Raw genomic sequence first — 72,089 nt, 5'->3', positions numbered from 1 at the left:
TATTTAGATGAGATGAAAATGACAGGAACATTTTATAACCTGGAGAAAAAATCAATATGCTTCACGTGTTGCTCTCAGAGGTTGAACCAGCTGTCGTCAGGTTTTGGTCTGAAACTCTTTTCATTCACACTTACAGCATCAGGGAAACTTCACAGTACTGATCTGCATCACTGTGTGATGGATGCATCTAAAAAAGTTGAAGGAAGTGATAAAAAGGAAACAACTCATTCAGTAACATCAGCTTTCTGATGATCTGACAGAGTGAAGTGTCAGACGCTCTTCTTCTGAAGTTTAACAACAACATCAGGATTAAAGTCAGAATCAAAAACCTCCATTTTCTCTGTTTCTTGTCAGGTGAGGACTGATGATCTTAATGTTGCTCTTTAATTTTAATTTGAACTAAAAACATACTCAACACCTTATGAAATACATATATTTACTAGAGTTGGATGTCTCGAGACCACTTTTATGTGGTCTTGGTCTGGCAGATTTAGCATGAAGTATAAAGATGGAGCTTCAGGAAGAGGAATTGTGTTTTTGACATTCTCAAAATGATCAAGTGTGACTCAGGAATGCACAGGTGTGCTTTGGGAAGATCTTCTGCTCCAGATTCATACTTTGACTTTGAGGTCAGAGTTTTATATGGTGAGTTTTTAGTAAAGGTGAGTGAAAATGTGGAGATCCCCCAGGTCTAATTTAGTAATGTGGATCACTTTTTGATCAACCTGTCTAATTAATAAATACAAGCACGTAAATGTGTAAAGAGATGCGTCTTGACATATTTGTGTTAATAGCTTGCCTTCCCTGGACTCCTTGAATGTCGTCCTAGCAATCCTGTCATTCTCTTCCGTAAGTATATTAAAATCCCACATGAAACAGTATTAATCCCACATTCCAACAACTGTCTCATTTTCTTTAGCAGTTCTTTTTTCTTTCGGGTGCGGTATATACATTAATTAACCAGAACTTTTGACCACCATAATAACAATCCACAAGTAAAAGCCGCCCAGGTGTTATATCTCTTTCCTTTATGATATTCACGTGAGTGTTTTTAAACAAAAAGCCCACCCCGTCTGCACTGTCTTCCTCTATTGAGACTACTGTCTGGCTTGGACCCAGTCAGTAGTCTCAGAAAGTAGTAATAGTCGCAGAAAAAGCACTTTCTTCCTTCTTAGTCTTTCTGATTGTAACCCTCTAACATTCCATGTTATTATTTTAAGAGTACTCATATTTATGTAGTAGGAGGTTGCTCAGTAGACAGGGGGAAATTGTAGATTCAACATTACCTTGTGGAGGGCTGGAGCTATCGTCTTTTCTCTTGTCTCTGCCATAAGATGTCATCGAGACACTTCTTTTCCTACCTCCTTTGGTTGTTTCATTGACCAATTCCTCCGTTGCGGGATGATGTTTGTTTAGAAAAATCCCTGTTTGTGGATCTGCTTCATCTCGTCTTGCTGGGCCATCCGTAGGAGAAATCTCCACTGGAGTCAAAATAGGTGATTCTTCACTACCACTTGCGCTTATGTAGCTTTCTGATAAAACTTCTTCCTCGTCTTCACTCTCACATTCCACCTCAGAGGTTTCTGAGAAGAACTGATCCTCTGGCTCTTCTCTACTTCATGCTGTTATCTCTTCATGTTGTGTTGGGGGCGTCAGTTCCTCCTCTATGTTGTTATTGTCTGTCTGTGACTCTGTTACACCAGGGAGATTTGTTGAGGTACGACTGCTAGGTTCTTGTCCTGAAATAGCTTCAGAGACCATAAGTGGATTTGTTAAGGATTAATTTCCAAATGTGAGCATTTTTTGTAGCGAGGTTGAATTTAAGGCTTCTGGCAGCGCTGAGGAGGTCCCTTCGGTCCACACAGGGAACACTCGCTGTCATTTTGGCATTCTTTAGCTTTATGACCCAACTCCCCGCACTTGCAGCACTTAAAGGTAAGGCAGTCTCTTGCTTGATGGTCTAGTGACGACACATCTGTTTGCCTGTCCAGGATATATGATACGCCCATTAAAAGGGCCCAGAGAGATGGAGTTAGGGATGGAAACAATATGACCTGCTTCATCTCTCCGCATTCGTACCTTGAATTTTCTCACTTCATACCATAAGCCGAATTTATCAACCGGCTTAACAGGAGGTTGTAAGACAGTACCTTTGTAGGTAGAGTTCAATATCCTGGTCTGGAACTCTTCCTGTCCAAAATTTCACCACAATTGTTGTGACTTCTAGCTGGACTGGAGATTCTACAGACCATTCTTTCCATTTAGGATGATTTAAGTTGGCATGATGAATTTCCAGAAACCATCGCAAGGGGCTTCTTGGAGAAAGCACAACTCAAGCTCTCTTCTATTGGGTAAGGAAATGAAAGAATAGATGTCCTGCAGGTTTACCCAAGAAGATTGGAAAATCAGTTCCTCCGCCACATAATCACGAGAAGGTGGGTCATTACTTCCACCATTTTCAAAATTCATGGCAATTCATAACAAAACAACACACAAAAAAGAAAACTTGCATCAAAATACATGGCAATACACACAATAGTTTACAACAAATACATAGAAATACATTTCAATTAACCTCCCCAAAATCGTACTCAAACATTTTAACATTAATCATATCTTTAACAGATACCAAGGTAAAGGGCTATTATTTTTTCTTCTAGAGTTTTCCTCCTGCTCAAGTCTGCAAGAATATTCTTACACACAGCAACACTATCTATCATCTTTTGTTCAATGACCACCTTGGCTCTTGTTTTCCAAATGTGGGTATTGATAATGCACATGATTAGCCAAAAAAGGTGTCTTTTATTGACATTTTTTCCTTAAAAGGCCATACTTTATAGCTTTTATGTTATTATCAATATCAAACCCCACTTTAGCCATTTGCTGTCTGATCTCTACCGTTCTGTAGCAGGATAACAGTAAATGTTCCAAGGTTTCATCTTTGGTACATTGTGCAGGGCTCTAGAGTGCGACCAAATTTTTCAGTGGTGCGACTAAAAAAAAATATTTGGTCGCACCGGTGCGACCAACTGTTCGGCTAACAACAAAAAAATAAAATCTCTGCAACTCTCCGTGTGGTCAACAACAGACACACATTATGCCCCTATCGTGGACTAAACCAATCAGAGATAGTCAGGGGCGGGACCTCTCTGATTGGCCGTGGTCCAGTTGAAAGTGCAGTTGGTAGGGAACTTCCAAAACAGAGCTACCTAGATCACTTAAATTACACAATTGAAAGCATATGTGTATTGTTTGTGTATTTATAAACAAGCACTCATATATATTCAAACTATTAAAAAACAATGTTCATTTACCTGTTACTACCACACACCAAATCCGGTCGTTGGTACTTCCTGGCTTGTGTAGCCACTCGGTAACATAGCTCAACACTGCCCCCTAGCATCCCGGAGCACTTCTGTTGTGTTTTGTACGTGTTTTGGAGTTTGTACGTGCTTTGTCTCTAGGAGCCACCATAAATATACTTTTATTTATTCACTCCACATAAAATGCAATAAATAAATCATATAATACAAAAACCAACTATTCACATTTCAACTTTTAACTATTTACATTTTCAGCTTTTTCCCTTTAAACAAATTTAAAGTGAAACAACACAAACACTGCAAACCACAACACAATTAAATATAAATTAAAATATGAAAACAAAAAGAAGATGCACATTCTCTATCATATTGATCTGCATGAATAAACTTTCTGAATCCTTTATGATCCGCAACTGAAAATAGTTGTGGATGATTACTCTACCTTTCTAATGTGACGTTGTTGTCCCTGGCTCTCTCTCTCTCCCTCCCGCTCTGTTCCTGTGCTACTGCGAGTGTAACTACCGCCCCTCCCCCCTCTGCCCAGCGCAAAGCACAAGGCTCGCGTGCGGGGTGAAGCGGAAAAAAAGTGCGAGAGAGAGGGTGAGAGAAAGGAAAAAAAACCAACAACCCACGGCTCCCAATAAGGAGCCGGCTCGCGTCGTTCACGTGAAAGATCCGGCTCTAAGAGCCATTTCGTTCACGACCGACCCATCACCACTAGAAATGTGTTTTGGAGTTTGTACGTGCTTTGTCTCTAGGGGCAACCCTATATATTTATATATAAACATATATAAATAAAACCACTTTTTTAACATTAGTAATTCCTTTTGTGCATAATTTTATATTATTGTTAATAATAAATTAATGAAAGCAACAAAACAACCTGAAGAGCCGGTTCGGAGCCAAAAGAGCCGGATCTCTAAAAAGAGCCGGAAATCCCATCACTAGCAGCAACGAATGAGCTCTGTGACTGGGAGCAGCGCTTTTTATACAGGCTGTATGCTAATGCCACTGCGCAGGCCCTCGGATCTCATTGGTGGAGCCGCACAGTGGGCCGGACGTTGTGTTGGAGGGAGTTTGTGAGCTTTGCTGAAACAGGCGCATCTAACAAAGACAGTGGACTGTGTGTTTGTGTCCTCGTGTGCTGAGACAGTCATTTGTTCTAAATGAGCAGTAAATGTATTTCCAACTAAGCAAATGGCTTTGGCTCAGATTAAAGTTTCATAACTGCATAGTTTTAGTGAAGTTTAATGTCTCACTAGAGCACACATTAGACTGAACCATTCACTTTTTTATTATCTGGTGTTCATATATTTTTTAACGGTTGATTTTGAATTTAAACTAACCTTAATAATCTTCAAAAGGAGGGAAAGAAGGTGCACTTCTACCGGGAGGATCAGTGTCTGAAGCAGCATGTTGTTCGTGTTCGATCATTTTCTGTGGGAGAACACAGACATGACCCTTGAATTTGATTGGTCGATGACCGTTAGACTAGTTGATGCTGGCAATACTTTCACAAGAACGAAACAGTTATGGTGTGACAACACATTCATTTAGTAGCCAAGTGTGTGTAAGTGTTACCGAAATGGTTTATGTATGAAAAGATTCATATTTGCTTCCAGCAGTTTAAATATGTTTTCCTTGTAATTTGATGTGGTTCATATTCTGATGCAGGGCTGGACTGGTGATCAGGCATACCGGGCATTTGCCTGGTGGGCCGCTCGTGATTCTTTGTTTTTATGGGCCGATGATGTTTTTGTCCCAGTCCAGCCCTGCCGGCTCCTCATTGTCAGGTTGTTCAGTCACCTGCTGTGGTAACTAAGCCTTATCTGTGCTCCACTCTTGCTTCAGGTTAAATCATGTAATCAGCTCTGTTTCCTTGGGTTCAGGTCCTGGTGCCGTCATGTTCTGGATTCACTTGCTGTTCCCCGTTAAAGAAATCACGCCTAATGCCAAACCTGACATTCGTGAGTACTACCAGAACCTTTTTCTTCCTCATACTCTCATGGTCTCTGGATTCTCCCATTTAATTCAACATACGCTCTGCAGTTGTTACTTCGCTCACCGTCGTGTAATCATCACATCAAGAGTTTGGATTTCTTGGATGACCCCTTTCCTGTCATGGTCTCTGTGTCTCGGCCTAGTTTCCAGGCCACATGTTGTTTTGAGTTATTCTCTCTCTGACCTCTCTGTCTCTCACTCGTCTGCCTGGGCAGAGCTCAGCTGGGTTCCCACCCTTGGCCCACGCGCCCGCTGTCAATCTGCCTGATTACCTTGACTCCTGGGCTGCTATTTAAGCTGAGGGCTCAGAAGGCGTCTTGGCTGGATCATTGAGTCATACTTGTCAGTACAGCTCTGATAATCTGTTTCTTGCGTCATTTCTGAGTTTGTTTTAACCATGTTTCTGCTGTGCATAAACTCCTGGACCTGTCCTTTTTCCTTGATCTGTTTCTCTGGCAGCATGGCGTGGAGTGGAGTGGGTGAGAGTGCTGAAGACCAATGAGAGAGGAGCGAACGAGCGGAGCATGTTTGTACTCTCTTCCCTTTTTACCCTGCACCACTGAAAATCCCTGTTCACTGTGTATAGTTTCACATGGTGTGTTTGTAAATTCACTTGTTACTGTAATTCTAGTTGATCTGGTCTGCACCTGAGTCGGTCTCTGCCTGCGGGACATTTCCCAGGACTCCTGATATGTGCTCTTATCATTTATTCCTGATGCTCAAATACCATCCTGGACTCAACATATGTGGCTGTGTCTCTGTCTTTGCTATAGATATATGTTAATGTGCAAAATAAGGTTAAAAAAATGAAGAAATAAATGCCCTCTGTTACATTTCATAGAAACCTTCATTGTGGAATGATTAAAAGCATAAGAAAAAAAATAACAATGTTAAAATAAAAAAAAAAATGAACACAATGAGAGTTAAAAGAGGTTTTGATTCAAGAATAAGAATAGAAAAATGAACACATGGTTCCCTGCTGAACACGAGTACTTCACTTCAGAGATTTCAGCCGACGCTGGTGTGACAGCGAGGGGAGTCATGTGACTACATCGTAATCTGTCCTGTGGGCCATTTAAAAGCAGTTTTGCTGGCTAACCACTGCCGTCAAAGCAAAAAACCAAAAGAAACATTGCACCTTCATTCTTGTTTCCTTACGTCCTTCTAACCTTTTCACCGTATTTTCTTTGCGTCTTTATAACAAGAGTGTAAAGTTAATAGCAGTAAATGTCAAGGCTTTCTGATTCTCAGCGAGATAGAGCAAGTTAGAGGAGCAGAGAGGAATGTGTTAAATGAGGGTTAACTACCACACTGATCCCAGAACAGCCGCATGTACAAATCAAGTTCTCTCCTTAGTTTGTCTTCATCCTCCTGGTCCTCCTCATCTCCTTGTAACTTCCTTGGGATGAAAAAGCAAAAGGGGCCTGAATCTACTCCTGCAGGAACAATCGGTCATTGTTTTGTTTTTTTAAACTGCTGAGATATGAAGCGATCCTCGCTTGTTTGTCTCTAGTCTCTGCAGTTTTATGTTAACACAAATGCATGAGTATTTTACTGACTCACTAACTGACACTGGCACTATCGGGGTTTAGAGGCGGCGTATGTACACAGATTGAGGAGAATCTAAGTATGACGTGGACGACAGAGGAAATCGGGCGCGGCCCTCCTGTCAAAGTTCATTCCCACTTTGAGTTTTTGTTTCAGAGACGGTTCAGCCTGATGCAAATCTCACTGCGAGAAGAAAAATACCCTATAAACCTATTAGCAGCTATAGTTTAGGTAGCAGCGCATAAACTAACACGCCACTTGGAGACATCTGTAGATTTTTCCTTCATGGTTTCAAATGTAAGCTGGCTGATTTGGTTCATTTTTGTTTTTTGTTTGAAACTGAGCAAACCTGGTCTTCTCCTGAGGACTGCTGCAGGTATCATGCAAGCATGTTAATTTAATAAAAAACCAACAACAAAAAAACCCAAAATAGAATAAAACTCATTTCAGGAGGCAAATAACACTGAGAGACATTTTTTTGTACAGATGTTTGGCAAACGGAAAGTTTCTAAAGAGTCGTGCACACACGAGTAGACTACTACAACATGCTACTTAGTTAGGGGAGTTTGGGAATGACAACGAAGCGGAACAAAATTAGACCCAAACATTGTCATTGAAACGAAAACACAAAAAGCTGAGGGGAGGGAATAGAGAGGAGGAAAGCTAAGTTGGCAGCGGGGTTGCTGGAGGGAAGCGGGGAGGCAAAAGTTCAGTGGAACGTCAACGTTTGAGTCGCATGAAAAGAGACTTAAGCCACAATACAAGAATCACAATGATTAATAAGTTTTAACACTTGGTATTTTCGGTATTTTCAAAGGCTTTTCAGAAAGGATGGAAGCGGTGGTTTTCCCGCGTACCGCTCCGCCCGCTCAGTTCTTCGTCAGGCCGCTGCGCCGCCTCGCCAGCTTAGATCTGCGGGGAGAGTTTTACGTTGTGAGGAGAAGGGAATGTTTTTGAAGGGCGCAGAAGCTGTACGTTTGACTGTGGTGTGAGAGGAGCGTGTGTGTGTGTGTGTGTGTGTGTGTACCTTATCGTTCCTGCTAGCAGAGGATTAAAAGCGTACATGTTTTGTGCACACTGCAAATGTGTTGGGTGTCTGAAAAGAAAACATCACATTATATTCATGTTCATTCAAATGATAAATCCCAGTCCATTTGCCATTTCATCAATCAATGTGTCCAAAACTGGCCACCAAAACAATTTGAATGAATTCTCATTAAAGACAAGCGTGTTACATCCAGCCTCAAACTGTACCTTAAGCATGGCCTGCTGGTCTTCGCTGTATTCCACCTGTGCTGTGGAGAGGTTGAGGACGCCTCGCTCCACGGGGGTCGCTGTTGTAGATGAAGACGTAGGGCCGGCGAACAACCACAAAATTCTTCACCCATGAGTTAGAGCGAGGCTCCATGAAGCTTAGAAAACCCTTCTTGGACACAACAGATCTGAAAAGAAGAGATTTGATTCATTTATGTATTTTTTAAGAGAGCGCTTGTTTTTCTGAGGATGAAGCAGAGTTGGTTTGTTTCCAGCTGAAATCATCCAGGTTCAGGAATTTGAATCGATCCACATCATTTCTGCTTGAACTCGAGAACATGAGTATCGACTGTCTGTGAGACACATGTCCTAGTGACAGTATTTGGGTTAATATGGCATTACTCACCCTGGTCGCATTTCTTCAATATCAGGCACCAAGTTGAGGAACTTGTTCTTTGCAGCCCGCGCAAGGTAGGAGGTCTCCAGAGTGGGAACCATCGGGAAGTTTTCATAGTCTGAGCAGGATGGACTGGAGGCACGTGAGCTGTTCTCAGGGGTCCTTTAACACAAATCGCACCAAGTTAGAATCAAATAGATAACCTGTCAATAACCGTTTGCAGATCGAAGTCAATGTTCCTTAAAATATGTTTACTTCCACGGAGCCACAGCGGGAGTCCGACAGAGAGGGGCAGGTAGAGGAAGGGTTGAGGGTGGCACTGCTGAAGCTCGTCACGGATGGATCACGTCCAATCGGTGAGATGTCAGAAAGCTGAAGTGAAACAACAGCAGGATGAGGTAGACGTTAATATATCAACTCCCTGATGTGACGCAGAAAGGCTATTGTTTTTATTTCTTTGTATTATGTCTCACCTTGCAGTCACTGATGCTGTTCACCAGCTGGTTGTATTCACTATTGAAGGTGTGTGTCAGAAGGTGCAGGCACTACAACACAACAGGAACAAGACCCATCAGCTCCCAGCAGAGAAGGAAGAAGGCAGCAACAAGAACGCCCACTAAGCCGACGTTTTTCTCACCTTGGTGGCCAGCTCCTTCGCACGATCCACCAGCTCTCGATGTTGATGGAATCGTAGCCGCTGCCTTCGCTCGGTGTGATGGCGCTTTCAAAGGTGGTGCTGGAGATCTGCGAGGAGATGGAGGTGGAGGTGGACAGAGTGCCGGAGCTCATGCTGGGAGACAGAGACTCGCTCAGGGACTTGGTGGTGGGAGCTGTTCCCACAGGAGCCGCCTCTCCCAGCTTCTCTCTCAGCGCCAGAAGGTGACGGGTCTTTTCCACCTGGACGAAAGATGGGGGCGAATGTGAGGTGGGGAGAAGAGGGGAGGGTTAGTCATGTAAAGTCTGTACTCTAAGAGAAAACCTTTTAGCACTTTGGTCTTTGAGTTGAAAAGTCATTTTTCCCTCTACGATATTAAACAGAGATTTATTTCTTTATAAATCTTTTAAGGCCCCGCCTCCTGCAGCTGCTCCATCTTCTCTAGCTCCCACTGGAGCTCTAGGATGAGGCTATCTCCTCTGGGCCTCCAGCCGGCCAGGCTCTCCTCTCCAAGCACATAAGCCACTGATGTGTCCAGGACCTTCCTCCTCCTCCTCTGCATCCCTGCTCAGGACATGAGCCCTCATTAGGATGAAGCTCTCCGCAGAATTATGATAAAACAGCTGCTGTTCTTTAAACATGTTTCATGTCCGCTCACCTGGGCTTCCACTGTCAGACGTCTTACACAAGCTCAGCTCGTAGATCCCAGTCACTCGGTTGCTCTAATGAAGCAGAAGTCATGAACAAGGCAACTCTGTATCAGGGTAGATATCTTTGATTGTGAAACAGAGATGGCCACAGTACAGCAGCCCAGATTTACCAGTCAGGAGTTTTGGAGTATCCAGTCCCAAAGAGGTTCTTGAGAGAAGTGGGTGGAGAAATCTTGGCGTCTCGGGAGTAAAAGACCATGCAGACGTCTTTGGTGATAATGGCAGGCTGAATGCAATGTTCCAGCTGTAGAGAGGAGATAAAGGGTGTGTGTTAGACACGATGACATCAAGAGACTTAAAAACGCCTACAAACAGGTACAACACGGCGGAGCAGCGGCTGACCTCCAGATACGCAGATAAGGTCATGTAGATCTTCTCTCCATAGGGAGTGATGCGGCTGAGCAGGAGGGAGTTGTGCAGGGAGCTGTCCCACACTGCCTCAAAGTCCTGAAGAAGACAGAAAGAGGAAAAGTTAGCTTGGCAGCATCATTTTTTATGAAGTCCTACTTGGTGCTAACATTACAGGGTCTCTGTTTACAGCAGTGTGTCATGTTGTTAAAAAAAGTGAGTGACGTGAGCACAGTTCTGACATATCAGGAAGTGAACACAGTGACTGAAGCGATGTTCACATTCATCCTTTAATCATGACAAAACATGAGGAATCGCACTGAGGTGAGACCTTGACAACAGATAAATCAGCAGCCACAGAGTGTCAGCCGACACCAATCGGGACAATGATAAGAAAGAAATTCATTTACAGACACGTGAAAAAGCAGTTTTATGGATCTAGATTATTATAACACATAATTATTTATTTAAAACAACCCAAAATGCACAAATGACTATAACCAAGTACATCCTGTGATTCAGCAGCTGATAGAACCAACTTTAACAGCAAAAACTTGAGGTAATCCTTTTTTATTAGTGTTTCACAGCAGTGTGGACGTTCAATCATGTTGAAGTTTCAACTTTGAGCCACTGCAGCACCACTCTGTTGTTGCTTTGCTGCTGCGCTCTGGAGTCACTGACCCAACGATGATCTCATTTGACTCTAGAATACTTCATGGCTCACTCAGTGACCTGCACACTTTGCAGGTTCTTTGGCAGCAAAAAAAGCCCAAATAATCATCACCCGTGCAAAACTGTTGGTATGAGGTGTTTGCTTTTCACCAATGTTGAAGCTGTGCATTAGGGCTTAGGTTTTCAACTGTGCAAACCTAACCCTTGCTGCCATGTTGTATTTAGAGGGAAAATGGTTTCTCCTGGAAGCCTTTCCAAACAGGCCATATTTGTTGAGTCTTTTTCTAATTGCACTGTCATGAACTCCAACATTTAGCATGCTAACTGTGGCCTGTAGAGCCTCAGATGTCTGGGGTGAATTTTCTGGGACGTCCAGTCCTGGTAAGATTGGAAACAGTCTTAGATTTTTTTTAAAAAATGCGAATAATCTTTCTTGCTGTAAAATGATCGACTTCAAAACCTTCCCACATTCATGGGTATCAACAACTGCTTCTCTCCTCCTCAGTATGTTACCACTTACCTGAATACGCCACACCAGCAAACTGACAGTAGTGGTTACACTTACTGATGATCTAGTGCATTTGATTAGCACTTGGCTAATACTGACCCTCTTAACTAATTATGGAAATTACTTGGATGTACTTAGTTTTTTAAACATCTGAATTTCGGCTCAGTGTTTGTTAAATAAATAATGACATGGTATAATGTGTTCTGTGTTGTTCATCTGAGGTTGCATTTACCTCATATTGAGACCTAATAAGGACCTGATTTGTTTGTTTTTTTAATGACATCCTGATACATAAAACCTGAGAGTTCACATAACTGCATATGCTCAGAATATACAGCACACATGGATACAAATGACTGCCTTGCAGCAGCAATCTTAAGACCATCACTATGAGCTCTATACAAGGTTACACTGTTCCTGTTATTAACAGCAGGGGGCACTATCAGCCACAGATGGGGGCCAGATATGCTCTGCTGGTGCCTCATTGGCACTGAGGTAAGACTCTATAGTGAGAAACAGCTGAGGGTGAAAACACTGATCTGGAAACATCTGAGTGTTACAGAGGATATACATAGCACTGTGGTTCAGTGTCACAATCACAAACAAATACAGAAAAGTACTAAAAAGGGTGTTGCCTCCAAAGATTGCCTTTACTGGTTTGGAGCTTAGGAGGCGTAATAACGACAGGTATGAATGAAGACAGATCTTATGCAACACACAAGCACACACAAACTGGAGAGCTTATTTCTATGAGCCTATGGGACTAATGAGAAGCATAAAGGTCTTTCAGTGAAGGAGCCTTATGTTCTCTGGTACCTATCAATATCCTTATCAATAGAAAACCTGAGGAAGAAAGAGAGCGCACAGAAAAAAAAAAAGAGAAGCACAAAGAGTCAGGCAACAGAGACAATGAAGCAAAGTAACAGACAGCGAAAATGGAAAAGGTCGTGCAATTGTAACACGCAGACATTAAAGCGGTCGCGCCAGAATGTCGTGCTAAAAAGAAAGATTCTTTAAAATACAAGGGGGAGCAAGCGAGTCAGATACCAAGGGCACAGAGATGAAGCAGGTCTGATCAGAAACAGTTTATTAATAGGCCAGGGAGCACAAATAAAGACACCCCTAAAAAGTAAGTAATAAAATGTTGTCAAACTACTGAAACTAAATAAAATAATTCTAAAACCAGTAAAACTACCATTTTCTACATTCCCTAAAACCCCCTGATATAATTATGCAACATGTTCATCATGGGTCCACCCGCAGGCCAGGAATTCTTTCTTTAGAGCGGAGTCCACGCCAGCCTCGTCTTCGGCAGACGAGGAAGAGCCTCCCATCCTCTTGTCCTTCCACTGGGCCCATCACATCCCAGCTCAGCTTGCGTTCTGCACCCGTCATGCAATGCCACCACAGCTCCCCTTGCGTCGGTGCCCTGTAAAATAACAAATAAGGTAAACCTCTGCCCTGCTGCCAATCACACGCGTTGTCTCCTACTGTCGCCGTGTCACACTGGCCATCTAGCATTAATCTTCCAGTATGGGGCCTCCCTCCTCCAGTGCTCAGCTAGCCTGCTTTTAAAAGGTCTTTACACAGCTGATAGGCCACCTCTGCACACACCCATGCCTCAGCAGGTGATCCCTATCAGCTAATTTGTCCCATGTGCAGCCAGTCCACAGTGGATAAAAATCATGTCACATAAAACACTAAAAACCATGCAACAGAAACAGAATAAAACCATGCAAATAAAACGACACTCATAAATAAACACCAAAAATCAGAATAGAACCAATATACAAGATAAATACAAATTTCCACTGTGTGACGAAATGACTCCAATGTGGCTTCAGAGAATATACAGACAATGATACATACATAGATTTGAACTGATAATATTACTACAAAGCATCAAAAATTTTTTACATGGCAGGAACTCAATCATGACAAAGTGTAACAATGTAACACATTGGCTGTTTTAAAAGAAAATGTGTTTCATGATAATAACTGAAGAGAATACAAGCAAGAAGGCAACAAGAAACCTTCAAAATCTGTGAATGGAAACATTTTACACCTTCAAATGTTGTGACTAGTGTGTTCTCACTCAAACTGACTCAGTGTGGGAGTTTCACCTACCTGTTGTTGTTGTGGGATGACTTGATGTTCTTGGCAGAAATTATGTTAAGGGACAGGACGACATCGGCTGCGCTATCGTCCACTCCAGCCTTGTTCCTGATACGACCTGGACAGGCAGATCCACACAACAGTTATAAGATCTTCTTGTGTTGGAATAGCTCTCAATAGAGAAGCTCAGCCAGCAGGCAGTTTGTCCACTAACATCTGTTTATCACAGCATCCAGTACCAACACAATCATCCACACTCAAGAGCCCTGTTGGCTTCAGAGTGAGCAGCTGAATATCTAAAATATGAAATGTAATTTTTGTGTCCATCAGCTACAGCTACAACATGAACTGCTTAAAGTGAGAAGCAGCCTAAAGCCCGACAGATTCATCTTTCCAGACTGAAAATATCTCAGAGTGAACCAAGTGGTGCGTTTTCAGTGTGATCTCACAAAGTCAAATCCCTTTAATGATGTTCTGTCCTGTCTTCCTCTGTCAAAAGCACACAAACACTATAAAATATTGTTTCTGTGCTTTGGGTTTTTTGTTCTCTACAGAGAGGTGTAGTACCACTCCTAACATTTAGGGAGGAATCACGATTTTTTTATCTTTTTTTGGGTGCTGGGGCCCTGTATTTATGAAACTGGGAGTCGTGGTGGGACGTCTCGTTGTCATGGCTACCAGGGACAACGCCAGCGTAGAATGGGGGGGTCGGGGGGGGGGGAGCCGATAAGCACACACTCATTCATGGATCATCACATTGCCATTAGAAGTCCACACAACAGTGAAGATGAAGAAGACAACACTACTTAGCTGTCTTTTGATTTCATTATTCACTCTGAAAACTACACTGTTACTCTAGAATTGCACAAAACTGTTTGATGCACCAAGACAAAGTTTTCAGCCACAGCTTATGATCCAACATCTGTGTTCTCAAATATGTTCCCTACCTCCATGTTCTTTCCTTTTGTTTTTATAATAATCCCCACACTATCGCTCGCTCGCTCATTTTCTTCTGCTTAACCAAAGCAAGTGGGAGCAAGCTAAGCAGGGTATTCCAGTCAACTTCCCCCCTTACTTTACGTAATCTTTAGCTGATACAGGAAATACAAAGCAGTTGAGTCAACTGGCATTTCCAAAAGTACACATGCCCACTTCAAAGCTATAATTTTCGGCATTGCTGCATAATCTGTCCATTATACTAGTTCTGCTATTGCTAATATTTTATTTCATGACCGTAGATGTTATGAGTCAAGATGTGTGTGTGTGAATGGATGAATGACTGAATGTAGTATAAAGCGCTTTGGTTTCCATATGGAATAAGTAAAGCGCTATACCAATACAGGCCATTTACCATTTACCATTATAAGTATTGTAACCAAGTCCATAATCTACAGGGTGGGCCATTTATATGGATACACCGTAATAAAATGGGAATGGTTGGTGATATTAAAGTCCTGTTTGTGGCACATTAGTATATGTGAGGGGGCAAACTCCTCAAGATGGGTGGTGACCATGGTGGCCATTTAAAAGTCGACCATCTTGGATACAACTTTTGTTTTTTCAATAGGAAGAGGGCCATGTGACACATCACACTTATTGGTAATGTCACATGAAAAACAATGGTGTGCTTGGTTTCAACGTAACTTTATTCTTTCATGAGTTATTTACAAGTTTCTCGTGGTTCACAGCCATTGACATGTCGAAGAGGTTAACACGTGAGGAGCGGATCGAAATTGTGTTGATATCTGGTGAACGCAGTAACCGGGTCATTGCAGCAGAGTTCAATGCAAGACACCCTACGAGACCACCCATCTCCCAGGCTACAGTCAGCAAACTGCTTGCTAAGTTTTGTGAAACTGCTGTTTGTTTGATGTACTAGAGAAATGAAAGACAGTAAATGAATATTATTACAATTTTTTTTTCCAAGGCTACGTCATCGATTTGGGGTAATATATATTTTATTATTTTAAGATTACCCTCATCTAGGTCACGCTGCTTATAGGCATTTTAATAACCATAACAAGATAGAGCTGGAGTCATTTAAGCTCTATAGACCCATGCTGTTGTTCAGGAAGCATGTTTAATTTCACCTATGTTGTTGGGAATACAATAGAATAGAATAGAATAGAATAGAATAGAATAGAATAGCTCTTTATTGTCACTATTACAAAAACAGTGAAACAATTTGGCATCTCTCCGCTGTGTGTAAAACACAAAGACGTAAGTATCTACACAATAACACAGGCGTTTACATTTACACAAGAAAGATATGTACAAGTTATAGATACACATGTGTGCATACGGATACACCCATACATACATACATACACATATATCCACATACACACACATGGCATCTGAGGAGCAGGTGAAATGTAAGGAGCAGTGAATGATCAGTGCATTGTGAGGTACAGTGGGGGGTAGGAATGCTGCTTCTACTATAATAAATACAGTTTATACAGGTAGGAATCTTGGCTGCATTATAGTATAAAAAATGGTTTATAGATAAAGTGTAATGTCCATGAGTGTTGGCAGTGCAGCTAACCTCCAATCAGGGTGGAGGTAGGGCATGTTTGACAGCCTGTGGGTAGAAGCTTCCATTGAGTCTGTTTGTCTTTGACCTGATGGACCTGCAGCGTTTATCAGAGGGAAGGGGGAAAAGTGAGTGTCCAGGGTGTGAGGGGTCCTTGATGATGATGCTGGCTTTCTGCTGAAGTCTGCCAGCATAAATGTCTCTGAGGGGAATTAGTGAAGTACCAATTACCCGCTCTGCTTTCCTCACCACCTGCTGCAGTTTCCTCTTGTCCTCTGCAGTGCAGCAGTTTAACCAGAGTGTGCAGCAGTAAGTCAGGCTGTCGATGGTGGAGCGGTAGAAGTTTACTAGCAGTCTCTGGGGTAATTGTGCCTGACGCAGCTTCCTGAGGAAGTACAGCCTTTGTTGTGCTTTCCCTACCTGCTGGGAAATGTTCGTGGACCAGGTAAGGTCGGCCCAGATGTGGACTCCGAGGAACTTAAAGCTTTCTACCCTTTCTACCTCCTCCCCATCAATGTAGAGGGTAGAGTGCTCAGATCGCCTTGTTCTCCTGAAGTCGATTACCACCTATCAGCAAGTGTGGATACTGTATAATTGTATGTGAAATTTGAAGCAGGTGCGACATTGTATTTCACACACACGGCATGCACACCAGTCTCAGTAGGTACAAAACAAATGCAGTAGGTGTTATTCTCTCCCTCCATCGTGTCAGCCTTGTGAACCTGTCCACAGGGTCTGATCACCTGCTATGCTGATCTCTGAGGATACAGAGATGTAGAGATACAAACATCAAGTCTAAAGATCATCTAGCATCAGCTGCATAAGAGAATATTTCCACTAGAAGGCTGGTAACCTCCCCCCTTTGACCCTTGAGCACAGATGTATAGTTACATATCAGTTCCTGCTTATCTCACCTGGGATCTTGAGGCTGAGGTCACACTGGCTGTCAGCGTTTGCAGCTGATGTTGTCCTCTGTCTGGTGACGCTCGCCTTCATTCTGCCCTCCCCTGTTACTTTCACTGTGAAATCACTTCCTGTGTATGCACATGAGCAAATTCAATTCTTATTAAAAACACAAAAACATGTCCCTTCTCTGTAATCCCCGACTGTTTTATGGTAAGCACCTTGCACATATTGGTCAAACTTAACTTAATGTTGATGATGTCATTTCCTGGTTCAGTGGGGCAGCAGGTGACCTTGCAGGTGCCATCCTGTTGGTCCTCAGTGTTTGTTTCCACTTCAATGGAAAGACTCAAGCCACCGCAGCCTAATATAAAAAAGATGAGACTGACAAATATTTTATTTTAATCATTAAAAAATGAAAGAAATCACAGTATCTATACTTTCACTGAGCATATACCTGCATGACGAGTGTCAATGTAGAACTCTGTAGGCTCAAAAGTCCTGGCCTCGCTCAGCCCGGTCCACTCACACGCAGGTTCACATCACCAATCTCTGACTGTTGGTCATAACAGCAACTGGGTTGCTGGGAACATGACGACCGTTCTTCTTGATGTTAACAAGGTGCTCACCGATCTCCTTGGGAACAAAACAGATGAGGGTTAACAACGCTTATTCTTGTGTGTGCATGCAGCCCGTTTCAGCTGCTCCTGTTTCTTTCTCCATACTTTAACTTATTACTTTCCCCCTCTTTGTCTTTTACTTAGAGATTAATGAAGTATTTGGGTTTTGGAGTCTCATTGTTTAGCAAACTTCTCACTTATCAGACAGACACTCACCAATGTGAGCATTACGCAGCATCTTCAGCAGGCAGGGCTCCTCTGGTCCTGAGGGTTTTGTAAGAGAGGCTGTCAGCTGGCTGAGGTCCAGCTCTCCTATGTCCAGTGGAATATCTGCAGCCGAGCCCACCTTCAGATGGTACATCCTCAAGGAATCGTCACCTAGAGATCCAGCAGTGATTGTTAGGGAACACGCTAATGGCATAAATGCACCATTTCTATCATGTTGTGGCAGGGTGTGGTGTGTGGCTCAGCTGCAGGGGAGGGGTGTGGTGTCAGGGGGGGCTGATTCACACACCTGAGCCCATCATCTAATCATGTCTTCCCTGTTAAAGATGTTGGCAGGACCGCAGGAGAGGGTGGTGTGCGTGCTACAGGAGCCGTGTGAAAGCCAATGAAAACGTGCTAAACTGCAACTCTGATGCTGTCGGGTTCTTCATTGTCACACATATATCCTTACTGAATTGATTGCATTTTTATTGTTTCAGTTTAGGCATCTGATCAGAATGTTTCCAGGCATGTAGACTTACAGAAAACCATTATCAGTGTAACTGTAAGCGTTGCTGCAAAAACCCTCCGCACTCTACGTGCACCTGCAATATTTCAGCCCAGCCATAGTGCCAGGCGAAGCTCATGACCCTCAAAACATGGAGCGCAAACTCATTTATGCATCCACAGTGAAGCCTCCACCACAAAGTCAGCAGAACTACCAACAACGCCTCCTTCCAGTCCAGGACCCCAGGCCCTCACCTTCTGCTGGCCAGCCTCAGTGCCAATCTGAGGCTGCACATGAGCAAATTCAATTCTTATTTAAAAAACCAAAAACATGTCCCTTCTCTGTTTCTCTCTCTTTGAATTACAAATGCAGAAGATATGCCCATTGTTTAACTGTGCGTAGCACAAATGTCTTTCTTATCACAACATCTAATTTTTATGATTTCAGTATAATGATTGCACACCCAGCAAGTTTTCTAGAAGAGAAATTGCCTATATATTTTAAGTAGATTATGCAACAGCACAATAAGTAATAATTTCAGTGTATATGCAGTCAATTTTCCTGTTGCTAACTAGCTCAATGCATTACAGACAGTTAAAGTGAGGATATTGATGATGTAGACATTGATTCTTGTCATGTTATATTTCACACATTCTGGCACAGGAAAGATGTTCTGGCTGCCTTTGTTTGAAATGTTTGTCTTTTCTTCTGTATAATGGAAATAAGTAGCATTTGAAAAACTGAGGAAATTTACACTCCAATGATTTCAGTGTTGCTGTGTTGATTGTTTTCATGTTTAACGTTTGTATGAAAGACACAGAAAGACGTTTGGCTAAAGAAATCTGTGCTAGAGTGACTTTAAAAAAACACAATGTAAATAAAGATGTTTAGTATTTGAGATGGAAGCTGTTTCTACAGGATCCTGATGGACACTCAAAGCTTTTATAAAATGTTCTCATTAGTTGTTTACAGCAGAATATCAACCGATGTGAACCAAAACAACAAAAGTGCACAAGTGGTGTGTGAGACTACAAATTATAGAATCAGAACTGCTGATTTCATTAGTCTTAACTTTTAAAGGCAGGTTTTGTATCTGAGAGCAGGGACACTTGCTGTGTTCAGTGTGACTCGTCTCTGCAGAAGGTCAGGGCTCTGATAGTTACAGTTAGCGGGTGACTTACTGGGCAGGTGGATCCTGAGTGTCTTGTGGAGTCAGGGTTCATTATGGTCCTGGTTGCTACTGGAAATAAAGAAACAAAAGGAGGGTGTGTTGTTCAGGAAGTACAGACTGTAGCTCAGCAGGTAGAATTATTAACTGGAAGGTTGGAGGTTTGATCCCTGGCTGCTCCAGTCTGCACGCCACGGTATCCTTGGGCAACATATGGAACCCCGACTTCCTCTCTGATGCATCCATCATAGTGTCATTGTTAGAAAAAGAAGTGCTTGTGTGAATGAAGCAGGCTGTATAAAATGCTTTGACTGCTCATATAGAAAAGCAGCTTATAAGAACTGGTTCATTTTCCAGATAATTCCACTATTAAGACAACAGACATGTGGGAGGCTTTCTCCTGAGAGTCACACTGAAAGTCTTGCTGCTCCTCCACAAAATGACACAGCTCAGCTAAACACAACTCAAACTAATCTACACTATTTTCCTTTATTACGCAGCATTTTTATAACTATTTCCAGATGTTTCTAAAGATGAAAACAGAATTAAACTCCAGCCTGATCCGTTTCTGAGGTTCCTGACTCTGAACGTCCCTCAAACGCCTCTCTGATCGTTTCCTTCCGTCGCTTTTACTTTTGCTTTCGTGAATGTTGTGGCGCAGTTGATCGTCTCCATGTTAAGGTAACGTTAGCAGTCTGTACTGTTTCCTGGCTAACATCAGCTGTGTGCAGCTTAGTTTCAGCATAAATCTGCTTCGTTTGATGTGAGATCAGAGTCTGGGAACGAGACAGAAACAGTTAGTTGATGATCAGCAGCTGAACTCAGAGTCGATGTTACTGTGGATCCACTGACTGGTGACTGTAGGCAGCTTCAAATCAAATCAAATCACTTTTATTGTCACATCACATGTGCAGGTACACTGGTACAGTACATGTGAGTGAAATTCTTGTGTGCGAGCTTCACAAGCAACAGAGTTGTGCAAAATACAATAATGTAAAACAAGCAAAATATAAAAATGGCTAATCTAAAAAGTAATAAATATATGTACAATATGTAAAGGTATATAGCTTCTCCTGCCTCCAGCAGTCTGTTGTGGAAGGCGCCACAAAAAAGGATCCATTCTCGAAATTTTCACTTATTAACTCGAAATTTTGAGAAAAGTAACTCGAAATTTTGAGTTAGCTCTACCAATCAGTAATCTACGTACAATGCGCTCTCAAAACCGCATGGCAACAAATCGGCGCTTTCAGAGTACGTTTGCTGATATTAACGCCACGTGATTCAGCTAATAACAGAAAGATTTCATCATTTCTGAAGCCACACAGACAATTATCAGCAATGTGTGCATTTATGACTGGCTGTTATTCTGGTATCTTAGCTGTAGCATTTGTAGCTGAGGGCTTCAGCTTCCGGGTAACAAGGAAATTACGTCATTCACGTAAATTACTGATTGGCAGCACGAACCCGAAATTTCGAGTTTGTTTTCTCAAAATTCCAAGTTAATAACTCGAAATTTCGACTTATGGATCCTTTTTTTTAGTGGCGGAAACGGGCTTCCAGTGTGTGGATGTTCATTAACTGCTGACAGTGAGACAGGGCTGTCCTAAGAGTCGCTGCCAACATTTCATCTATAAAATGTATTTCTCTGCTGTTGTATTTCTTTGCAGGTTATTTTTCTTTTTCAGTTTAACTGGTGATATTCATTCGTGTATTGTAGGTGAATGCTCTCATGTTAGTTCATAAATTCCACAGAGTTAGTAAACTGGCCGTTTTTGCTCAATAATTCCTGTTTCATGTTCAAACCATCAGACAGAAACTCTGCATTTGTTTTTATGTTCTTCAGTCTGTTGTTCTTGAGGTAATCTGTGATGCATTCAATGACCCTCCACATGCTCTGAGGGTCATTTGAAGAGAAATAGAACTTCATCTTTAGAGCATAAGTGGGTTTTTGCCCTCTTTATGCCCGCGGTCAGGCTCTGTTTATTGTAGTATAACACTCATAGGACACGGTGTCCCGCTGCACACACACTGCACACAATGACAGCTGCAGAGTTTGTGTCTGATGTATGAAACACTGTTGGGCTAAAATCTGGTCAGAATGAATCCAGGTGCAGGTGTGTCAGTTTAGGACCACTGGACTAACATCCAAGTGCTCACAATATAAAGTGTATTCTGTAGTAACATTCTATGGTGTTGCAGCAACAGTCCCACATGGAAACGTCAACAGTCAAACTCAAAATCTCTTTTTGTCAACAATAAAATGACAGCAGACCAATTTGAACAAAGTTGGTAAAAAGCTTCAGAAATTAGTAAAATATTAAAAAGTGTCTTGATGCTCAATCATCCAGTAAATCCCCAAAAAGTTGATTGTGTTCATCTGGATGTTTTCAGCAGCATGGATCAGTGTGAGGACAGAGAGGAGGGAGTCCCTCCCTCTAAAAGCACTCTGTGTGGGGAACATGAGAGCCAGACCAAAGCTCAGAGGTGAGATGACCATCTCTAACTGTCCGTGACTCTTCTCCATGTCACAGCTCAGCACTCACATCACTGCTCCATCATTATTCACACTCATACCTCTGTGTGTGTTGTTTTAAAGCCCAGAGCTGTGGGGCGTACCAGGCTCAGCTGGACATAACCCTAAAACTAATCCAGAACCTGGACCTGAACCCAGCTGTGTTTCCTTAAAGAGCAACATGTCGAAGAGTTTTGATATAAACTTTAAAGGCTGTTCTTCTGCTGCTGAGAGGTAATGTGTGTCTAGATGTTGTTCCTGACTCTGTATTTCTGAATAAATCCTCATGTTTAATATCAGCTCAGCTCTTTTTCACACACATTTCTATGTTGGTGTGTGAAGCGGTGTGTGTTGGAGTGTTTCCACAAACACAGCAGTCAGAGTGGAAAGAGTGGATGTTGTAGGAGGTGTTTGTGTAGTGAAGAGGCTGAGTGTCTGTAGGACTCCAGCTGCTCCAGCAGGTGTCTCCTTTGTGCTTTGCTTCAAACACAGTGTAGGGAGGAGCTTCCACTCAGGTGTTTCAGGTGTTGCTGGATGGAGGAGGACAAATAGTTTTTCCCTTCAGTGACACTTCAGCCGCTCAATGTTCTGGGGAGATGTTTGTCTTTATGAAGGTTTATGGATTATTGTTCTTACTTTGGTTAAACTGAGCAATACATTTTCCATCTAACATTTAAAGTAAATTTCCAGGTGAAAAAAAGATCTGCAGCTGCAGCCTCTGTGATGTTTCACAGTCTGAAAGTAACAAATTCAACCAGAGTTCAAACAAAGGCTTAATATACGTGTGTGTTTGATATAATGCCAACAAGTACAAATAGGTGTTCTTACAGGTCTTAATCACAGAGCTCTGATAAGTCTGGTGACTTTCACAGTCAGTGATTTTGCTGCCTTTTATTCAAAGTCTCCCACATTCATACAGAGCTTTTAACACCAAACTCCTTTACAGTCCTTCTCCTCTCACACACGATCACACGACTGATTTGTCTGCAGCAGCTGTGTTACTGCTAGTATTTTATTATGTGTGTAATCTCCTCATATTGTTCCTGTGGTTTAGTTTGACTTCCTTCTGCAAACTCAGCTGCTCTGTTGCTGATACACGTCTCCATCAATATGATTGATCAGATGCTGCCAACACCATGTGTTTCATGTGAACGCTCAGCTGAAACCCTGGGTTGACTTATCGAGTTAATAACAAGCTTCACGTGACTGTGAATGCTAAAGTGAATCCAGATAAAGGAAAGAGACCCTGCTAATGTTGGACTCACTTCTTAGTGTAGATCCCAGGAGGAAGTTCAACATAGCAGCCATTCTTTGTGCGAGCTCGACCAAACCTGAGACCACAGTGCAGGATAATGATTATCATCTGTCTCTGTCAAGGACATTTAAAATCCACTAATAACAAAAATAATTATATTTGATCATTAAAAATATGTTTTCAATTAGAAAAGCATGAGCACACTGGTGGATTACAGAAACATGAAAACTCGTTAACAGTAAAGTTAATTTAGGCGTAAACAAAGAGGCAAACATATTTAAGTAGAAGGACTGATGTTTGTGTTAAAATACCCTCTTAAAGCTGAAATACTGATTCTACTTTCTCCAAAAGTTGATTCTGTTCATCTGGACGTAGCGTTTTGTGCGAGAAACGTTTCGTCATCATCCAGGTGACTTCTTCAGTCTCAGCTGACTGCAGGTTACCCCAAACCTTATAAACAGTACATTTACATAATGACTGAAACCAGCCCACTGAAGGAACAATGGGCTGGGAGGTCAGTTCCTTAATCTTAATTATGCAAATTCTCATGACCATTGATCAACAACCACTGATCAATGACCATGAGTCCCATTCACAGAGAGTTGGGGAATGGCTGCAATCACAGCATTGTAAGATGGTGACAGATGTACCCTTAGGCCCCCTCCTCGATTCAGAGATGGTCTTTCCCTTTTCACGTAAATGGCCTCCTTGACTCCGCCCTCAAACCAGCGTTCCTCCCTGTCCAGGATGTGTACATCCTCATCCTTGAAAGAGTGTCCACTGGCCTGTAGGTGTAGATAGACTGCAGAGTCCTGGCCTGATGAGGTAGCTCTTCTGTGTTGTAGCCAGAGGTTGTTTGGTTTCCCTGATGTATAAATCCTGGCAATCCTCCTGCACTTAACAGCGTACACTATGTTACTCTGTTTGTGTCGGGGGACCCGATCCTTGGGGTGGACCAGTTTTTGGCGCAGCGTGTTTTGGGGTTTAAAAGCCACAGAGACCCGGTGTTTAGAAAAAATGCGTCTCAAATGCTCCGATACTCCTGACACGTATGGGATCACTACAGGTTTTCACTTGGGTAGCGGTTGTCCTTCTCTCCTGGATCGGCTGGAGCTTTCTTTAGGTGCCTTTCCAGCTTTGAGAAAAGTCCAGCTGGGATAACCACATTTACGCTACGTCCAGATGAACAGAATCAACTTTTGGAGATTTACTTTCCTGGATGATTGAGAATGCATCAAGACGTTCCTCCTAAAGTGTTATTCAGTGTTGTGACAGTCAGCTGCTTCAGCTGCTGCTGGGATGGGCTGTGGCAAAGAGAACAGAGAAAATCAAAATCAGAGTTTTTCTCTGGATTAAAAGCAAGGAAACAACAATATATTCTACATGGTGAAACTGATGGTTTATGGTGTTTGGGCCTGTTTTTCTGTATTTATGCAGATAAAGTGTAAACTCAGATGAATTATACCATCAAATGTTAAAGGAAAATATCAGGATGAGTGTCTGTGAGCTGAGAAGGACGTGAAGCGAGCAGTTTATCCCAGAGCTGAAGCTGCTCTGTGTGCAGAGATGAGCTCAGATTCCTGCTGTGATTGATCAACAGTCACAGAAATGTAGACTTGTAGTTATTACTGCAGGATGGTCACAGCAGATACTGATAAACATGGATTATGAGGATGGATGATCAAGTTTCTCACTCTCTCCTTTAAATCTCAGTTTTTTCTTCTTCACAGTTTATCTGTTAATTTATTCATGAATAACACTGAAAGAGTTTCTGTTATATTTCCCCTTGAACATCACCTTATTAGGGCGGCATTAGGAAATAGCCCCCCTCCAAAGAATGAATAAATGAATGATGATAATAATAAAATGATTAAAAAGCAGAGCTCAGAGTGGTAGATGGTCAAACATGGATCCACGGGTGGTTCAACTGCATTTGGTGACGTGACTAAAGCAAATCTTTCAAATAATCCCACCATCAACGGGATGTTGTCTCCTTTACTACGGTTACTTTACTTGGTCACCGTGTGAATTTCTTTGAAATGAACCAAATTCTTTTATTTGTTGGTTGTTGCATATTTAAGCTCTACAGTCAGGAAAGGAGGAGATGAGGCCTCAACAATGTTGGGTTGTAGCTGTGGTTCAGGTTAGAGTGAGTGTCCATGGAATAAATGTAAGTCAGTCAACTGGAAACATGACTGTGTTCAAACTTTTCCTTTTTATAATGAGTCTAATCAAAGGTGCACAGAAGTATCTCCACTTTGACTTTTCTGTGTCACCATCAGAGCTTCTGCACAGTGTGGAGAAAGATCCAGAAGCAGAGCTGGACTGCAGACAGCCAGTCAGAGCAGCTGTGTACAAAGTAAGACTGAACATCTGTCTGCTGATGGACTCATTTCTGAAAACTGGACTTCTTGTGTTGTTCAGACATTGAAGAGTTTTCTTTCTCTTTAGTCTCATTGTTTTTCTTTCTTTCAGCAGATGTTGGTCTGCAGGAGGTTTTAGATGAACATAAGATCAGTCTGAGGAGGAGATGTGAACGTGTGACTGAAGGAAGTGATGAAACAGGAAGTAGAACCCTCCTCAACAGGATCTACACTGAGCTCTACATCACAGAGGGACAGAGTGAAGAGGTTCATACCCAACATGAGGTGAGGCAGCTGGAGACAGCTTCCAAGATGGACGCCCTCCATGACGCTCCAATCAGGTGCCAGGACATCTTTAAAGCCTTACCTGACCAACAGAGACCCATCAGAGTGGTTCTGACCAACGGCGTGGCTGGTGTTGGAAAAACCTTCTCAGTGCAGAAGTTCACTCTGGACTGGGCAGAGGGCTTGGAGAACCAACATGTCAGTGTGGTGGTTCTGCTTTCATTCAGGGAGCTGAACCTGATCAGAGATGAGCAGTACAGTCTTCTGGAGCTGCTCCATGTTTTCCATCCAACATTACAGAAGGTCACAGCAGAGAAGCTGGCTGTCTCTCAGCTTTTGTTCATCTTTGACGGCCTGGATGAAAGCAGACTTTCATTGGATTTCACCAACAGGAAGCTGCTGTCTGATGTCACACAGAAGTCATCAGTCAGCCAGCTGCTGACAAACCTCATCCAGGGGAATCTGCTTCCCTCGGCTCTCGTCTGGATAACTTCCCGACCCGCAGCAGCCAATCAGATCCCTCCTAAATGTGTTGACAGGCTAACAGAAGTACGAGGCTTCACTGACGCCCAGAAGGAGGAGTACTTCAGGAGGAGATTCAGTGATGAAGAGCTGTCCAGCAGAATCATCTCCCACATGAAGACATCCAGGAGCCTCCACATCATGTGTAGTATCCCAGTCTTCTGCTGGATCACTGCTACAGTTCTGGAGCACATGTTGACTACAGAGCAGAGAGGAGAGCTGCCCAAGACCCTGACTGACATGTACTCACACTTCCTGCTGGTTCAGACAAAGAGGAAGAAGAACAAGTACCATGAGGGACATGAGACGAGTCCACAGGAGCTGACGGAGGCTGACAGGGAAGTTCTTCTGAAGCTGGGGAGGCTGGCGTTTGAACATCTGGAGAAAGGAAACATCATGTTCTACCAAGAAGACCTGGAGCAGTGTGGTCTGGATGTGACAGAGGCCTCGGTGTACTCAGGAGTTTGTACAGAGATCTTCAAAAGAGAGTGTGTGATCTTCCAGAAACCAGTCTGCTGCTTTGTTCATCTGAGCATTCAGGAGTTTCTGGCTGCAGTCTACATGTTCCACTGTTTCACCAACAGGAAGACAGAGGTGCTAAGGAACCTTCTGGGAAAAAATTATTGGAAATCATCTCTGGCTGGTTTCCTGAACAGAAACATGTCTAAATCCCTCCAGAGTAAAAATGGCCACCTGGACCTGTTTGTTCGCTTCCTTTATGGCCTCTGTCTGGAGTCCAACCAGAGACTCTTAGTAGGTCTGCTGGGTCAGACAGAGATCAGTCCAGGAACCATCCAGAGAGTCATCAACAACCTGAAGGGGATGAACAGTGATGAAATCTCTCCTGACAGAAGCATCAACATCTTCCACTGTCTGATGGAGATGAACCACCTCTCATTATTTCAGGAGATCCAAGAGTTCCTGAAGTCAGAGAACAGATCAGAGAAGAAACTCTCTGAGATCCAGTGCTCAGCTCTGGCCTTCATGCTGCAGATGTCAGAGGAGGTTCTGGATGAGTTGGACCTGCAGAAGTACAAAACATCAGAGCGGGGACGACCGAGACTGATTCCAGCTGTGAGGAACTGCAGAAAGGCTGGGTGAGTCCAGATGTGATCATTAACATCATTGATCAGTGTAGGTTAGTAGTTTAATTTTGAAAATAAAATCAGATTGTAAGCACAAAGTGTTTGTGTCCGTACGCTGCAACCTTCCACACCATCCTTTATTGTACAGACTCAGCAGCAGCTCCATGGATCCCAAATCCAAGAGTGGAGAACAGATTTGAAGTGTGTCACATCCATGCAGTCACAGCTGTTTCCACCATGTTTCCACTGATATTAATCCTGTTCAATGACACGTTTCATATCAGTGAATATGTTCTTTAGGACGTCCACTGACATGTTTAAGTGTCCTGCTGGAAATCACTCAAATCATCCATGAAATCCATGAAAAATCCTTTTAGTGTTTCTAACTTCACCCTCTGTCCTCTCTCTCTCTCCATCCTCCTCACTGCTTCTTTCACTGATAATCACACAAACATTGTATTCAGCTACAAAATAACACAATAATATCATCTGATGATCATTATTAGAAGAGCAGGATCCATATTTGATATCAGAGTAACACACTGCTTGGTTATGTGCAGTCATCATCAGTGACTGTGGCTCAAACAGAAGCTCTCTGATTGGTTGCTGACCTTGGTCACCTGTCCACTCTCACCTGTTTGTGTTTGCTCTCTCTTTGCTGTCTCCATCCTCTCTCTCCTTTCTCTCCCTCTCTGTCTTTGTACCGTCACTCAGGTCCAATGGAAACAGTGACATTTACAAACCAATCAAAGACAAACTGATCCATGTCAGGTTATAACAATATTCAAAGTGAATACAGGCTGCTGCTGGACACAGACAGGTAACATCATTTTGACTTGCTGTCACCTGGATCTGGACTCATAAACACTGAAGCCCTGAACAGGAATACAAATCATTTTCTGCCAACTAGCGACACAGCAGCAGATAATGGCTCAGAAAGCTAAAATGAGCCAATCATTTCTGTGTTTAGTTCCCCTGAAATCAGATCTGATATCAGCAGCTCTGAGTTCATTCATCATTATTGTCCAGTGATGAGATTTCTGCTCCGTTTGGTAACAGTCAGCAGGTTTTTCCTGCGTGTGGACGTGAACAGTCGTACCTGACAGCAGGTAGCAAACAGAGATCATCTTTCCAGCTGGAACTCTTCACTGAGCTGAACTCATTCAAAATGTTCTGGAGTCAAAACAGGAAACAGTCCAAATGTGTGTCTTCACTCTGACTCTGGATCAGATCTCAGTGACAGACTGTGGACATTATGGAAGCCTAAATGTGACACCATCTTCCTCCTTCATCTGCAGATTAAAGCCAAACAAAGATTCTCATTAAAAGTCTGCAGGTCTGAGAGAGACTCAATCGTTGTGTCATGTCAAACACAGTAAGAGGAGCTGAAGCACAGATGTGAAGAGCAGATGTTCATCAGATTATGACCTCACTCTGTTTTGTCTTCATATACATTCAGTCTGTGTTTATAATGCAGATTTCTGCTTTTATAATAACACATTTTATATTTTCTATCATCACAGACTGACTCAGTGTGGACTCTCAAAGTCTCACTGTGAAGTTGTGGCCTCAGCTCTGAAGTCCAACCCCTCCCATCTGACAGAGCTGGACATGAGTTGGAACAACCTGCAGGGTTCAGCAGTGAAGCGTCTGTGTGCTGGACTGGAGAGTCCAAACTGTGGACTGGAGACTCTGAGGTGAGTTCAGTGACTGCGGCTGTTGTTGTTTTTCTATATTTCAGGTCTTTGATTGATGTTTCAAACTTTCTTTAGTTCCTAAATGTTCAGGATGTGTCTGAAGACAAATGTGAAGAAGTTTGAGTGCTTTCAGAAATGTTGTGTCTTTCGAAATGACTGAACAACAGTTTTTCCTTTTGGCTCCAAACAGAAGTGACAGACTTGAGCAGGGTTCATTTAAAGGCTGACAGAAGTGGAGTGGTGACGGGGAGATGTTTGACAGGACAGTGTTTCAGCCTCCACAGGTTCATGTTATGCTCCATCAGTCAGTGAAGATGAAGTCAGTGCTGATGAGGCTGTAGAGTGTGTGAGGGATGTGAATGAGGATGATGAAGATCTGATGATAGCAGATAAAAACAGGCTGCAGAGACTTTGAGCCATACAGGGCACACAGTGTGTGTACAGAACACATATCACTTCCGGCGCCCCCCCCCCGTGTGCGGCAGCCTGTTACAGCAGCTCTGCTCATTCTGAGTTTCTTTCTTTCTTATCATTTTGTCTTCTCGTAATTTTTATAACCTACGTATTAGTAATTAGACTCTGCAACCATGTTCTACCGTTTTGTGTTGGTTCTGGTCGTTTTTCTTAGTTTTTTTCTACTTTTTTCACCCGTGTCTGGGACCCAGAGCAGGGATCCTTTGTTTACAGTAAGGATCAGCTGTTAGCGCTGTGTCCCGCAGCGGTACTGCCGACGGACAGACTCGACATTCCCAGCGAGCTGAGGAAGAAAAGACGGGGGTGTCGTGCTGGGAAGGATCGCCGTCGCCCGAGAAGGAGACGTTATCGACCATCTCTTCCTTCTGTAATTATTGGAAACGTAAGATCTTTGCCCAATAAGATGGATGAGCTCACGTCGCTAACCTGGTCACAGAGGGAGTACCGGCAATGTAGCATCATGATGCTAACGGAGTCGTGGCTAACACCGCTAACTCCGGACACGAGCGTGACACTACCGTGATTCCAGATGCTGCGAGCGTACAGGACGAGAGAGAGCGGTAAGAGGAAAGGAGGGGGAATGGCAGTGTTTGTGAATGACAGATGGTGTAACCCCGGGCACATCACTGTGAAAGAACAACTCTGCAGCAGACACATTGAGCTGTTAGCCGTTAGCATGCATCCGTACTACCTGCCCCGGGAATTCTCGCATGTTATCGCGATAACAGCGTATTTCCCCCCCTCAGCCAACGCGGATGCAGCCTGTGACTCTCTCCACTCTGTGGTCAGCAGACTGCAAACACAATCTCAGAGAGCCCTTCTCATAATATCAGGAGACTTCAATCATGCCTCACTGGACTCCACACTGCCCACCTTCACCCAGTATGTGACCTGCCCAACCAGAGACAATAAAACACTGGACTTACTGTATGCCAATGCTGAAGAGGCATACAGTTCATCACCTCTCCCTCCCCTGGGCAGATCTGACCACAACCTGGTGCACCTTGTCCCTGTGTATGAGCCCTTAGTGCGCAGGGAGCCACCAGCCACCCGCACAGTACAGAGATGGTCGGAAGAGAGCGAGGAGGCTCTTAAGGATTGTTTTGAGTCGACTGTGTGGGAGGTGATCTGTGACGACCACGGAGAGGACATCGACAGCCTTACTACATGCATTACTGACTATATTAATTTCTGTGTGGATAACACCGTACCTACCAGGACTGTACGGTGTTTCTCCAACAACAAACCTTGGATTACCCCAGAAATTAAAGCTGTCCTCAAGCAGAAGAGGAGGGCCTTCAAATCCAGAGACAAGGAGGAGTTGAAAAGGGTGCAGAGAGAGTTGAGGGGACTGATAAGGAATGGGAAGGACAGCTACAGGCAGAAGATGGAGAACCAGCTTCAGCAAAATAACTGGACGTGAACAGTCGTACCTGACAGCAGGTAGCAAACAGAGATCATCTTTCCAGCTGGAACTCTTCACTGAGCTGAACTCATTCAAAATGTTCTGGATTCAAAACAGGAAACAGTCCAAATGTGTGTCTTCACTCTGACTCTGGATCAGATCTCAGTGACAGACTGTGGACATTATGGAAGCCTAAATGTGACACCATCTTCCTCCTTCATCTGCAGATTAAAGCCAAACAAAGATTCTCATTAAAAGTCTGCAGGTCTGAGAGAGACTCAATCGTTGTGTCATGTCAAACACAGTAAGAGGAGCTGAAGCACAGATGTGAAGAGCAAATTCATCAGATTATGACCTCACTCTGTTTTGTCTTCATATACATTCAGTCTGTGTTTATAATGCAGATTTTCTGCTTTTATAATAACACATTTTATATTTTCTATCATCACAGACTGACTGACTCTGGACTCTCAGAGTCTCACTGTGAAGTTGTGGCCTCAGCTCTGAAGTCCAACCGCTCCCATCTGACAGAGCTGGATATGAGTAGAAACTACAACCTCCAGGATTCAGCAGTGAAGCTTCTGTGTGCTGGACTGGAGAGTCCAAACTGTCGACTGGAGACTCTGAGGTGAGTTCACTGACTGCGGCTGTTGTTGTTTTTCTGTATTTCAGGTCTTTGATTGATGTTCGCCTCTGTCAGTGCGGGTGGCTGTGGCTACAATGTAGTTTGCCATCACCAGTGTGCGAATGTGTGTGTGAATGGGTGGATGACTGAATGTGTAAAGCGCTTTGGGGTCCTTAGGTACTAGTAAAGCGCTATAGATATACAGGCCATTTACCATTTTTACCATTTATGTTTGAAACTTTCTTTAGTTCCTAAATGTTCAGGATGTGTCTGAAGACAAATGTGAAGAAGTTTGAGTGCTTTCAGAAATGTTGTGTCTTTCCAAACGACTGAACAACAGTTTTTCCTTTTGGCTCCAAACAGAAGTGACAGACTTGAGCAGGGTTCATTTAAAGGCTGATAGAAGTGGAGTGGTGACGGGGAGATGTTTGACAGGACAGTGTTTCAGCCTCCACAGGTTCATGTTGTGCTCCATCAGTCAGTGAAGATGAAGTCAGTGCTGATGAGGCTGTAGAGTGTGTGAGGGATGTGAATGAGGATGATGAAGATCTGATGATAGCAGATAAAAACAGGCTGCAGAGACTTTGAGCCATACAGGGCACACAGTGTGTGTACAGAACACATATCACTTCCGGCGCCCCCCCCCCGTGTGCGGCAGCCTGTTACAGCAGCTCTGCTCATTCTGAGTTTCTTTCTTTCTTATCATTTTGTCTTCTCGTAATTGTTATAACCTACGTATTAGTAATTAGACTCTGCAACCATGTTCTACCGTTTTGTGTTAGTTCTGGTCGTTTTTCTTAGTTTTTTTTCTACTTTTTTCACCCGTGTCTGGGACCCAGAGCAGGGATCCTTTGTTTACAGTAAGGATCAGCTGTTAGCGCTGCGTCCCGCAGCGGTACTGCCGGCGGACAGACTCGACATTCCCAGCGAGCTGAGGAAGAAAAGACGGGGGTGTCGTGCTGGGAAGGATCGCCGTCGCCCGAGAAGGAGACGTTATCGACCATCTCTTCCTTCTGTAATTATTGGAAACGTAAGATCTTTGCCCAATAAGATGGATGAGCTCACGTCGCTAACCTGGTCACAGAGGGAGTACCGGCAATGTAGCATCATGATGCTAACGGAGTCGTGGCTAACACCGCTAACTCCGGACACGAGCGTGACACTACCGTGATTCCAGATGCTGCGAGCGTACAGGACGAGAGAGAGCGGTAAGAGGAAAGGAGGGGGACTGGCAGTGTTTGTGAATGACAGATGGTGTAACCCCGGGCACATCACTGTGAAAGAACAACTCTGCAGCAGACACATTGAGCTGTTAGCCGTTAGCATGCATCCGTACTACCTGCCCCGGGAATTCTCGCATGTTATCGCGATAACAGCGTATTTCCCCCCCTCAGCCAACGCGGATGCAGCCTGTGACTCTCTCCACTCTGTGGTCAGCAGACTGCAAACACAATCTCCGAGAGCCCTCCTCATAATATCAGGGGACTTCAATCATGTCTCACTGGACTCCACACTGCCCACCTTCACCCAGTATGTGACCTGCCCAACCAGAGACAATAAAACACTGGACTTACTGTATGCCAATGCTGAAGAGGCATACAGTTCATCACCTCTCCCTCCCCTGGGCAGATCTGACCACAACCTGGTGCACCTTGTCCCTGTGTATGAGCCCTTAGTGCGCAGGGAGCCACCAGCCACCCGCACAGTGCAGAGATGGTCGCAGGAGAGCGAGGAGGCTCTTAAGGACTGTTTTGAGTCGACTGTGTGGGAGGTGATCTGTGACGACCACGGAGAGGACATCGACAGCCTTACTACATGCATTACTGACTATATTAATTTCTGTGTGGATAACACCGTACCTACCAGGACTGTACGGTGTTTCTCCAACAACAAACCTTGGATTACCCCAGAAATTAAAGCTGTCCTCAAGCAGAAGAGGAGGGCCTTCAAATCCAGAGACAAGGAGGAGTTGAAAAGGGTGCAGAGAGAGTTGAGGGGACTGATAAGGAATGGGAAGGATAGCTACAGGCAGAAGATGGAGAACCAGCTTCAGCAAAATAACGTTGGTGAAGTCTGGAGAGGCCTCAGAACCATCTCGGGCCACAAACATCAGAACTCTCTGCCTGGGAGGGATGTGAGGTGGGCAAATGAACTGAATCATTTCTTCAACAGATTTGATTCAGCCATGAGGCAGTCTCCAACATCGGCTGCAGACTCAACCACCCCCACTGCTGCTGTTCCACCTCTGACACCTCAGACACTTCACACCTCCTCTACTCACCCTGCTCACTCCTCCCCACCCCCAACAACAGCATCCAATACACAATCAACACAAGGCTCTAGCCTGTCTCTCTCAACCACCCAGGTTAGGAGGGAACTGAGGAGGATTAATGGCAAGAAGGCAGCGGGCCCAGATGGCATCAGCTCAAGGGTCGTCAGGTCCTGTGCGGACCAACTGTGTGGTGTGATGGAGCACCTCTTCAACCTGAGCCTGAGGCTGGGAAGAATCCCACAGCTCTGGAAAACCTCCTGTGTTGTACCAGTGCCAAAGACTTCACGCCCCAAGGACCTCAACAGCTACAGGCCGGTGGCTCTGACATCCCACCTGATGAAGACCCTGGAGCGGCTGGTCCTGGCTCAGCTTCGGCGCCTGGTGAGCTCATCACTGGACCCACTTCAGTTTGCCTACCAGCCTGGCATTGGAGCGGATGATGCCGTCATTCACCTCCTACATCGCTCCCTCGCTCACCTGGAGACTGCTGGGAGCTCTGTGAGAATTGTGTTCTTTGATTTCTCCAGTGCCTTCAACACTATTCTTCCCTCGGTCCTGAAGGACAAGCTGGAGAACTCTGGAGTGGACCATCACCTCATTACCTGGATTCTGGACTACCTCACTGACCGACCACAGTATGTGAGGACTCAGGGCTGTGTGTCGGACAGGGTCGTCTGCAGTACGGGGGCCCCACAGGGAACGGTTCTGACTCCGTTCCTCTTCACCATCTACACTGCAGACTTCTCCAACAACTCCACCCAGTGCTTTCTGCAGAAGTTCTCTGATGACTCTGCTATAGTCGGCCTCATCACTGATGGGGACGACAATGAGTACAGAGGACTGACTCAAGACTTTGTGGACTGGTGCCAGCTGAACTACCTCCAGATCAATGCCAGTAAAACCAAGGAGCTGGTGGTAGACTTCCACAGGCACAAGCATCCTCCACTGCAACCACTGAACATCCAAGGTATGGACATCGAGGCTGTGGACAGCTACAGGTATCTTGGTGTTCATCTGAGCAACAAATTGGACTGGACTCATACGTAACTCAGACGCCCTCTACAGGAAAGGGCAGAGCAGGCTGTACCTGCTGTGGAGACTCAGGTCGTTTGGAGTAGAGGGCCCACTCCTGAAGACCTGAAGACTTCTATGATTCTGTGATGGCCTCAGCCATCTTCTATGGTGTGGTCTGCTGGGGGGCAGCAGCATCTCTGCTGGGGACAGGAAGAGACTGAACAGGCTGATCCGAAGGGCCAGCTCTGTTCTAGGATGCCCTCTGGACCCAGTGGAGGTGGTGAGTGACAGGAGAATGGTGGCTAAGCTGTCATCCCTGTTAGACAACATCTCCCACCCCATGCAGGAGACTCTGACAGCACTGAGCAGCTCCTTCAGTGGGAGACAGAGGCACCCACGATGTGGGACGGCGAGATTTCGCAGGTCTTTCCTCCCCACTGCTGTCAGACTCCACAACAAAGACTTTTGCAGCTGATCAAACCCACACATGTGCAATAAGACTGCTATATGTGCAATTCTTCTTCTAACGAAGTTGTACTTTTGTATTTTCTTACTCAGTTGTATATAGCATTTGTATTTCTATTTTATTCTATTGTATATATTCTATTCTATTGCATTCCAGTGTTTTCTAATTTCTGCTACATAACTTTGCACTTTTACTGTAACAAAACAAATTTCCCACCTGTGGGACTAATAAAGGTCATCTTATCTTATCTAAAATCATTCTGGAGGCCTCACTGGAATATGGAAGCATCACAGTACAGCTTCACTAAAGTCTCTGATATGAGAAATGAAGCAGCCAGAGCTTTTTCATGAGTGGAAATCCACTGTGACTGTGAGCTGCTGCTACAGCCTCCAGATTAGCCAGCAGCTCATCCTGCTCAACATTTTCTCACCAACTTTAATGGAAGTGTGATGTTTTCAGCTGGAGTGATGGTCAGGGTGGCCTCCCTCTCCTCTTCTTCTCCTCTTCCTCTTTCATTTGTAAAGCCACTTCTGCTGCTTTCATTCATTTGGAAGTCCTGTAGCTGAGTTTGGGAGAGACTAACAGCCTCGGCAGCAGAGGGGAGAAAGGCTGTAACACCACCACTTTACTCTGTTCTACCTGTCACATCATTTTATCAGGAAACAAATATGTTTTTACTATGTTTGTCTTGAAGATGGAAGAAGATCACATGGTGCTTTTTATTATTGTGTTGGTTTGTTTCCTGTCTCTTGGATGGAGGCCAGCTGTGCGTGGCCCCTGGGCCTGTGGTCAGAGTGTGTGCTGGATAATCCGGCCCAGGATGAGGCCAAACTGACATGGGATGAAATGTCTGTCACATAACTGAGCTTAGTGTAGTTTCATTTCTGCACAATTTAAAAACAACCAGAACTTTGTTCTGTCTTTTCTATGTTATACTGTAGACTTTCTTTGATACTGCGTCCAAAAGGAGCAGCTTTTACTTTGAAGGGGAGCTGTCTCTGTTTCCTCTTCAGGTTGGATGATGGAAGCAAATGAGTGTGTGATGTTCTTTCAGTGTTGCACTTTGTAGACGCTCCCTGAGCACTGGTCTCACAGCCAGCTGCACATAGAGACCAGTGTTGTTAGTCCAGGTCAGAAGATGACTTGTTGGAATGAAAATGAGCTTGTAGTTTGTCTGCTTTAATCATGTGACTGGAAAAAGGTGTTGGACTTCAAATATGTCCATTTCTTTCACACGTCACCTTTAAAAGTGAAGCCATGTGGTTCCTGGAAGGAAAAACACGACTTTTTCAAGTCTTTGTCCTGTTTTTATGATAAATGTACGACTTTAATGTGAAACATTCAGAGTTTTTTCTCTTGTTGTGTTTGTTTGAAGCTGCTTCCTGTTGGCTTCAGCTGTTTGGAGTTTCCATTTTCTAAACTTCTACATTCTGAACCTTCTTCAGCTCTGAACAGATGATGAAACACTGAATGATTTCAAGCTCACACTTTGTCTAATAAACTTACATCTTTCATTCTTTATACAGATTGATGAGCTGTGGTTTGTCAGAGATCAGCTGTGATTATCTGGCAGCAGCACTGAAGTCCAACCCCTCCCATCTGAGACAGCTGGAGCTGAGCAAGAACAACAAGCTGCAGGATTCAGGAGTGAAGCATCTGTGTGGTTTCCTGGAGAGTCCAGGATGTGGACTTGAAACTCTGAGGTCAGTCAGCATGTTTTAGTTGTGCTGAGATGAATATGATGTGAAAGTTGTGCTGACACTAAACTGCAGACATCAGGCTGATATTATACTGATCCACACTGAGGATCTTCATGGTAAAGTCTGTTTTCTTCTTCTCTGGTTTAGTCCATTGACTGCAGCAGAACAATGTTCACATTTCAAACAGTGAGACTCAACGTATGGCCCGCGGCCCACACGCGGCCTGCCCACCTTTCCTGATTCAGAGAGAGGGGACCCTGATTAACTGTGTAGTGTTCTTCCTCACAGTTCTAAGTATCAGACACAACAATGAATAATCCACTGCTGACTGTCTTTAGCAGGTCAAAGGTCACGGCACACAGCAGACAATGGGAAATATTCTAATTCTGATCATTTATCAGCACATATCCATATGTATAAAAACAAACACTGTAAGACTTGATCAGAGGTGTGATCATCACAGCAGAGGCCTTTGTGTCAAAGTCACTGAGGATCAAACAGAAACACATGAAGCAGATTTTCCTCTTCTGGCTTTTTATAGCAGATAACCTTCAAAATATTCTGCAGTCGATCAAAAACTGAAGCAAACCATGAATCAACATGTGAACATGACCTGATGCTGCTGAAGTGAAGCAAAGTTACAGAGGTTTGATTACAGACACAGCTGAGAGTTTGTAATCTGTCATCATTTTAAAAGCTTTCAATTTCTTTAGTATTGAACAGCAGAAATGAGGCTTTGTTTTCGGAGGCCGACAGCAGTGAACACAACAGCAGACTGGTGCGTAATAAGCAGTGAATAATGCAGAAAACAGATTTTTGTCCTAAGCATCCCAGAAACGACACAGAAAGTCATAAAGTCAAACATAACTTTTAAAAACACAAGTATAGGGTCATAAAGCCCCGATGGTCAAAAACTACATTTCCGCAAAATGACGTCACTTCCGGTTTCGGGCAGGTCATGGCAGACATGCGATAGTTCACGCTGATGGACGTAGGAAGTGTTACAAACAGCTGATCGGATCAGCAAAGCGTGTTTCTGGAATATTATGTTTTTGTTGCTGCAAGTGCTTTTTATGCAGTTTTTGCAAAGCTATATGTGGAAGGAAACTGTGACCTATTACAAGCTGATGGCACAAGATGTAAGTACAACTTCTCCAGTTTCATATGCAAAAAAAATTATTGCACTAGCTTACGTTGTTGCAGTGCTACCGGGATTTAAAAATAGTTACGCAAAATGGAGCATGTTAAAAGTGAAGCCATGTGGTTCCTGGAAGGAAAAACACGACTTTTTCAAGTCTTTGTCCTGTTTTTATGATAAATGTACGACTTTAATGTGAAACATTCAGAGTTTTTTCTCTTGTTGTGTTTGTTTGAAGCTGCTTCCTGTTGGCTTCAGCTGTTTGGAGTTTCCATTTTCTAAACGTCTACATTCTGAACCTTCTTCAGCTCTGAACAGATGATGAAACACTGAATGATTTCAAGCTCACACTTTGTATAATAAACTTACATCTTTCATTCTTTATACAGATTGGAGAACTGTGGTTTGTCAGAGATCAGCTGTGATTATCTGGCAGCAGCACTGAAGTCCAACCCCTCCCATCTGAGAGAGCTGGACCTGAGTGACAACAACAAGCTGCAGGATTCAGGAGTGAAGCATCTGTGTGGTTTCCTGGAGAGTCCAGGATGTGGACTTGAAACTCTGAGGTCAGTCAGCATGTTTTAGTTGTGCTGAGATGAATATGATGTGAAAGTTGTGCTGACACTAAACTGCAGACATCAGGCTGATATTATACTGATCCACACTGAGGATCTTCATGGTAAAGTCTGTTTCTTCTTCTCTGGTTTAGTCCATTGACTGCAGCAGAACAATGTTCACATTTCAAACCTTCAAAGAAGAAGAAAAATCCTCCACTGGATAATTCACTGTGAAACTCTCCAACCCTTCATTCCACCTTAAAGTCTGTCTGACACTGAAATCCAAAGCAAAATGTGCGTTTGCTTTACAGACAGCAGTCCAACACAAACATACACACATCATCCAAAACACAGTCCAACATCCAAATCTCCTCCACTGCCAGCATGAATGATGGGAAAGAGAAGGAGGAACACTCTGACATTCAGGGTTAGAATGAGTTTCATGAAGCAGACTGTGAAGATCAAAGCTGCATTAGAAGCTTACATGAATGAATGAGTGGACAGAAGTGGACAGAGATCATCTGAAGCACTTCAAAGGCTTTAAATCAGCACATTTCTCTTTATTCTTCATCAACTCTGTTAGTTTCTCTCAGTTTTCTGTGGAATGAAGCTAACAGCAGGCTAATAAGATGCTGACCAATAGGTTTCTATTAAAGGTTGTAATTTGTATCTGAAAAAGTGCTTTGGCTCAGCAGGGATCAGCTTACAGGTAGAATACAGCTGCTGGATGGGATTAGCATGTCATAGCTATCTACCAAACTGCTAACTGGGGGATTTCAGGCCATCTATGGATCATTTTGCTAACTGTTTATTCAGCTTAGGCTCACAGGGCTGGAGCCTGTGCCCTAGCTGTCATAGAGCAAGAGGCGTGGTCCACCTGCACAGGTGAGCAGTCCATCACAGGGCCAACAGAGAGAGACAGAGAAGCACTCTCTCACATCCACACCTACAGCCAATTTAGAAGCACCAATGAAGCTAAGCAGCATCATTGGACTGTGGGAGAACATCCAACCTCCACAGAAAGGCCAACAAGCTTCAACCTACAACCTTCTTGCTTTAACACTAGAAGTCCCAGAGAAGAGCCATTTGGCTTTTCTACCTATAAAACCCACCGTCGAGCCAAATAGCTGGTAGGCTTTTAGCTAATATCCTTAATCACCTGTGAACAGCTGCTTTTGTTATGTAAATAAGGTGGGGCCATGCTGAACCACTTGGAGTGGTTAGTTTCCTGAGCCACAAGGAAACTTGTGTTTCAGTTTGCCTTAGGGAGAAATCAACACACATGGGTGTATTTCCTTTGTAGCTGAGATTTATTGATAAAACAGTACAAAAAAACAAACAAAAAAAAACAACCATTTGTACATATATTTACAAATAACAATAAAAAGTGAGTAAGTACATTTCAACATTTTCAGCAATCACTCACAATCCTGGCACTGCCATGGTATCTGTAGTCTGCATTTACCACATGTGTATCTGTAGCAGTGAACACATCGCACAGTGGCATGATTGTTCTTGCATTTGTGTTTGACCTGACACGTGGCTCTTTTTCCAGGGCTAGGTGTGGAGGGTTGTGTCCGAAGCAACTGTTCTTTTCTTGCCTTCTTCCCAGCCATATGAGAGTTAGCCAACTCTCTTGCAAACTCCACCAGGAAGTCTACCCGTCTTTCCTGCGTCCCGGGGCATGCTTGATACAGCACATGTGCATTCAGTGCTGCCATGTCAATCATGTTATAGAACACGGCAACTGGCCAGCGCCGTGTTCCTCTGCGGACTATGTACTCCCGCACCATCTGGTTCATCACATCCACGCCACACTTTGTGGTGTTGTAAAGGGTGACAGTGTTTGGCTTCCTTTTGGTGGTGTTATCAGTCTGAACCACGCTGTGCATGCTGCTAAGAATATAGACTGTCTTCTTCCGTTTGGCCGCATACGCCGTCAGCGTGGCAGCAGTGGTTGAAAATACCTAAGAAATAAGATAAATTGTTATTTCCATAGCACTTTTACACACAATGAAACACATAAACATAGAACCACAAAAGACCTGCAGCCTACCTGAGTGGTGAATTCATTGCGATTTGTGTATCTAGCGGATTGAGGAATTTCCCGGCGAATCTTGTTGACTGTGCCGAGGATGGTGGTTTTCCATCTAAGAAGTTTTTGCGCAAGTGAAAGCGATGTGAAGAAATTGTCCGTGGTAACATTTCTGCCCTTGTCTAGGAATGGTTCCATCAGCCTCATCACCTTTTAGAAAATGGAAACTCCAAACAGCTGAAGCCAACAGGAAGCAGCTTCAAACAGGAAACTGTAGAGTTTCAGACTATATGTCCTGATGCAGCCAGTTGGATTTTGGAGATTTGAATCTCTGTTCTGTGACTAAGTCCTTGAATCATTTCTTCCAGTTGGTCCAACAAGACAGACTAAGTATTGGACATGTGTTGTGGCTCCATTAGGGGAGCTTCTACATGTGATGTGATGGCCCCTCTGGGTCTGTCAGGTCACAGGACTGAAGAGAGCTCAAACTGGGCACACAGTTGTTCCAGTCTGGACCAAAGACTCTATACTGGGACTGAGGGACTGCTCTGACTGCACCCACTGGGACTTTTTAAAGGCTCATGTTCTCACTTAGATCATCGATTTCTACTTACATTTCTTTCTGGAAAAATGGGGATTACTTTGAAAACAGGAAGTATTTTCCCCAATAAGCAGCCCTGGATTAGTAAATCACTCCAACATGTTCTCAGGCAGAAGAAGCTGTCTTGCTATGAGGGAGAGAAGAAAATAAATAAAAATAAAAAAAATAAGAAAAAGATTGAGGCACAGAAACTTGTTGAAAGAGAGATAAAGCAGCTAAAATCAGGTGTAAAAGTAAAGCAGAGGATGAGCTGAATAAAGGACACTCAAGGCTGGCTTGGAAAGGAATGAAGTCCATGGTGGGGATGCAGAACAAGGAGCAAAGATGAATGTGATGCTGAATCAGCAGAAGACTTGGACTCATTTGATTCCAGCTTTGATATCATTGATTTCAATGAAGAGCTTTGTGATTGTAGCAAAGGGCTGGTAGCTCTGAGAGTCCCACTGATGAGGTGTTTGTGTGGAAATCTCTTAGTGGGATCAAAGAGAGAAAAAGCCCTGGTCCTGATCAGAGGTGGGTAGTAACGAGCTACATTTACTCCGTTACATTTACTTGAGTAAGTTTTTGAAAAAAATGTACTTTTTAAGTACCTTTTTTGCACGATACTTTTTACTTTTACTTGAGTACATTTGTGAAGAAGAAACTGTACTTTTACTCCGCTATATTTGCAAAATTCGACTCGTTACTTAAAAAAAAAAAATTAGTTTAACACATTAGATAACATGCCGTCAGTGGCGTTTCCGGTAACTTTTTTACCAATGAGACGTGGCCATACAGTCACATGACCAGTTTGAAACCGTGGCGGGCGGAGCGGCCCAAGCGTTTCAAAGTAGCGACACACGGAAAGAAGAAATATGATGGCAGAGTCTACGCTAGAGCTGAAGAGGATGCACACCTTTGGCCTCACATACAAAGAATGTTTCGCTTAAAAGCAGCACAAAAGAACAGCTATGTCTGCAGTGTCGGTGTCTTCAGGGAGAGCCAAAACAAACCAACTTTTCAGCGTGAAACAACTGAGGAAACGGTAAGTTTTCTCTAAATATTTTTTTAGCTGTGGTTAGCTGGATGTCAGACTTATGTTACAGCAGCTGTGTCGAGCTCGAGTTGCGAGTCATATTTCCGGCCCTACGTTGTAATGAGATAAGTTTGTGGGTGTTTTGTGCCGCTTCAGCAGTGTTTTTAACTGGTCGCTGGTTAGCTAGCGTGAGCTGTAAGCTAACAGCTAGCCTGGTTAATGACGCTAGAGTTCCACGCACATGTAAACAGCTCGTCTCTACTGCTTTAACTGTTAAAACAGAACACAATACTGCGGCTGACAGGGTTTATCATGTGAAACAGCAGCTTGTTTAGTTTAAACAGTCTGCATTAAGCTGGGCAAACACTGCGCGATTTTTTTCAGTCACGTTATTCCGCTCCTGCTCAAACTGTACAATTAAATCGCAGAGGTTAGATGTTCATAGGTCACGATGCAGGGTCTCACACTAGCCGGCCTGATGCTCTGATGCAACCTGAGTGCTCAAACTGTGCGTCCATAACATGAAGCTTAACATACAAAATCTGTCCCTCGCTCTCCCTCTCTGTCTTTCACTCACACACACACACACCATCAACTCTGCTAAATTACTAATGAAAAACATGGACCAGGCAGCTGTGATTGAACAGCAATGTCCATCCAACTCTTCATGGTTGTTGTAGTCGTGATAATTTTGTGAGGCCACATTGAAAAGCCTCGGATACGGAAGCGTAGAGCTGCCACCGGGGCAAAAGAAAAATATGTCACGTTATAACATGAAAGGTTTATTGTTCTAACAATATACTTTTAATGTTTGTACAATATAATATCACGTTATTGCAATATACATAATTATCACGTTCGTACAATATAAATATTATATTGTTCAAACGTGAAAGGTATGTTGTTAGAACAATAAACTGTTTACGTTATAACGTGATATGGCTCTATTTTTCTTCTGCCTGGGTGGCAGCTCTACGCTTGCGTACTCGGATGAGCTTGCCTCATCCTACAAGTTGTGCCTCCATCTCTTGTGTCCAGATCACGAGCTGCCGTGCCGCTCCACCTTTTCTTTCATTTCTGTGTTTGTGCTGTGCAGTGTGAGAGGCGACAGGATTTCAAACTGGTTTGATTATCATGCGACCATAAGATTGATGATTGGGAGCTGGTCGTGAGGTGTTAACTGCTTATCGTTACCCCATGTATACTACACGATGCACACACGATTAAGGCAAAACACAGCCAATCCCCAAAACGGTTGCGCGACTGAAAGATCCGCTCAAAATGGGCCAAATCGCACCGTGTATGGGCAGCTTTTGGAGGCTAGCTCCAAACAAACACCTGCAGCTTGGCAGTGTATACAGCACTATAATGACCAGACCTAATTCTTTTGAAAACCTTACATCTTTCCACAGGTCTCCACTTCATCAGACATCACCTAGACACAGAGCTGGATGAGACCAGCACAAACGAGACTATTCGATGAAGATGATGGATCCATGGGGTCAGGAAAGCCAGTAGCAGAGGAACTGGAGAGGTACCCTTCATGTCCATTCACTGGAGGTGTGGCTCTATTGCATGGCTTTCCTCACATGAAGAAACTGTCGATCAAAGTCAATACAGCTCTTCCTGCATCTGCAGCCTGTGAGAGACTTTTTAGTCATGCAGGACTCCTGTTCACTGCCAAACGGTCACAGCTTCACAGCAAGAACCTTGAGAGCCAACTGCTGCTGAAGCTGAAGCACCATTTTACTGACTGAAGAAACAATTTATGGTAAAGTGAGCCATACACGTATGTACATCCACATAGTGGGAATTTGTATTTGTCTTTTATAATTAGTTTTACTCTGATTTCAGTGTTTATTTGTGAGTGTAGTTTTTACATTTTTACATATTACATTGTGTTAATCCACTGTCTATACTTCAGGGTATTTTAGTATACAAAATAAGTTTTGTTAGAATGCCTATTCTTGTGGAATTTTAGCACAGATGTTTTGTTTTGTTTTTTTATTCCTGCTGTCTGTCTTGGGAATAAACTTTTCCTGATTATACCTGTTGCATCTCTGTGTCATTTGTTTCTGATTTACTTACTCGCTCCTTGTATTTAAAAGAACCACCCCTAGTATGACATTCTGGCACAACAGCTGTAGTCTGTTATGTTGAAGCTGCCTCGTTCTAATGTTTTCTCTGAGGCTGCTGTAAATGTGAATATATTTACTGTGGGTTTTGCTTGAAAAAGCTTTACGTTGTGAAAAACTGAAATCTTGAAATTAGAATTGTTGTGCCTTATTTTGTGGATCTTTTTACATATATTCCTTTTGAAAATACTAAAATTTGTATATTTATTTATTTTTGATTGTCTGATAACATTTATTTATAAAATAAATCGGACATTTCAAACAGTTACTCGCTATTTACTCAGTACTTGAGTAGCCTTTTCACCAAGTACTTTTTTACTCTTACTCGAGTAACTTTTTTGACAACTACTTTTTACTTTTACTTGAGTAATAATATTTTAAAGTAATGATACTCTTACTTGAGTACATTTTTTGGATACTCGACCCAAATGATTGAAGTGTGCTGTGAGGAACTGACTGGGAGATTTTCACACATTTTCCAGTCCTCCTTGGAACAACAGGAAGTTCCCAGCATATGGAAACAAAGGTTCAGTGTCCTATGGCACTCAGTAGGGATGGGTACCGGTATCTGACATAAACGGTAGTAACCAGACCAAAAAGCAGCGCACATTTCGGTGCTTTTTTTTCCTGAGATGTCATACAATTTGGATTCTAGCCAATCATTTTACCTTTCCGAGGACAGTAGACGGGCCCAGGTATGTACGTTCTTTTAGAGCAGAGCTACAGATTAAAAATGCCCAAGGCGAAGCGGTCAAAAGTCTGGCTGTACTTCACAGCAAAAGATGCAAACTCAGCAGCCTGCAACAAGTGCTTTAAGGTGATACTGTGATACTGTGCAAAGGAGGTAACACCTCGAATCTGATGGCGACGCATAGTGTTTTTTTAAAAGCCGAGAAATGCACCATATTTGATAGCTTGCTGCGAGACCTCACAACGAGCACATCTGCTGCGGGTGTGGTGCCTGTTATCGATCCGGAGTTAGCAACATCCTCCAAGAACCTGAAGAGGAGAGTCCTGGCCCCTAGCCCTGCCAGTGTAGCAAAAATGATGACGGATGATGATGGCGGCAGCAGCCGTTCTTCTCTGCGTGAGTAGCTTAATGTTGTTCGTGTGTAATTTACGCTGAGTAGGCTAACCACGTTATTACATTAATGCATGTAAGGTGAACTAGCAAACACCGTCGTAGTTACATGCGGCTGTCTTCTTATTTGATGGCAGATACTCCATTCACACTGGCCAAAAAGGCTAAAATGACCAAAGAAAAAGTGGAAAACAGCTAAACATGAGAGGTTTTTGGACAAAGTTTGTATTCTGCATTCTTTAAGCACCGGCACCGTTTCAAAAGTACTGGGTTGGCACCGGTATCGTATAAAAACTCAACGATACCCATCCCTAGCACTCAGTGATGATGGTGCTGTGGCCCCACCACCTCCACCTATTTGTAAAGGAACTAACTGTCATCTGAAGCTTCAAATGGAACTAAGACTTCCTCCACTAGGTGGCAGTGTCTGATGAGAAAGTGTTAGTGGAGCTGGCCTGGAGTCAGAAACAGGATGATGCAGGATTTGGGCTGAAATGGGGAAAAGTGGTTCGCACTAGTGCCTTAACACTAGAAGTCCCAGGCTTTTCTAACCCTCTGTCAGCCAAGTGGAAGCTAACTTGGCTAGTCTGTTAGCATCAATTCATATGTAAATTGGGTCGTTACCTGAGAATTGTGGAGGGGAGTGGGGGTGTGTGAATGATTGCGGATTTCTAACTGCAAACTGCCTCTTTGTTTGTGTGTGGGGAGGGGGAACTGCTAAAAGCTGTGAACTTCATTTTGTGTTCGTCTTGATGCATTCTCAATCATCCAGGAAAATAAATCTCCAAAAGATTTATTGATAAAAACAGTACAAAAAAACCAAAAAATATTTCTACAAAAACAACCAGTTGTACACATATTTACAGATAATAATAAAAAGTGAGTGAGTACATTTCAATCACTCACAATCCTGGCACTGCCATGGTATCTGTAGTCTGCATTTACCACATGTGTATCTGTAGCAGTGAACACATCGCACAGTGGCATGATTGTTCTTGCATTTGTGTTTGACCTGACACGTGGCTCTTTTTCCAGGGCTAGGTGTGGAGGGTTGTGTCCGAAGCAACTGTTCTTTTCTTGCCTTCTTCCCAGCCATATGAGAGTTAGCCAACTCTTTTGCAAGCTGCACCAGGAAGTCCACCCGTCTTTCCTGCGTCCCGGTGCATGCTTGATACAGCACATGTGCATTCAGTGCTGCCATGTCAATCATGTTATAGGACCGTGTACTCTCGCACCATCTGGTCCATCACATCCACGCCACACTTTGTGGTGTTGTAAAGGGTGACAGTGTTTGGCTTCCTTTTGGTGGTGTTATCAGTCTGAACCACGCTGTGCATGCTGCTAAGAATATAGACTGTCTTCTTCCGTTTGGCCGCATACGCCGTCAGCGTGGCAGCAGAGGTTGAAAACACCTAAGAAATAAGATAAATTGTTATTTCCATAGCACTTTTACACACAATGAAACACATAAACATAGAACCACAAAAGACCTGCAGCCTACCTGAGTGGTGAATTCATTGCGATTTGTGTATCTAGCGGATTGAGGAATTTCCCGGCGAATCTTGCTGACTGTGCCGAGGATGGTGGTTTTCCGTCTAAGAAGTTTTTGCGCAAGTGAAAGCGATGTGAAGAAATTGTCCGTGGTAACATTTCTGCCCTTGTCTAGGAATGGTTCCATCAGCCTCATCACTACATTTTCAGACAGTCTCTCCCCACTGGGACGATTGGGGTCCTTGACAAGATATGGGAGGACATTGCAAATGTACTTGGATTTTAGGTCGCAGGCCACCCAAAACTTGATCCCAAACTTGTCAGGTTTACTTGCAATATACTGCAGGAAACAGCACCGAGTCTTTGATCTTGATCTTGATCAAAGATCTTGATCTTGCGGGGGGTTACTAGGGTTCCATCACTACGTGACTGCTGGTCAGCAAACCTGGGAAACCCACAGATCATTGGAACTATGCCGCGTAACCGCTTCCAAGACATCATGCAACACCTACGCTTTGATGACAGGTCCACCCGCAGTGATCGAGCAAAGACTGATAAGTTCGCTGCAGTTTCCAGTGTGTGGGGATCATTTGTCACCAACTGCATCACGTGCTACAACCCTGGTCTACATATCACCGTTGATGAACAGCTCTTCCCATCAAAGACTCGGTGCTGTTTCCTGCAGTATATTGCAAGTAAACCTGACAGGTTTGGGATCAAGTTTTGGGTGGCCTGCAACCTAAAATCCAAGTACATTTGCAATGTCCTCCTATATCTTGGCAAGGACCCCAATCGTCCCAGTGGGGAGAGACTGTCTGAAAATGTAGTGATGAGGCTGATGGAACCATTCCTAGACAAGGGCAGAAATGTTACCACGGACAATTTCTTCACATCGCTTTCACTTGCGCAAAAACTTCTTAGATGGAAAACCACCATCCTCGGCACAGTCAACAAGATTCGCCGGGAAATTCCTCAATCCGCTAGATACACAAATCGCAATGAATTCACCACTCAGGTAGGCTGCAGGTCTTTTGTGGTTCTATGTTTATGTGTTTCATTGTGTGTAAAAGTGCTATGGAAATAACAATTTATCTTATTTCTTAGGTATTTTCAACCACTGCTGCCACGCTGACGGCGTATGCGGCCAAACGGAAGAAGACAGTCTATATTCTTAGCAGCATGCACAGCGTGGTTCAGACTGATAACACCACCAAAAGGAAGCCAAACACTGTCACCCTTTACAACACCACAAAGTGTGGCGTGGATGTGATGAACCAGATGGTGCGGGAGTACACAGTCCGCAGAGGAACACGGCGCTGGCCAGTTGCCGTGTTCTATAACATGATTGACATGGCAGCACTGAATGCACATGTGCTGTATCAAGCATGCCCCGGGACGCAGGAAAGACGGGTGGACTTCCTGGTGGAGTTTGCAAGAGAGTTGGCTAACTCTCATATGGCTGGGAAGAAGGCAAGAAAAGAACAGTTGCTTCGGACACAACCCTCCACACCTAGCCCTGGAAAAAGAGCCACGTGTCAGGTCAAACACAAATGCAAGAACAATCATGCCACTGTGCGATGTGTTCACTGCTACAGATACACATGTGGTAAATGCAGACTACAGATACCATGGCAGTGCCAGGATTGTGAGTGATTGAAATGTACTCACTCACTTTTTATTATTATCTGTAAATATGTGTACAAATGGTTGTTTTTGTAGAAATATTTTTTGGTTTTTTTGTACTGTTTTTATCAATAAATCTTTTGGAGATTTATTTTCCTGGATGATTGAGAATGCATCAAGACGAACACAAAATGAAGTTCACAGCTTTTAGCAGTTCCCCCTCCCCACACACAAACAAAGAGGCAGTTTGCAGTTAGAAATCCGCAATCATTCACACACCCCCACTCCCCTCCACAATTCTCAGGTAACGACCCAATTTACATATGAATTGATGCTAACAGACTAGCCAAGTTAGCTTCCACTTGGCTGACAGAGGGTTAGAAAAGCCTGGGACTTCTAGTGTTAAGGCACTAGTGCGAACCACTTTTCCCCATTTCAGCCCAAATCCTGCATCATCCTGTTTCTGACTCCAGGCCAGCTCCACTAACACTTTCTCATCAGACACTGCCACCTAGTGGAGGAAGTCTTAGTTCCATTTGAAGCTTCAGATGACAGTTAGTTCCTTTACAAATAGGTGGAGGTGGTGGGGCCACAGCACCATCATCACTGAGTGCTAGGGATGGGTATCGTTGAGTTTTTATACGATACCGGTGCCAACCCAGTACTTTTGAAACGGTGCCGGTGCTTAAAGAATGCAGAATACAAACTTTGTCCAAAAACCTCTCATGTTTAGCTGTTTTCCACTTTTTCTTTGGTCATTTTAGCCTTTTTGGCCAGTGTGAATGGAGTATCTGCCATCAAATAAGAAGACAGCCGCATGTAACTACGACGGTGTTTGCTAGTTCACCTTACATGCATTAATGTAATAACGTGGTTAGCCTACTCAGCGTAAATTACACACGAACAACATTAAGCTACTCACGCAGAGAAGAACGGCTGCTGCCGCCATCATCATCCGTCATCATTTTTGCTACACTGGCAGGGCTAGGGGCCAGGACTCTCCTCTTCAGGTTCTTGGAGGATGTTGCTAACTCCGGATCGATAACAGGCACCACACCCGCAGCAGATGTGCTCGTTGTGAGGTCTCGCAGCAAGCTATCAAATATGGTGCATTTCTCGGCTTTTAAAAAAACACTATGCGTCGCCATCAGATTCGAGGTGTTACCTCCTTTGCACAGTATCACAGTATCACCTTAAAGCACTTGTTGCAGGCTGCTGAGTTTGCATCTTTTGCTGTGAAGTACAGCCAGACTTTTGACCGCTTCGCCTTGGGCATTTTTAATCTGTAGCTCTGCTCTAAAAGAACGTACATACCTGGGCCCGTCTACTGTCCTCGGAAAGGTAAAATGATTGGCTAGAATCCAAATTGTATGACATCTCAGGAAAAAAAAGCACCGAAATGTGCGCTGCTTTTTGGTCTGGTTACTACCGTTTATGTCAGATACCGGTACCCATCCCTACTGAGTGCCATAGGACACTGAACCTTTGTTTCCATATGCTGGGAACTTCCTGTTGTTCCAAGGAGGACTGGAAAATGTGTGAAAATCTCCCAGTCAGTTCCTCACAGCACACTTCAATCATTTGGGTCGAGTATCCAAAAAATGTACTCAAGTAAGAGTATCATTACTTTAAAATATTATTACTCAAGTAAAAGTAAAAAGTAGTTGTCAAAAAAGTTACTCGAGTAAGAGTAAAAAAGTACTTGGTGAAAAGGCTACTCAAGTACTGAGTAAATAGCGAGTAACTGTTTGAAATGTCCGATTTATTTTATAAATAAATGTTATCAGACAATCAAAAATAAATAAATATACAAATTTTAGTATTTTCAAAAGGAATATATGTAAAAAGATCCACAAAATAAGGCACAACAATTCTAATTTCAAGATTTCAGTTTTTCACAACGTAAAGCTTTTTCAAGCAAAACCCACAGTAAATATATTCACATTTACAGCAGCCTCAGAGAAAACATTAGAACGAGGCAGCTTCAACATAACAGACTACAGCTGTTGTGCCAGAATGTCATACTAGGGGTGGTTCTTTTAAATACAAGGAGCGAGTAAGTAAATCAGAAACAAATGACACAGAGATGCAACAGGTATAATCAGGAAAAGTTTATTCCCAAGACAGACAGCAGGAATAAAAAAACAAAACAAAACATCTGTGCTAAAATTCCACAAGAATAGGCATTCTAACAAAACTTATTTTGTATACTAAAATACCCTGAAGTATAGACAGTGGATTAACACAATGTAATATGTAAAAATGTAAAAACTACACTCACAAATAAACACTGAAATCAGAGTAAAACTAATTATAAAAGACAAATACAAATTCCCACTATGTGGATGTACATACGTGTATGGCTCACTTTACCATAAATTGTTTCTTCAGTCAGTAAAATGGTGCTTCAGCTTCAGCAGCAGTTGGCTCTCAAGGTTCTTGCTGTGAAGCTGTGACCGTTTGGCAGTGAACAGGAGTCCTGCATGACTAAAAAGTCTCTCACAGGCTGCAGATGCAGGAAGAGCTGTATTGACTTTGATCGACAGTTTCTTCATGTGAGGAAAGCCATGCAATAGATCCACACCTCCAGTGAATGGACATGAAAGGTACCTCTCCAGTTCCTCTGCTACTGGCTTTCCTGACCCCATGGATCCATCATCTTCATCGAATAGTCTCGTTTGTGCTGGTCTCATCCAGCTCTGTGTCTAGGTGATGTCTGATGAAGTGGAGACCTGTGGAAAGATGTAAGGTTTTCAAAAGAATTAGGTCTGGTCATTATAGTGCTGTATACACTGCCAAGCTGCAGGTGTTTGTTTGGAGCTAGCCTCCAAAAGCTGCCCATACACGGTGCGATTTGGCCCATTTTGAGCGGATCTTTCAGTCGCGCAACCGTTTTGGGGATTGGCTGTGTTTTGCCTTAATCGTGTGTGCATCGTGTAGTATACATGGGGTAACGATAAGCAGTTAACACCTCACGACCAGCTCCCAATCATCAATCTTATGGTCGCATGATAATCAAACCAGTTTGAAATCCTGTCGCCTCTCACACTGCACAGCACAAACACAGAAATGAAAGAAAAGGTGGAGCGGCACGGCAGCTCGTGATCTGGACACAAGAGATGGAGGCACAACTTGTAGGATGAGGCAAGCTCATCCGAGTACGCAAGCGTAGAGCTGCCACCCAGGCAGAAGAAAAATAGAGCCATATCACGTTATAACGTAAACAGTTTATTGTTCTAACAACATACCTTTCACGTTTGAACAATATAATATTTATATTGTACGAACGTGATAATTATGTATATTGCAATAACGTGATATTATATTGTACAAACATTAAAAGTATATTGTTAGAACAATAAACCTTTCATGTTATAACGTGACATATTTTTCTTTTGCCCCGGTGGCAGCTCTACGCTTCCGTATCCGAGGCTTTTCAATGTGGCCTCACAAAATTATCACGACTACAACAACCATGAAGAGTTGGATGGACATTGCTGTTCAATCACAGCTGCCTGGTCCATGTTTTTCATTAGTAATTTAGCAGAGTTGATGGTGTGTGTGTGTGTGAGTGAAAGACAGAGAGGGAGAGCGAGGGACAGATTTTGTATGTTAAGCTTCATGTTATGGACGCACAGTTTGAGCACTCAGGTTGCATCAGAGCATCAGGCCGGCTAGTGTGAGACCCTGCATCGTGACCTATGAACATCTAACCTCTGCGATTTAATTGTACAGTTTGAGCAGGAGCGGAATAACGTGACTGAAAAAAATCGCGCAGTGTTTGCCCAGCTTAATGCAGACTGTTTAAACTAAACAAGCTGCTGTTTCACATGATAAACCCTGTCAGCCGCAGTATTGTGTTCTGTTTTAACAGTTAAAGCAGTAGAGACGAGCTGTTTACATGTGCGTGGAACTCTAGCGTCATTAACCAGGCTAGCTGTTAGCTTACAGCTCACGCTAGCTAACCAGCGACCAGTTAAAAACACTGCTGAAGCGGCACAAAACACCCACAAACTTATCTCATTACAACGTAGGGCCGGAAATATGACTCGCAGCTCGAGCTCGACACAGCTGCTGTAACATAAGTCTGACATCCAGCTAACCACAGCTAAAAAAATATTTAGAGAAAACTTACCGTTTCCTCAGTTGTTTCACGCTGAAAAGTTGGTTTGTTTTGGCTCTCCCTGAAGACACCGACACTGCAGACATAGCTGTTCTTTTGTGCTGCTTTTAAGCGAAACATTCTTTGTATGTGAGGCCAAAGGTGTGCATCCTCTTCAGCTCTAGCGTAGACTCTGCCATCATATTTCTTCTTTCCGTGTGTCGCTACTTTGAAACGCTTGGGCCGCTCCGCCCGCCACGGTTTCAAACTGGTCATGGCCACGTCTCATTGGTAAAAAAGTTACCGGAAACGCCACTGACGGCATGTTATCTAATGTGTTAAACTAATTTTTTTTTTTTAAGTAACGAGTCGAATTTTGCAAATATAGCGGAGTAAAAGTACAGTTTCTTCTTCACAAATGTACTCAAGTAAAAGTAAAAAGTATCGTGCAAAAAAGGTACTTAAAAAGTACATTTTTTTCAAAAACTTACTCAAGTAAATGTAACGGAGTAAATGTAGCTCGTTACTACCCACCTCTGATCAGGACCAGGGCTTTTTCTCTCTTTGATCCCACTAAGAGATTTCCACACAAACACCTCATCAGTGGGACTCTCAGAGCTACCAGCCCTTTGCTACAATCACAAAGCTCTTCATTGAAATCAATGATATCAAAGCTGGAATGAAATGAGTCCAAGTCTTCTGCTGATTCAGCATCACATTCATCTTTGCTCCTTGTTCTGCATCCCCACCATGGACTTCATTCCTTTCCAAGCCAGCCTTGAGTGTCCTTTATTCAGCTCATCCTCTGCTTTACTTTTACACCTGATTTTAGCTGCTTTATCTCTCTTTCAACAAGTTTCTGTGCCTCAATCTTTTTCTTATTTTTTTTATTTTTATTTATTTTCTTCTCTCCCTCATAGCAAGACAGCTTCTTCTGCCTGAGAACATGTTGGAGTGATTTACTAATCCAGGGCTGCTTATTGGGGAAAATACTTCCTGTTTTCAAAGTAATCCCCATTTTTCCAGAAAGAAATGTAAGTAGAAATCGATGATCTAAGTGAGAACATGAGCCTTTAAAAAGTCCCAGTGGGTGCAGTCAGAGCAGTCCCTCAGTCCCAGTATAGAGTCTTTGGTCCAGACTGGAACAACTGTGTGCCCAGTTTGAGCTCTCTTCAGTCCTGTGACCTGACAGACCCAGAGGGGCCATCACATCACATGTAGAAGCTCCCCTAATGGAGCCACAACACATGTCCAATACTTAGTCTGTCTTGTTGGACCAACTGGAAGAAATGATTCAAGGACTTAGTCACAGAACAGAGATTCAAATCTCCAAAATCCAACTGGCTGCATCAGGACATATAGTCTGAAACTCTACAGTTTCCTGTTTGAAGCTGCTTCCTGTTGGCTTCAGCTGTTTGGAGTTTCCATTTTCTAAACTTCTACATTCTGAACCTTCTTCAGCTCTGAACAGATGATGAAACACTGAATGATTTCAAGCTCACACTTTGTCTAATAAACTTACATCTTTCATTCTTTATACAGATTTTGGCGCTGTGGTTTGTCAGAGATCAGCTGTGATTATCTGGCAGCAGCGCTGAAGTCCAACCCCTCCCATCTGAGACAGCTGGAGCTGAGCTAAAACAACAACCTGCAGGATTCAGGAGTGAAGCATCTGTGTGGTTTCCTGGAGAGTCCAGGATGTGGACTTGAAACTCTGAGGTCAGTCAGCATGTTTTAGTTGTGCTGAGATGAATATGATGTGAAAGTTGTGCTGACACTAAACTGCAGACATCAGGCTGATATTATACTGATCCACACTGAGGATCTTCATGGTAAAGTCTGTTTTCTTCTTCTGTGGTTTAGTCCATTGACTGTAGAAGAACAATGTTCACATTTCAAACAGTGAGACTCAACGTATGGCCCGCGGCCCACACGCGGCCTGCCCACCTTTCCTGATTGAGAGAGAGGGGACCCTGATTAACTGTGTAGTGTTCTTCCTCACAGTTCTAAGTATCAGACACAACAATGAATAATCCACAGCTGACTGTCTTTGTGTGAACATGACCTGATGCTGCTGAAGTGAAGCAAAGTTACAGAGGTTTGATTACAGACACAGCTGAGAGTTTGTAATCTGTCATCATTTTAAAAGGTTTCAATTTCTTCAGTATTGAACAGCAGAAATGAGGCTTTGTTTTCGGAGGCCGACAGCAGTGAACACAAGAGCAGACTGGTGCGTAATAAGCAGTGAATAATGCAGAAAACAGATTTTTGAAGGTAAACTGTTCTTGAAGTACACTGAGAGAGAGAGAGCTGTGCAGGAAGTAAAGGTCAAAGTCAGAGAGAATTCATGACGATGTTCATCAAACGTAAAGCGTAGTTTGGATCTTCTTTTGCTGCTGGTTCACTCAGTTTTGGTTGGAGACAGATGAAACCTGCAGCTTCAGGATCTGTGAGCTGTCCACTTTCAGCCCCGACGGCGTGTCCGTGTACGTGCCGTCGAGTGAACGATCCACGCTCTGTGTTTCCATCTTTGTGTGTTTAGCTGCTCTCATTTACTGTTTTATCTGTTTGCTTGTTGTTGAAATACTTTTGGGAGCTTTAACCTGAGATTCTTTCTTTTTTTTCTGTTTTTTTTTTTGCCTATCCCGTTTGGCTCTTTTGCCATCAGAATTATTGTCTAAAGGCGAAGAAAGATGCCCAACGGATTTACTTTACCAAATGGACCATCCCAGCCTTGCCGTAATGGTCTATTTGATTCACCTTTTATTGTTTATTTTATTTTATTTTCACTTGCTAAATACGGGACAGACTTGACTGGGGAAAAGAAAGAGGGAAAGAAAAACAGCTGAGAAGAGGGACGGGGATAAAGGGCAAAAAAACAAAGACCAACAAAATAAGCAGACAAAAAGTACATATATCAATCACCTGGATCACCTGTTGAGAAAGAAAAAAGAGAAAACAAGCAGAAGAAAAAGCGAGCAATATAATACACAATATCATGATGATCTATGGTAATATAACAGTAAATACTAAATATTAAACATTATTGTGCAGCACGTAGGATCGACAGCGCACAGTGTGCTTTGAGGTAGGAGCCAAAAAGGGTGTCGTTTGTGTGTGAGATCACCTGTGAGCATGAACGCGCTTGTTTTTAAAAGGTTCCTTCATGTAATGATCTGCTTGAGGGTGTGGGGGGGGCCACTGCCCCGTCCTCCAGGGCATGAAGCAGGTATGGAGGAGATCAAAACTCCAGACATCCAGAGGCCCTCAGAGCACAAGAGACCAAGGAAGACCAACAGAGGGGCAGCTGCGCCACTGTCCCAGAAAGAGCTGAGGAGAGTCCCAGATGAGGGGTCACTCAGCAGCCGCAGAGCAGAAGCCAGGGGGGGTTGCAGTGACGTGCCCGTGAGCTCCGCCGGCAGCCAGCTGTGCCAGAGTGACCGAGCCCCAGGCCGAGAGGCCGAGGGCATCTCAACACCGAAGTGGCCCGAGCGAGCCCCAGGCTCCAGGCCCCGACAAGCAGCCACCAGGAGTGAGCCGGTGCGTACCTGGACGCCCATCCCCGGACACAAACAACCACCAACGCACCGATGTCTGAGGGCGTCTGCCACTGGCAGGGGGAGTGGTGGGGGGAGATAGGCCTCCATACCTTGGAGGGCCTGAGATGTCCCCAGAGAGGTGGCGTCTGATACCCAATGATTGGGGTTCAAAATATTGAAGGAGGAATGCAAAAGGAAAATCCAAACAATAACAACTGTGGTCCACGAGGTTAGATCAAAAGGAATGATTTTATTTGATACACGCGCGGAGACCACACTGTGGCAAGCCAGTAGTGATCTGACAAAAAGTATACAAAACAAAAGTATTATAGGGTTGGGGGTAATACAGCCCCCCCCCCCCCCCCCCCTCTCCGTCCAGCGGTCATCTGGACGGAGACTCGGGCCCAACTCTGGCCACTCAGGCACGGGATCCGGCTGGGGCCCTGCCATCATTATTTTCTTTGGGCTCTCCTTATCCTCTTTCTTTTTATCTCCTGCTTTGCCTCTCGCCTCTATCAGCTGAAACTTAACCAACTGCGCATGTGCGTCCTCCAACTCTTTCTTTTGTTTGTTTGCCAGATCTTGTTCCAACTGCAAGCGATGGGTGACATGTCGCTCCCACTGCACAGAATCTGCCACTGCAAAGTCAGGATTTTTCTCTAAATCAGTTGCTACTTGTTTGGGCAATCCATTCAGAACGGCAGCACGGAACCAAGCTCTGTTCTCCCCCTGCTGGCCAGGATGTATGCCTGTCTCTGACAGCCACTGCTCTTTTGCTCTTGCTAAAAACTCTCTAGGGGAAAATTTTTGATCCCAAATTATCTTTGGTATGGCTCCAGTATTTGGTGCTGGATATTTCTCACGAACTGCATCAGCTAATGCATTACGCACCCTGTAATAGGGCACATCATTAGGGTACTCAGCGGTTTTAGCTATTTCCTCTACATCTGATAATCCCCCGCCAACCATACAACGTCCAGCCAGGGCTCTAAAGTCTCCAATGGCCAGCTCGTCTCCTTCGGTTAGTGCCGCTAACTTCCTTAACCAGCTTGCTCCTCCCTCAGTTATTGGTGGGAGCTGGGACGCCAAAGCTTCTAAATCTCTAACCTTGTATGCACGATAAATTGGCTGTTTTTTAGGTCCAACTATTAAGGGCATGACAGATTTAACCTCAGAATTCACTGTTCTATCCTTTCCCTGTCGTCCCTGACTCTCAGGTGGGTTGAACATGGACCTCCTCCCTCCTTGTTTGCCTAAAGACTTTTCCTTTGTTGGCTTTATGTCCACAGTTCTGTTCCTCAGGCTGATGCTTGGACCTGGGTCAGATTCAGCTTCTTCTCTCACATCCTGCTCCTCATCACTCTCTTCTTCTGATGACGTCACACAACCAGCCTTTTCGAACTTTGCCATTTCCTTTGCTGTTTTCTGTCTAACTGCATCCAGTGTCTTCAAAACCTCCAACAGATCGCGTTCGTCCTTATTCATGTGCCCATGCACTTGTGCTTCCCATCGTTCCTTCTTCGGAATGGCCATCAACCCTGTCCGGACCGGTGCTCCTCTGGCTGGGGTTGGCAACTCCTTAAATTTGTTCAGTGTGAGTACGTCTCCTGGTGATGTCCTATCCTCCATTGGAGAGGTCAGTTCGGCCTGGCCCTCTAGCCTTGACGGTCCCTCCATCGAGTCCTCTTCCTGTGCCATGTCACCACCAGTCAGCGAACGGAGAGGCGAGGATGAACCTACATCTGCAACTGAGGCCATTGTCCCTCCCCCTTCGTTGGGCTGACTGTCCACCGCACTGAACCCTTCTCCGGGGATTGACAGGGGTGCACTCATGTATTGCACGTCTGCAACTCCCCCCAGGACCACGCCCGTTTGACCCTCTGGGCCACGTACGTGTCCTCCTTCCAAAGTCATCATAGGCATGACATATGGTGGCGGTGGGGCACTTGGTGTCAATGTGGCCCAAGGATATAGTTTTGTTGTGTGACATTTATTAGCTTCTTCTGCTTTTGTTGTCAGATTCTTCATTTGGTCCTCTAGCTTCTTATTTTCCTCCTTCAGCTCTTTCAATGACTCCATTATACTCACCATATCTCCTGTTTTGTCCGTGTCATCTTCCTTCATCCAGGAAGTTGCTGCATTCCACAGGAACAACCACTTGCAGCACTTTGCATGAGTTTCTTTCAGGTCCTTCATCTCTCCTTTCATTTTTCTGTTCACTGAGCTTCCCCCAGACTCCTCTTCCAGTTGTTTCAGTCTCTTTTCACATCTCTCTCCATCCGTTTTTAACACAATGCTCAGCGCTATTTTGTCCCCCAGCCCTTTCTGTTGGGAAGTAATCAGTTTGCTTACCTCAACTTCCATAAGGTTGCACTCCTTCTCTGCTGCTTTTAATGCTCCCGGAGCAGCCAGACGAACGGCTTTCCTAAGCTCTGCCAGCTGATCCCTCAGGGGTTTATAACCCCTTTTCCCACTAGATGTCACCCTTGAGCTGTCAGCCATTATCTGAAACACAGACTTACCTCCTCCAGTGACGTTTCTCGACTCCTCCTCCTGGGTCACCCCGACAAGCTTCCCTGTTGGTTTCAGACTGAGTCACACCGCTGTAGCAGCCGCTTTCGCCTTCTCCACCTGCTCCGTGACACAACACAATTACCCGTCTTGTCAGAAACCATCAGCGACTTGACAACATGCTCTTTAGACCACACTCCGTTATTTCCCATTTCAACTTCATTAAAAACTCCAGCGCTGTATGTTATCTCTCATACACAGCGCACTTTAACTTCATTCACACCGAATCAAATCACCACCGAATTTGCATAAAGTCGCTATCAGATTGAATCTATGATAAACAAATACACACCGTGCTCTCGGAACAGAGAGCAAGACACCAATCATACATAAACTACACCAATTCACAATCGCACCTATTAAGACTCACTCTTTAAAAACAACACTCCGCAGTTTCTCCTTTATTTCAAACACACCGTCATCAACACACAATCTCATTTGCACACATTCATTCCCCGTGTTATTAGGTTAAAATCACACATTAGTCCACTGCATCAAAATCACTCAGTCCACCACCATCATTCAAGAATATCAAAATTGGACCCTGTTTCAGCAGCATCAATCATGGTGAAAAGAAACCCGGCTGCGTCAGAGGGCACTCACTTCGGGTCGCCCACATTCGTGGCCAACTCAATCAAACCTTTGAATAAGACAAAACAACGGTCGACGGTCCTCCACTTCTAATACTGAACATATGGAGACCTCATAAGGATCGTCATATGTCCAAACGTTTAAAACACAGTTAACCTCCAAAAGCTCCTCTATCCCCTGTGTAATTTCCATGTGACAGGACGCTGACAATAACATGATTAGATTTCTATATAGATGTCTCCTGCCTGAATTTTAGATTTTAATAAAATTGTCGTTAAAGGTTTTATGTAAATGTAAGTGCAGTGCAATTTTCCCACAAAGCTGGTGTTGAACTGCTCCTAACAAGTCCACTTTATTGCGTGCTCATTGAGTCTCTTCTATCAGACCTGTTTGACAAAATACACTTTATTTAAATTTATTAATTTGTCACGCTTATTAGTTGCTCATAGTTGCTTAAAGCCTATGTCTGAGCTTGACCACAGAGACAGAGCATCATTCAACATTTCAAGCTGACCACTCCAATTTCTCTGTAGCCAGTCAGCTCATAAGTCTTTAACTACTGTACCCTAATAATGTCATGTAATGTTCTCTGATCAATTGTCGTACAGTATAAGTACAGTTTTAGACTACAATCCAATAACCTCAAGTAAAATAAACTGTCTTATTTTCTTAATACACTCAAATTTTTATGTCAGAGTGACTCACACTGATTGATTAGAATTGTAAACACTCATATACTCTCAGCTTGGCCTAGAGTATGGTCCACTAAACACAACATATACTATAATAAAACAACAGGTAACAGGGTTGATCAAAAATATATTAATGAACTTTCAAGCTTGGGGAAAAACAGCCACTTCATTTGCATATTCACATACACATACAGTCTAAAAATAGCCTTAGGTGCTGCAGTCTGCTGTCAGACACACCAGCTGATGACAGACAAGAATCTTTTTACATTAAATTACAGCGACGTCCGACAATCACAACCACAAATATCAGGCCTGACATTATAACCCTAAATAATTTTGACAAATTTAACTTAACCGCCCAGCGGACAAACTCCCATAGTTTTTTGCAACCAATTTCACCATTTGTCGGTCCCGGACCGCGGCCTGATTTTCTAAAATTCTAATACAATTTAACAGCATCAACCAACCCAAACTCTGCCGTAAGCTCTATTTTTTGGCCTTCCAAAGCCAAGGCTTCCCCGAAGTTTTAAGTTAAAGTCAGACGCCTGAAACCCGGTTTCTACTGGCCAAAAAAGCGCAATGTACTGTCCCGGACAGTAAAAAGTGATTCAATCACTAGCTATTCTGGGCTGCCCCGTACCCCACAGATTGCCAAACTGAACTAACCCTTTTCGTTGAGAGGTCAAGGCCGAGCGTCCTACGGCCAGGAGAGACCGTCACATCTGAGCTCTGCGCTTCTAAGGACTCCAAGTCCTTAGAAGATAATTTAATTAATTTGAAAACACCACATAAAATCGCATATACGATCCTATTGATGCCCAAGCCCGGCTTTATATTCAATTGAGACTTAACTGTCACAAACACCACCAATTACCTATAATTCTATAACCTCTTAAACATTTCTCTATTACTTTAACCTTTAATTCAGTACTGTCACTTTATCATTTTCATTTCATTATCATTACTTCAACTTCAGTTCTCATGAGATTTTCACCAAAATCAAAACAGACATTCACCAGTAATTTTCAGTGAGCAGACTTAAATTTACACAGTCCAATTTGACACATTTCGGAAATATATTTCAGCAGGCAGTGTCTCACCTCTTTGACGTGCCGGCAAATGCCTCCTCACTGTTGACCACTGGCTAGTGCCCGTCCGTTTGACCGCCTCGGACCCAGTCCAACCTGGCCTCCCTCAACTCCAGCGGACGAGCCCCCAGAAATGTTGAGGTTCAAAATATTGAAGGAGGAATGCAAAAGGAAAATCCAAACAATAACAACTCTGGTCCACGAGGTTAGATCAAAAGGAATGATTTTATTTGATACACGCGTGGAGACCACACTGTGGCAAGCCAGTAGTGATCTGACAAAAAGTATACAAAACAAAAGTATTATAGGGTTGGGGGTAATACAACCCCCCCCCCCCCCTTTCATGCATAAAGCAAACACATTACAGCATACGTCAACCCAAAACCACAAACGTTCAGTTAACTTTGACATAGTTCTAAAGAGCATCGCTGTCGCCTCCGTTGTTGCTTATCTCTGGGCCATCAGTTGTGTTCCTGAAGCAGGTGGTTACGCCGGCATTTCTTGCAGTTACAGCAAAACTAAATCTGAACCCTCTGCCTACAAAATGAGTCTACTACTGTGTGTGTATGTCATAACCTCAGTCTCACCTCACACCTCTGGTCATAACCTTTCGACAGACAAAGGCCTGCACGTACACACTGAAACTATATGTGTATTATATTTGAATAAATGTCTTACTTAAATGGCACTACTTAAAACTTAACCAAAGAATGTAAACAAATAAAAGATAATAAAAAGATAATAAAAAAATAACTTGATATACATGTCGTGTAAGCATGTGCAGCCTTCCACAGCTCCAGTCAAACTCACAGTAGATTGGCTGATCATAACGCCCGCCAAAAGTTCCTGACCATCCCTTGACCAAGAAGCGACAGCTCTTTAATAGGCACAAAATGCAATAATGTGTAAAAGATTATCATCATTTTCATAACAAAAGATTCAAAAGTTTCAAAGATTGCCAATATATTTGCTCATCCTAATATAATCTAAAAGCTGCAAACTGAAATTGTCAACATAATATGGATGTTGCAGATTATATCATAACAAAGGCATTTTGTCTGAGCCCACACCAACCTGACATATGGACACAGACATACAGGCACACACAGATACAAACATCCATTCCCACCCTCATGCTCTCATATGCAATTACTCAACACTCACCCAACGTGGAGACAGACATAAAGAGACGCTGTACACACAATCACACTCCCCAAGCGTACTCTAAGCCCCAGGTCTACTGCACCCAGACCCAGGTGGTGTCACCCTTTTCCCTGAGGTGGGGAGAAGCAGACCGCCCCGACTCCGCAGCGGCAGGGAGGCCCCACATTCCAGACCCCAATTGGACGGCCAACTCCTCCTCCTAGCCTCCTGACCCCTCCCTGAGGCCAGCTCCCCCGCTGACCCCAGTAGGCACCCCCATACTCTGCAACCCGCCAGGGAAAGTGGGCCCAGTTCAGCAGCGCCGCCTGGCCCCACAGAGCCCTGGACAGCCAACCCAACCCCACCACAGAGAAAACTGCACCCACCCCGTCATCCACTGATCTTCCAGACTACACAAGACAATAGACACCCAGGCTGAGATCTTGCTCCACCTCTCCTATATCTCCCCCACCTGCAGAGTGAGTTCCTGAAGAGAGGAGACCTCCTGCAAGATGTAACAGCCTCCCCCACCAGTTGAAGAGCCCCCCAGGTGACTCGAAGCACTGGCGGCACCCTGCGCCAGGGCTGGGCCCCCATACACCCACCCGCCCACAACCCCGGCAACACACCAACCAGGACCCAAGCCCCAAAGGCCCAGCCAGGGCCCCAGCCCAGAGACGGAGCACCCCCAAAACCCCACGCCCGTCCGGGACCCACCCAGGGGCAGCCAGGCTACCAGGTCAGTAACCCACGTCCGTCAGCACAGACCTTCCCCTAGTCCCGCTGCACCCAGCCACGAGGAAACCGTCACCTAAGAGCCAACAGAGCCCTTAATAGGCCATGACCGCAACCCCTGGTTGAGCCCTCCAAGGAAGATGCTCCTGGGGAATCCCCCGACGCCCCAAGCCTGTCCCTACCCCCACACCAATCACAACAGTGAAGGTGCGAAATGTACGACTTTAATGTGAAACGTTCAGAGTTTTTTCTCTTGTTGTGTTTGTTTGAAGCTGCTTCCTGTTGGCTTCAGCTGTTTGGAGTTTCCATTTTCTAAACTTCTACATTCTGAACCTTCTTCAGCTCTGAACAGATGATGAAACACTGAATGATTTCAAGCTCACACTTTGTCTAATAAACTTACATCTTTCATTCTTTATACAGATTGAGGAGCTGTGGTTTGTCAGAGATCAGCTGTGATTATCTGGCAGCAGCGCTGAAGTCCAACCCCTCCCATCTGAGAGAGCTGGACCTAAACGTCAACAACAAGCTGCAGGATTCAGGAGTGAAGCATCTGTGTGGTTTCCTGGAGAGTCCAGGATGTGGACTTGAAACACTGGGGTCAGTCAGCATGTTTTAGTTGTGCTGAGATGAATATGATGTGAAAGTTGTGCTGACACTAAACTGCAGACATCAGGCTGATATTATACTGATCCACACTGAGGATCTTCATGGTAAAGTCTGTTTTCTTCTTCTCTGGTTTAGTCCATTGACTGCAGCAGAACAATGTTCACATTTCAAACCTTCAAAGAAGAAGAAAAATCCTCCACTGGATAATTCACTGTGAGACTCTCCAACTCTTCATTCCACCTTAAAGTCTGTGTGACAATGAAATCCAAAGCAAAATGTGCGTTTGCTTTACAGACAGCAGTCCAACACAAACATACACACATCATCCAAAACACAGTCCAACATCCAAATCTCCTCCACTGCCAGCATGAATGATGGGAAAGAGAAGGAGGAACACTCTGACATTCAGGGTTAGAATGAGTTTCATGAAGCAGACTGTGAAGATCAAAGCTGCATTAGAAGCTTACATGAATGAATGAGTGGACAGAAGTGGACAGAGATCATCTGAAGCACTTCAAAGGCTTTAAATCAGCACATTTCTCTTTATTCTTTATCAACTCTGTTAGTTTCTCTCAGTTTTCTGTGGAATGAAGCTAACAGCAGGCTAATAAGATGCTGACCAATAGGTTTCTATTAAAGGTTGTAATTTGTATCTGAAAAAGTGCTTTGGCTCAGCAGGTTTCAGCTTACAGGTAGAATACAGCTGCTGGATGGGATTAGCATGTCATAGCTATCTACCAAACTGCTAACTGGGGGATTTCAGGCCATCTATGGATCATTTTTGCTAACTGTTTATTCAGCTTAGGCTCACAGGGCTGCAGCCTGTGCCCTAGCTGTCATAGGGCAAGAGGCGTGGTCCACCTGCACAGGTGAGCAGTCCATCACAGGGCCAACAGAGAGAGAGACAGAGAAGCACTCTCTCACATCCACACCTACAGCCAATTTAGAAGCACCAATGAAGCTAAGCAGCATTTCATTGGACTGTGGGAGAACATCCAACCTCCACAGAAAGGCCAACAAGCTTCAACCTACAACCTTCTTGCTTTAAGGCACTAGTGCCAACCACTTTTCCCCATTTCAGCCCAAATCCTGCATCTTCCTGTTTCTGACTCCAGGCCAGCTCCACTAACACTTTCTCCTCAGACACTGCCACCTAGTGGAGGAAGTCTTAGTTCCATTTGAAGCTTCAGATTACAGTTAGTTCCTTTACAAAGAGGTGGAGGTGGTGGGGCCACAGCACCATCATCACTGAGTGCCATAGGACACTTAACCTTTGTTTCCATATGCTGGGAACTTCCTGTTGTTCCAAGGAGGACTGGAAAATGTGTGAAAATCTCCCAGTCAGTTCCTCACAGCACACTTCAATCATTTTCCTCCCACAGCATCAGGACCAGGGCTTTTTCTCTCTTTTCTCTCTTCTGGAACACACACAAAGTCTTTGCAGACTATTAAGGATCAAACCTCTACCAACATGACATTGATTATACAACTCTAAGCATAAATGACAATCAACAGTACAAATCTAACATATACGAACATAACTGTATATAGGACAGATATTTTACGGTCCTTTTAGGCAGCACCAAAAAACAAAAAGACTATTTTTAAGCTGTCTGAGGTAGTGAGTCAACATGTCACACTGGGTCAAAGGTCAGGGAGTAAAAGTGTGTTTTAAAGGAGGTTTAAAAGCAGCGAGTGAAGGAGCCTGTCGAGGTAAATCATAACTGATCAAATTCAGTTGGTGATGTAGGCTGATCCTGTTTCTGTGTCATTGATGCTGTTCAATCAGGTTCTGTGAGAGAAACATAAAGAACTGTTTTCCTGTTAAATTAACTCCAACTCTTGAATGCACACAAAGTCTTGTAGTGAACAACAGCTTAAGTCATCAAAAGGTCAACATGCAGTATTCTACCATATGCAAACTTATATTATTAAAAGATTATATTGACTACTAAGTACAATTTTCTACTGACACTTAGTCTGTCTTGGACCAACTGGAAGAAATGATTCAAGGACTTAGTCACAGAACAGAGATTCAAATCTCCAAAATCCAACTGTCTGCATCAGGACATATAGTCTGAAACTCTGCACAGTTTCCTGTTTGAAGCTGCTTCCTGTTGGCTTCAGCTGTTTGGAGTTTCCATTTTCTAAACTTCTACATTCTGAACCTTCTTCAGCTCTGAACAGATGATGAAACACTGAATGATTTCAAGCTCACACTTTGTCTAATAAACTTACATCTTTCATTCTTTATACAGATTGGAGCACTGTGGTTTGTCAGAGATCAGCTGTGATTATCTGGCAGCAGCACTGAAGTCCAACCCCTCCCATCTGAGACAGCTGGACCTGAGCCTGAACAACCTGAAGGATTCAGATGTGAAGCAGCTGTCTGATCTTCAGCAGAGTCCAGACTACAGACTGGAGACTCTGGTGTAAGTAGAGTGATGGAGTGAGTGGGTGGTGCTGTCAGCAGTATTGTACTAAACACAGTCAGTATGAAACAAAGATCCAGTGTTTCCTGTAAAGCTGCAGCTTCTCAGTGAAGCTGTGAGAGGAGAATGGTGACAGGCTTCAGGATTGGACACAAACACTTCCTGTTTCTGCCTTTTTGTCACCTTTATGGTCACCATAGTAACGGCTGACACGCTCTGATCAAACACTGTCAACAGCCAATCAGCTCTCTGAACAAAGCAGCCGCAGACCAATGACTGCATTCATTTCCAAGTTTAAAGCAGTGAAGAACACAGTCTGTAGGTGAGGAAGACTTTAGTGAGAGCAGATGTTTGGATGGAATTCCTCCAGTTAACAGCTGGAAGCGTCCATCTGGATTGTTGGGCTTGTTGTTGGGGTTCCTACAGAGCTCAGAGTGGACACACCAAGCTTCTTCTAATGAATGAAAGTCCAAACTCAAACTAGGAGGGAAAAACATTTTCATCAACTTCAATAAAAATCCAAAGATTAGAAAAAGTGAAGCAACAATGAGTCCTAGTACAGTCCCAGCACTGAAGTCCCTGCTGCTCTTTATACTGGATGTGCTGCATCACTGACTGACAGCTGATGAAGAGTCTCTGGAAACACTCGTTTATCTCCTCTGCTCTTCCTTCTTCTCTCTGCAGGTGGAGGTGATGGTGGTAAACAGGACGGTGTGTGTGCTGAGAGAGGAGGAGCTGTGTCCTGATGATCCAGAGAGGTTGAAGCAGCAGCAGCTTGTGTGTAGAGACGCTCTGACTGGGCCATGTTACTGGGAGGTGGAGAGGAGAGCTTCATCCAGCAGTGACTGACAGAGGAATGAAGTGCAGATGACTGTCAGTGCTGCAGAGTGAACTGCTCTGAGAACAGCTCCACTGTCAGACACAATGTAGAGTCCAGCATCATCCCTGTGTGTCCCTCTGGATCTGACAGAGGATCATCAGTGTATCTGGACTGCTCTGCTGCTGCTCTGTCCTTCTACAGTCTCTGCACAGTCTCTGTCTGACTCTGGCTTCAGACCCTCCTGGATCAAACTCACCTGGAAAGACTTTCAAACATCACTCAATAGATTTGAATACAGAATATATTTGATATATACTGTAGATGTACTGTAGAGTTGCAGTTTGTCACTTGTAAATACAGTCTGTGAGCAGCTATGAGCTGAAAGATCTTTCTAGAAACACTAAATGTTTTCACTCTTCTGTTGCTTTTTCATATATTTCCACAACATTAATATTGATCCCACCTGTCTCACCTGTTTCATGCTTTTATACATAAGAACAGGACACGTGTGATCTGAGCGCTGCTGTGGTTGCTGTGCTGCACGTCTTCATTTAGATAACAGAGACATCTAGTGGTTCAGAGGGAGAACTGCAGGAGGTGGAGCTGTGTTTTAGCATGGAAAACTTTTTATCTTTTAGGCGCAGATACAAATATGACAAGTATCAGTGTAAGATACAAAAGGTCACATCAGTCAGCAGAGGGAACAGTGATCACACAGCAATGTAAGAATAGAAACATAACAGTGAATCTTGTGTGGGGATTATATCATTTTAATATCATGTTTATTCATTCATAACCATCATCATTACCATTGCATTAATAACATAATCTACAGCATTGATATTGCATTTAGATGTTTAGACATACTGGCACCATATTAACCTTTATTACAGATGCAGTTATAACTATTTTTATAAACACCTTGCAGTTTGTGCTTATTAAAGAGTTAAAGCTCAGTCTATCAATTGAAGGTTAAAAGCTTTGGCTGGCGAGAATGTCCAGACAATCTGTTGTGGTTTTGACTAGAGCTGTGGAAGGATTGCATGCACGCCTACAAAACACTTATATCATGTTATTCATTATTATCTTTTACCTGTTTATATCTTTTTATTAAGCTTTGAGTAGTGGCATTTGATTAAAACAATATATCAATATATTACGCATATAGTTTCAGTAGATTGTTACACATGAGAGTGGCCTCTGTCTGGTTGTGAGCTTTAGTAGGCGAGGTGAGAGGTGAGATAGAGTGCGATTGAGGTCGAGACAGACATGTTTTGCTTGTAACTGCATTTTGTGCCTGCATAAGTGACAGTTTCAGTTCCAGAAATAAGCGAAAGTAAGAAGATCAACAGGAAGCACCTGGCATCGAGACGGAGAAAATGTTCTTTCTGAATGTGTCAAAGGTTGTGGTTTTGAAACTTATGCATGTGATGTATCTGCTTTGACACATGAGGGGGCGTAATAATACCCTGATGTATAAAATATTCTGAGTATGCTTTCTTTGGGGGAATTTTATGCTGAGGATTGTGATGGTGTATTTCCTCCACACGTGTGTTTAATAAAATCATTGTTTTGACGCACTTGGACTTGTGGTCGTTTGTCTCTCACCTCAATCACGAACCAGGACACTGGACATGTATACAGATGGAAGCAAACAAACAGGATGTAGCACTTCATTAAAGCCAGTTACGCAATGATCCAGCATCGGAGAGAGCTCCACCACACTCCTAAGTAGCTCCTCCGACGAGGCTTGATCAGCTGCAGGTGTGGCCAGGCTCCTGGCTGACACACACACACACACACACCTAGATACACAAACATGGAAACAGGAGACAGCAGCACCAAAAACACACATGTCCATAACTTCTTACAGGCCCTGGGTCACCCAGACCCCGGTCCCATGACAACTTCTCAATACTAAGTAGACCTACACACCAGGGTTTGGACATGTGTGGACCCAAACTATACTTAAACTTGACCCTTTTTTGTGTGTCACCAAATACACTTTTGATATTTTCTAGACAAGAATGTAGTGGCATAATCTTTCAATATCTGCTCACTTTGTCAAAATGAACCTAATCATCTCTGATGATTTCAGTGATGTCTGCCAGCTCACCTTGCAAGTGGTCGAGCTTATACCGCCGACAACACGGCACACAACTTGCATTACGCCCTGTTGACTATCACCTCTCGAGGTATTTATGTTACTATAAACTGTTTCAGCAAAACGTAAGCACGTGTTACTGATATAAAGTCCAATAGAAGAATTGAATTATCAATGCTTGCAAAAAGAAAAACAATCTGTATAAACAGTTCATCAAAGTAAAAACAAAAGAAGTGGAACAAAGATATGAAGCATATAGAAATAAATTGACTGATATTATAAGAATGAGTAAACAACTTTATTATAGAAGAAGATTATATAAAAATAAAAACAATATAAAAGGAACTTGGGATGTGTTAAATAACTTAATTAAACAAGGATCTTCTGGAACATCATATCCTGAATATTTCATTGATGCAAATGGTGAAAATCACAACATGAGTAACATTGTCGATGGGTTCAATAAATTTTTTATAAATGTTGGCCCTGAACTAGCAGCGGACATCCCGTGTCAAAAAAATGTAAATATCAGTAATATAAAACCAAATCCCTCTTCACTGTTCCTCTCAGCTACAAATGAGCAAGAAGTAATAAATATCACATTAAAATGTAAAAGTAAGTCTTCAATGGATTATCATGACATAAATATGTCTGTAGTTAAACAGGTTATTCTGAATATTGCTAGTCCCTTAACATATATCTGTAATTTATCATTTCAGTCTGGTTGTTTTCCGAAAAAAATGAAAATTGCAAAAGTAATACCACTATACAAAAGTAATGACAAACACAGTTTTACCAATTATAGGCCTATTTCTCTACTGCCTCAATTCTCAAAAATTTTAGCAAAACTTTTTAATTCAAGATTAGAAAAATTCCTTGAAAAACATCAAATAATAAATGTTGGTCAGTATGGTTTCAGAACGCAAAGAACCACTTCAATGGCGATAATTGAGGCAGTAGAAGAAGTTACTAATGCACTGGATGAAAATAAATATGCAGTTGGTATTTTTGTTGATCTCAAAAAGGCCTTTGACACAATCAATCACTCAATTTTATTGGATAAATTGGAAAGATATGGTGTTCGAGGGAAAGCTGGTAACTGGTTAAAAAGTTACCTAACGGGTCGGGAACAATATGTTAGCATAGGGCATTACCATTCAGAGAAACTTGGTATTACATGTGGTGTTCCCCAAGGGTCAGTGTTGGGACCAAAACTTTTCAATGTTTACATAAATGATATTTTTGATGTTTCTCAAGTACTTAAGCTCATACTGTTCGCAGATGACACCAACATATTTTTCAGTAGCGATGATTATACTGATCTTGTAATGACCGTAAACAGGGAGCTAAAATTAATAAAAAAATGGATGGATATAAATAAATTATCATTAAATATAAATAAAACTAAAGCAATGTTTTTTGGTAATTTAAAATATATTATAGAATTACCAATCATCATTGAAGGTGTACCAATGGATAATGTGAGTGAAAACAAATTTTTGGGAGTCGTAATTGATAACAAAATTTCATGGAAACCCCACGTCAGACACATAAAAACCAAAATTTCCAGAAGCCTCGCAGTTTTGAACAAAGTGAAACCATACCTTGATAAAGATGCACTTCGTACTCTGTACTGTACCCTGGTTCTTCCATATTTCACATATTGTGTGGAAGTGTGGGGAAACACATATAAAAACACAACTAATCCATTAGTCACAGTACAGAAACGAGCACTGCGTATTATCCACAAGGCTGGTTATCTAGATCATACTCACAAACTCTTTCTTCAGGCAAAGTTACTTAAATTCCAGGATCTGGTTAATTACAATACATCCATAATCTTATACAAAGCCTTTAATAAACTTCTACCTGCAAATTTACAAACTATATTTGAAATTCGAGAAAGGGTTTATAATGTGAGAGGCTTCGGAGAATTCACATTACCCAGAACTCGAACAACCCGTAAAGGTTTTTGTGTGTCTGTATGTGGTGTGAAAATCTGGAACCGTCTGAGTTTACAACTGAAACAACGCAAAAATATTCATAGATTTAAATTCCTCTACAAACAGTTGGTCTGGTCACAGTATACTCAATGATGGTTTTAGTGTGCTCTGTAATGTCTGTTCTCTTACCATTGCTGGCATGGATTCCAAAAAAAAAAAAAAGAGTGTGTGCGTATGTATGTACATATATGTACATGTGTGTGTAGATATATATGTATGTATGTATGTATGTATGTGTGTTTGTTACTTGTAATTATTATTGCCTGTTACCTGTGGTAACGCAATTTATAATTAATATAATTTGTATTCAGTTATGAAGGTTCTATTTGTTTTGCTTGGTTTTGTTTGTTTGGTTTGCAACGATGGGCGTAGCTGCGGGAAGCTTATTGTTTTTTGTTGATGAGTGAATATAGGGGTGGGATTTAATAAGTTTTCTTCATCCCACTCCTTTTCAGGTACATTTTGTTTGTTTGTTTTTGTGCACTTTATGTTCAATATATGTATTTTGTTGTGCCTGAAATGAAAAAATTACAAAAAATAGAAGAAAAAGAAGCAAAGTCTAAAATGTGAAAACAAACACGAGGGACAAACAGGAGCCTTTTTCAAGGCACAGGCTCAACAAACTGAGTCTAGCCATAAACTAGAGTTGGCAGCTGTGAGTTTTCGGTTCATGAAAGGCTGACCTGAGTTACTTCAATCAAGTCCGACCATGGTCACTTTGAGTTAACCACTTAAGCCCCACGCCCCCGGTACCGGGGGCAAAAAGGAGGAGATCACGTTTAATTGGTTATAACGCGGGTTGAGAAATATAAGTCCAGACATATGTGGTATCCACAGAAACC

General features: G+C 43.3%; 1 protein-coding gene and 1 pseudogene across 2 annotated transcripts; one reads left to right on the top strand and one right to left on the bottom strand.

Annotated features, from left to right (window-relative positions):
• Nucleotides 1-7,741: 7,741 nt before the first annotated feature.
• LOC134619176 (kinesin-like protein KIF1B) lies at nt 7,742-11,122 on the bottom strand (annotated as a pseudogene).
• Nucleotides 11,123-21,712: 10,590 nt separating this feature from the next.
• LOC134619396 (protein NLRC3-like) lies at nt 21,713-67,528 on the top strand. 2 transcript variants are annotated; one of them, XM_063465230.1, is made up of 12 exons: nt 21,713-21,756; nt 21,859-21,951; nt 22,064-22,213; nt 25,517-25,593; nt 25,710-27,501; nt 29,013-29,186; nt 31,517-31,693; nt 36,969-37,145; nt 38,670-38,846; nt 54,463-54,639; nt 66,147-66,320; nt 67,005-67,528. In XM_063465230.1, the coding sequence occupies exons 1-10, from the start codon at nt 21,728-21,730 to the stop codon at nt 54,557-54,559; spliced, it is 2,943 nt and encodes a 980-aa protein (XP_063321300.1). In that variant the 5' UTR covers nt 21,713-21,727; the 3' UTR covers nt 54,560-54,639; nt 66,147-66,320; nt 67,005-67,528. The 2 variants fall into 2 exon arrangements, with proteins under 2 accessions (XP_063321300.1, XP_063321301.1); XM_063465231.1 differs by lacking the exons at nt 66,147-66,320; nt 67,005-67,528 and adding an exon at nt 63,703-63,809.
• The last annotated feature ends 4,561 nt before the right edge of the window (nt 67,529-72,089 follow it).

Source organism: Pelmatolapia mariae, linkage group LG20 (genome assembly GCF_036321145.2).
Source record: "Pelmatolapia mariae isolate MD_Pm_ZW linkage group LG20, Pm_UMD_F_2, whole genome shotgun sequence".
In the NCBI taxonomy this organism is placed as follows: domain Eukaryota; kingdom Metazoa; phylum Chordata; class Actinopteri; order Cichliformes; family Cichlidae; genus Pelmatolapia; species Pelmatolapia mariae.
This window is presented reverse-complemented; position numbering and strand designations above follow the sequence as displayed.

Bases quoted from the DNA above. Each gene is read 5' to 3' on its own strand.
- LOC134619396 (XM_063465230.1), top strand. From the start codon at position 21,728: ATGACAGCAGACCAATTTGAACAAAGTTG. The intron at 37,146-38,669 runs GTCAGTCAGCAT...TTCTTTATACAG, and splicing joins TGTGGACTTGAAACTCTGAG to ATTGGAGAACTGTGGTTTGT. The intron at 38,847-54,462 runs GTCAGTCAGCAT...TTCTTTATACAG, and splicing joins TGTGGACTTGAAACTCTGAG to ATTTTGGCGCTGTGGTTTGT.